Source organism: Propithecus coquereli, unplaced genomic scaffold, assembly GCF_000956105.1.
Source record: "Propithecus coquereli isolate 6110/MARCELLA unplaced genomic scaffold, Pcoq_1.0 Scaffold944, whole genome shotgun sequence".
Taxonomy (NCBI): domain Eukaryota; kingdom Metazoa; phylum Chordata; class Mammalia; order Primates; family Indriidae; genus Propithecus; species Propithecus coquereli.
Window position 1 is genome coordinate 176,552 of NW_012155774.1, and position 58,758 is coordinate 235,309.

Consider the following 58,758-nt stretch of genomic DNA (forward strand, 5'->3'; position numbering starts at 1 on the left):
TTTTGTTAAGAGTTTTTATCACAAAAGTGTGCTGGATTTTGTCAAATGCTTTTTCTGCACCTATTGAGAGAATCATGTGGTCTTTCTTCTTGCTTTTATTTATGTGGTGAATTGCATTTATAGATTTGCGTATATTGAACCATCCTTGCGTCTCAGGGATAAAGCCCGCCTGGTCATGATGAATTATTTTTTTGATGTGCTGTTGAATTCAGTTTGCTAAGATTTTGTTGAGAGTTTTTGCATCTATATTCATGAGGGATATTAGCCTGTAGTTTTCTTTTTTTGTTGTGTCCTTTTCTGGCTTTGGTATCAAGGTGATATTGGCTTTGTAGAAAGAGTTGGGGAGCACACCATCCTTCTCAATGTTGTGGAATAATTTCTGCAGTATAGGTATAAGTTCTTCTTTGTAAGTTTGGTAAAATTCAGGTGTGAACCCATCTGGCCCAGGAATTTTTTTGTTGGAAGATTTTTAATTATTGCTTCAATTTCTGTGCTTGATATTTTTCTATTCAGGAATTCTATTTCTTCCTGACTGAGCCTAACACACAGGTAGACTACTGTTGATTTCCTTAGGCTGCTCCCTGCGGTGGTGGCCCTCTCTGCTCTGGTCTTTCCTGTAGAGCTCCACACTCTCCTTGAGCCTCTGTTCCTGCTTTTACCTAGTTAGTTCCTGCTGCTCCTTTGAGACTCTGTTCTGGAGTCATGGTGGCAGGTAGACTCTCAGAAGCCCCTGTCCCCATGAGCTCTGCCCCCTGGAATTCATACCTTTGTATTAATATAATCCCCTCCCCTTGAGAGTGCACTGCCCTTGTGACTTGCTTCTAACCAATAGGATGGAATGGGACATCACTCCTGTGACTAGGCTAAGATTGTGATTTCTATCTTGCTCATTCTGACTCTCTCCCTTCTTCATTTTGGTGAAGCAAACCGCCATGTTGGAAAGGCCCACTTGGCAAGGAACTGAGGGTGACCTCTGGCCAAAGCCCATGAGAAACTGAATCCTACCAACAACTATCTGAGCTTGGAAGCAGATCCTTCCTCAGTTGCACCTTCAGATGAGACCCCATCCTGGCTGACACCTTGACTGCAACGTTGCGAGGAACCCTGAAGCAGAGGACCCAGCTAAGCCATGCCTGGATTCCTGACCCATACAAACTGTCAGACCAAAATGTGTGTTGTTTTATGCCACTAAGTTTGTGATAATCTGTTACACAGCCATAGATGATAATTAATATAGACAGCTTCTCAAGGAAGGTTTCCTAAGGTTCTCTTCTTACCCCTAGTCAAAGCCAAGTGCCCCTCCTCTGCTCACATCCTTCATAGCCCTTCACACACTCCGAATGGTATAACCTTGGTTTACTTGTTTGTCTCCCTTTCAAGGTAGGGACCACGTTTTGTTCACCTTTTATCTCTAGTGCCTGGCCCTGTGCCTGGCACACAGTAAGAGTTCAGTAAGTGTTTGCTGAGTGACTGAGATTCTAGAATCTCCATCCCTATTTACCTCCCCACCTCTCCCCAGATCTGGCAGTTTGCCTTCTCAGAAAGTGGGGGCAGGTTGCCCTGAGATTACTGACTACTAGAAGACACAAGAGTGCCCTGGGCTGGGGCAATGATCCAGACTGGCACAGAGAAGATGCCCAGGGCTCAGTCTAGTGGTCTTGGAGGCCGCATGAGTCACCCGGAGGCTCAGAGCTGGGAGGAGGAAGAGCTGGACCCTACTGTCTCCCACGTGGGCAATGCACATTCTCTGGCTGGCCTGCTTAGCACAGGGCATCCTACTTTCCTACCTCGGGACATCCTGGAAGTTTCCAGGCTGGAATGATGTCCTTGGCCGATTAAAAGGGCTATCCATGGCAGGGCAGATGAGCTCCTTGAGAAGGAAATTCTCCCACCCAACATAATGGAAGAGCTCCTTCCCGAGGGAGCCAGGCCAGCCACATGTTCTCCTCTGTGCTGTCAGGCAGGGAGGGTGTGTTGGTTTCCTCTGGCTGCTGTAAGAAAGCCACACACTTGGTGGCTTCAAATAACAGAAATTTCTTCTCTCACAGTTCTGGAGGCCAGAGGTGTGGAACCAGCACGGCTGGGCTGGAAGCGAGGTGTTGCCAGGGTGTAGTCTTTCAGGAGGCTCTGGGGGAAAGTAGGTTTCTCACCTCTTCCAGCTTCTGAGGGCTGCAGGTGCCCCAGGCTTGTGGGACAGCTCTTTTCATCTCTGCCTCTGTGGTCACATTGCCTTCTCTTCTGTCTGTAATCTCCACGTGCCTTCTTCTTACAAAGACGCCTGTGATAACATGGACAGCCCACCTGGACCATCCAAATATTAATAATCTCACCGTTTCAAGATCCTTAATGCAATCCCATTTGCAAAGTCTTCGCCATATAAGTAACATCCACAGATTCCAGGGACTAGAAAGTGGACATCCCGGGATCATTACTAAGCTACCCCTACGGGTGTGGCCAGAAGGGGAGAAACAGTGGCACCAAGCAGCACAAGCTCGTTATTTTCATCTGGAAATTGAAGCCTGGTGTCTGAACTCCCAGACTCACTTCTCTGCCACATACTGCTGTCCCCAACTGAGAAGAGGCCCAGGATAGACAGGGCCAGCACCACCTTTGCCCATTTTGGTATCTAGAGCCCAGGCTGCCTTGTCATGGATCCCCTGGCTGCTCTGTCCTGCCCCCTCCTTTCTGCTGGCGCCTGCGTGGGAGGCCCTGGCTGCGTGACAGGGGAGTCTGGCCTCAGAGCAAGGACTCTTCTTTCTCTCTCCCTGAGAGATGCATCTTTTCCCAGCACAGGCTTGGTAGCCCCGCCGTGGGGGAGGCAGTAAATCCCCCGGCCCACGGGAAACAGCTGGGCCTGGGCATGTACTGTGGACTTAACCCTTTCCAGGCTGGCATACCCACCCCTGCGCCTGAGCTGGGAAGGGGGTGGGGGATCGTGGGTCCAAGCAGAGCTTCTGCTAGTGTGTGTGATGCTGGCAAGTGGCCCCAGTATTGTTTATTGAGGGGACTTAAGACTGCCCATCCTGCCAGCAGCCAGGAAGGGCTGGGTCTGGTTAACCCCTGGTGTGGCTGGCCTGGACCACGGCAGGAAGGGTGTGGCCTGGGCCACATGAGCCTTCTCTTCAGCCATCACTAGCATCCAAAAGGCCTTTGTTCAGAACTAGACTATGTCAGGCCCTGGGATGAACCCTGGACCTGCTGGAAATCCGCACACCGGCCCCAGGGCGGGGCTGCCAAGATCTGGCTGTTTACTTAGTGCTCTCCTGGCCGGGCTATAAGTGTCTGGGGAGCAGGGAGCTGTTTATCTTTGGCGGATGATAAATTCTCTGTAAATGACCTGAGTGATGCTGAAAGTTTCCAGCTCTCCGAAATCATTCTCCCTTCTACCTCGTCTGACATCACATCTATTTGGGAAAGTTATATTGGTTCCAAGGGTGTGAAAATGCTTAGTAAAGTTAGGACATTACACACCTCAGGGATAATTATTACTATGGTCTCCAAGAAGCTGGAAGAGGCCGCTCTTCTCTCCAGGCGGGTGGGAAGGCCATCCATTACCATGTTGATAATTGTAATAATCTCTCTGCTCTGTGGCCTGGTAATAAATTTTTACGGAGTTTTCATAACCACTATCTTATTTGATCTTCCCCACCACCTGGAGTGGAGATGATCCCTTCTCACTTTGTGGATAAAGAAATTGAGAATCTAGAGAGGTTTGGTATGTAACTCACTCAAAATCGCACGGTCTGTGCGGTGCGAGAGCTGGGATCGGGACCCAGGGGTGCGGGGTGGGAGAATGCTCCCCAGTGGAGCTGCAAGAAGATATTGAAGGTGCCATAGAAAAAGTACGGCCAACAGGAGGGAAGGGGGACAAAACTTGGAATATGGGGCCCAGAGTAAAGGCTTGGGAGTTGTAAATCCCCATCCTGAATGATGGGGTGGTGGCTAGTCAATATTAGCATTTTGTTGAATGCTAATCGTGGGCCAGTACTCTGCTAAGTGCATCATATGAATCACTGAATACTAGTTTCACGAAGACAGCAAAGGGACCAGGAGGATGGGGATTGTGAAGATAGAGGATGGGAACTGAGCTTTTTTTGGAAGCGGCAAGGGGCAGGAGGCAGGGGAAGAGCCACCTGGATTAACAACGGTGTTTGGTAGCCCAGAAAGCTGCAGAACAAATCCTGGTCATTGTGGGGTTGGGGGCAGGTTTCAAAACCTACAGTCATAGTGCTCCGGGAGGTGGGCTGGGGCATGAGCCTGGTCACTCTGGCCTGGCCCTGATGGGTCATGATCTGCCCCTCCTCCAAGCCACAAGAGAAAGACAGTAGTCCCAGAGAGCCTCCTTGGGACAGGACAGCTCGTGCCAGGCTGCCCAGCAGGACAAGGAGCCCTTGTGCAGGCCTGGGCTTCAGATCCTGCTCCACCCTCCCTGGCCTTGGGGGGTGGTCGGAAGTTCAGATCCTGGGGTGGGAGGGAGGCTGGGAGCTCATACTACCCGGCCAGTGCTGGGGCTGGGGTCACCCGGAGGTCTCCAGGGAGCCGGGGCTGGGACTGGGTAGCAAGTTCCGGCTTTCTGGAGTCTGGGGGAGGCAGGGGATTGGCTGCCCAGGGCAGCTTCTGGTAAGCGTGAGGAGTGGCCTCCTTTGAACAGAAAGGAACAGAGAGATGCTGAGGTCTCCAGATCTTCCTCGTTTGATCCTTGCAACAACCCTGTGGGGTATAAAAGCAAAGGCTGATCACTCCCATTCTACGGATGAGAAAACAGGTTCTAGGAGATGGAAGGCTTTCCTTGAGGCCACCCAGGGAGTAAGAGGATGCTCCAGGACACACAGCAGCCCTGGGAGTGGGCGAGGAGTTGTGCAGCGGGAAGTTGATTCAAGGCTGTGCGGATGCAGAGGCGGAGGCCACCTGAGAGTGGGAGCCGGGGTCCCACATGCAGAGGGTCAGGCGCGACAGCCAGTTCTCCCGCAGAGCCCCCTCCCATCTCTCCACCTTTTCCCTCCTCTGCCGCTGCCTCCCAACCCCCACGCCGCCGCGGTAGGCCTGGGCAGCCCTGGCCCGGCCGCAACATCCCAGGGAAGGCAGGTGTGGCCCCGGCTGGAAGCTGGATCAGGGAGGCCCAGCGGCCCAGCCGGACGCCTGAATCTACTCAGCTTTTCCTTGAAATTCCGCACACCCGGGGCGTTTGGCAGGAGCCCGGAATGCGCTTCATCTGAACAATTTGTCTTTCATGGTGCATTTGCATCAATTACCCCTTTGTTCCGTCCGCCTTTCCTGGACCACTCGGGCTGGCCGCGCCACTCCCCGTGCGTGCCGGGAGCGGGAGGGAGGGCGCGCCCCCTGGTGGCCGATCTGCACATACCCACCCGGGTGTCCCCGCCGAGCATCTAACGCAGCCCTCTTGGTTGCATCTCCCAGGGTCACGCATCCCAGCTCCCCAGCCCCCATCCTGTTCCCAGGGGCCCTGCGAGGAGCAGAAGAGAAAGACTATGGGAGGCGAGAAGGCACAACACAGGCAGGTAAGGCTCTTCATAAAAGAAGGGGCGCTGTTGTGAAAAATCCGACAGCCCTGAACTGCCGCCAACAGCTTTGTGGCCTCTGCCTGCTCTCCCAGGCTTATCTCCTCCTGCCTGTCCACAGCCTCGTCCTTCGCACCCTGGCAAGAGCAACCTGCTTGTAGTCCCCACGCCCCACGCTTTTTTCATCCATCGTGCCCTTGCCAGTCTGTTCCTTGGGTCTGCAATGCCCTGTCTCCTTGGTTGCCTGATGAACTCCTATACTGCCTACAAAACCCAGCTCAGGGGTGTGCCCTCCGTGAAGCCCCTCTGGAGTCCCGTGTGAGCTAGTTCATCACTACCTTCTCAGTAGGACAATAAAACACATACGTTACTGTGTGTATTATAAGCGTTTGGGGAGATTTTTATATATTCTTGTGGGCAACAAAGCAGGAGAAGCAGGCTTCCCTTGTGTCTGGATTTTAGTCAGAATCATGAGAAAGTCACATTTATCAAGGCAGAGGGAGAGAATAACAGGGAGGGTACAGCAAGTGTGTGTTTCAGTCCGGGCTGAACCCCCTCAATTGTTTTGAGGTGATTGTACCTGGAGGTGACGGTGCATATTGTTTCATTACAGGCTGTGAAATTCTTGGCTCCCCGGGAACCTCCATATCCTTAAGTAGTGGGAACCGCGGTGGGAGTTTTCTTCTTACCTCGGCCCCCAAGGATCCAGGAACCGCCGCTCACTCCCTGCTCCGCAGCGCCCTCTAGTGTCACAGCCTCTTCCTGGCGCCCCACCCTCAGCGTCGCCCCTGGCCGTGCCCAGAGAGGAGCAGGGACCCCCACAGGTGTCCCTTCCCTGGTAAAGGATCTCTAAGTCCTTGGAGAGAGTCGTGCACACACCACTGGTTCAGGCGCTCCCCCGACGTGTGTCCCTGAGTGGGTTCCAGAGGCTCTCTGAACCCCCAAAATCAGTGTCTGTGAATCCTTATGGATTTCAAAAGTTTTCAAAGGAAGTTCAACCCCCCTCCAAGAAAAAACAGTTAAGAACTACATAACCCCTTAGATCTTCAGGAGAATTCCTGGACCGTGGGGAGAACTCACTTGAGGGAAGACACATTTTCCAAGCTCCTGGTTGGGGTTACTGTAACTGCATCGCAAAATGCTTCTGTTAGATACTTAGTATTTGTTGCTCTCCAAGCTTTAGCCCTGGAACGGGCCCAGACTCCTGGTGAACAAGGAGCGCAGGGAAGGTTAGCGGGTGATGAACAAGGGCCGGGACTGGGGACACTTTTGATTGTCTGTCGCCTGGGCTGGGGGAGGGGGAGAGGTCGGGGTGGGGACAGGACATTCACACATGATCAGGCGACATTCACACATGATCAGGCGCTCAGGTTTTCACACACAGGCAGTCTCACACACATAGTGGTTCACAAACAGGTCACCCACATACTCTCTTGCTGTGTCTCTGTCTCTCTCTCTGTCTCTCTCTGTCTCTCTCTCCCTGTCTCTGTCTCTCTCACTCTTATACACACCCCCGCCCCCCACAGGTGCCCACCGATGCTCCCACTGGTGGCAAGAAGAAAAACTTCATCTCTTCCTCGCAGGAGTAGAAATTCAGCTCCTAGGGTAGGTCTGTCAATGCCGGGGTTTCCTTGCACAGACACACACAGAGAAGGACTGAAACAAAAATCACAGTTTTGCAATCAAACTGTTTCATGCAGTACCTTAGGGACATTTTATGAAACCACAAAATCCTCAGCGCTCACTAGCCATGGCCAATCGCACACTCAGTAACTTGAATATTAAAAATGTCTTGATTGATTACTGTTACTAGGACAGAATTAAAAATCATACTTTATTTTTCTTCATTATTTCATCTTTTTACTTTATTTTATAGATGGTAATGTGAATCAGGATAATAATCTACTAAAAGCATAGAATGGTGGTTCTCAAACTTTTTGGGCTCAGGACCCCATTATAACCTTTATTGACCCCATAGACCTGGAAGGTCAGTTATATCAATATTTTCCACATCAGAAACTAAAACTGAGAAAGTTTAAAATATTTATTAATTAATTTAATAATTATAAGTCCATCTTACATGTTAACTTAATATATTATGTTATAAATAAATAAAATATTATTTATTATAAATAAAATATATTTATTTTGTATTTTATATTATAAAATGTTTTGTAATAAAATTGCAAAGCAAAAAGACCTAGTGAAAAGAGTGGCTTTGTTTTGCATTTTTACAAATCCTTTTAATGTCTGGCTTAATAGAAGACAGCTGTATTCTTGTATCTGCTTCTGCATTCAATTTGTTGCAATGTTTTGGTTGAAATGTACGAAAGTATCCAGTCTTACACAGGTATGTAGTCAGAAATGAGAGAAGTATTTTAATAGAGTTTTTAGAGAATTATGGATATTCTTCTTGGGTACTACATCAAAACTCAACAAGTGGGAGTTTCTTAAAGATTAGCTACAATGTATAATCTGAAACCTATCAGTGATGTTTTCATACCCTGTTACATTAAATTGCATTGGTTTATCTTGCACTGTCACGCTCACAATGGCAGATAGAACTTTTTCCAAGATACCAAATTTTCGCTTGAAAGCTTAAATTTTATAATTGGCAACAAATACTCTCAGCTGTTTTTCTTGAAAAACAAAGTTACAGGCTTACTTTGTTCATTTTGAAAAAAAAACCGCCAAAAATCAAAGCCGAACAAAAAAAAGTTTTCTTTTTTTAAATTTCAGAATATTACAGGGATACACACATTTTGGTGACATAATTTGCTTTTGTGCAGTTTGAGTCAGAGTTATATGAGAGCCCTCCTCCCAGACAGCCTGCATTGTACCGTGCATTGTACCGGTTAGGTGTGAATTTACCATCCCCTCCTCCGCCTCCCATAACAATAGTTTTTCCATCAGTTGTCGTTTCAAGTAAAAATGACATACCATGATGGAAGAACGCTAGAAATGCTGTGTTCCGTGAAACCTTGGTATACAGCGGAACTGCTCCGTGTATGCTAAACCATATTTGATTTAATACAATTAACTTTTTCCTTCTTCATCAAGGACACTTGTAAGTAAACCGGATTTTTTTTTTCCCCACAAAGTGTATGGCAGGAAAGAATAAGGCACCAGCAGTTTCACCCGCCATTGCTTTCACCATCAGCACAAATGCCAACCCGATGCAACAGACGAATAATGCACTCCCAGGAGCAGGTGGCCACACTTTGAGAAGCCTTAGCACAGACAAGCACAGGGTGGTTCCTGATGGAGAGGAGATGGGTCCGCCTTACGAGGCCCGACACCAGCTCCATCTCCCGCTTCGGCTGGGGGAATTAATCTCATCCCAGTCCCCGACCCCCCTGTTTGGTTTCCTACCCCTGCTCCAGCAGTTACCACTCCCAGTGCAGTTATGCGTCTACGCACCTGTTTCCCGTGACCGACACGAGCACCTGGAGGGCAGGGCTGGGTGTCTTCCGTTCTCCTGGAGCGGAGCCCTCTGACAAGGGGGGAAGGATGAGCCGTGTGGCTGGAAGGTGCCTGTGGAGGGCAGCGAAGGGGGCCTTCTCTTTCTTGCACAGACCGGAGTGTAGCAGCTTCCCCTCCCCTCCACCCCGCAGAAGCCCTTCCCGCAGAAGGAGGTTCAGAGCAGCCTCGGAGTTTGGAGCGGTTCTCCCAAACGGCTGGGGTCTGGAAGGAGCTTCACCAGACCCGCTGACCGAGAAGGCCCCTCCCCTGTCAGTTCCTCCCCAAGCCGCCCGCAAAATTGCCGTGACGAGGGGCAGGAGTGTGGGTGGGTGAGGGAAGACGGCTGGCGTCTGTGGAGGTGAGGGTTTTGGAGAAGAATGGCAGCGGGGAGTGGGCAGGGAGGAGGGGGAGGGGGTGGTCTTAGTTCATGGTGACCTTCCAGGGGCTAAGTTTAACATCAACAAAGGCCCAGCTGCCCGGCTGTTGTTTCTTTGTATGTCTGAGCACATTGTTGGAGGGGAGAGCTGTTTATCACCTACATCCAAGGTCAATGAGTGTCTGTGCCTTCGTGCGACATGGAGAACAGAAGGGAAGCCAGGCGGGGAGGCGGGGCGGGGAGGCGTGGGGTCAGGTCGGGCCCGGGCCCACGAGTGAGGAGGGGCTCACAGACACCTGAGCCAGGGTGCTGACCAGGCAGCTGTGCACTCCAGCAGGCCCAGGCAGGCTGGGATACTGTCCCCACTGACTCACTCTCCCCTCTTAGTCCTGGAACCAAGTTCCTCCCTCTGACAAAGAAGCAGATGATTTCTGTTCCTCGCCGCCTGCTGCGTGGGAAGAAGGAGTAGTGAGAGCCGTGACAGGGATGAGGAAAGGCAAGGGGCTGTGTCCGGGTGCCCAAGACCACCACGAGGCCCGCAGAGGGCAGGGGACAGGGTGTGAGGTTCACAACTGTATCCCCAGGGCCTGGGTGGTGCCTGGGACACAGGGGCCTCCGCAGGTGCAGGTCAATGAGTACACGAATGACTGGCTAGTGGGGTGCTTGGGGGCGCTCCTGAGTCTCTGGGTCTGGAGCCCGGTGGGGTGGGCAGAACGGCACATGGGCCAGGGCCAGGGCAGCAAGCGGCTGGCTGCGTGGGCCCAACTCGAGGGTGAGCACAGGCTGAGGCCCAGCCTTTTGCCTGAAGTGCTGCGTCTGCCCAGAAGGGGCCTGTAACTGGTTCTTAAAGTGTGGTCCCCAGACCAGCAGCACCTGAGAACTTGTTAGAAATGCAAATTTCTGGTCTGCAGCCCAGACCTGCCGAATCAGAAACTCTGGGGAGTGGGCTCAGAGTCTGTGTTTCAACGTGCCCTCCCGGGGCTCTGAGGCACCATAGTTTGAAACCACTGGGCCAGCCGGGCGCGTTCTGCTGCACACCACGCTGAGTCCTGTGGGGACACAGAGCAGCAGCCCCATCACCTGCCCCTGGAGACAGCTTCTCAGAGGGAAGGCAGAGCTGTGCACCCGAAAGACAGGTGTTGCAATGCCTCGAAGCAAGTGAGCTGCACAGACAGTCTTGTGCGGGAGAGCAGGTGGGATCTGGGCTTGGGGCAGTGAGGGAAGGCTTCCAGGAGAGGGCTGGAAGGAAGGGCCGCACCAACCCGGGAGAAGGGAAGGGAGTGACATTTCTGCCCTGGAAACCTGCAAGCTCAAAGGTGCAGAAGCCAGACAACCCACCGAGTCTGGGCTGGGGGGCAGTAAATAGGCTCCCGCGGCCAGGGCGGGGGTGCAGGGCAGGCTGGGGTTGGACAAGAGAGGCCTGGGGGCTGGAGCCACAGTGCGGAGGGTGCCCGGGGTGGGGGCCGCGGGTAGGGTGAGGTGGGACTGGGAGAGCGCGGTGCCCTGTCTCCTGGTTCCCAGGCTTGCTAATTGCTCACATGCCAGTTTGGGAAGAATTTATTTCTAGGGTGGGGGTCCACACCCAATCTACTAGCTCACTCTCCACCTCCGTCCTCCATATCACCCCCTTCTGGGCCACACGGGGTCAGTCCCAAACCCTACCTGCTTATTCTGGGGATTTCTGGAGAGGCAGCCTGTTTGGCGGGGACCTGCCAAGGCACTGCTGGCCCCAGGCTGAGGGCGTGGGGGCTCAGTGGCAGCACAGAGAGCCTGGGGTGGGAATGGGGCTGGCCTTGGGCTCCCCTCCCCCATTGAACTGATGGTGTGCAGGGGGTGGGGGTGTGGGAGGAGTCAGGGGGAGGGGAGGGGAGTGGGGGGTGCAGAGGGAGTGTGAGAAATGCAAATACAGAGCCCCACCCACCCAGCACTGGAACCTGCTGAGACTCACGGGCCTCACGCTCCCCCCTCCTTGGCTTCCCCAGTCCCCCTGCAGGGGGAGAAGCGCCTCCTCACCGTGCCTCGGTGCTGAAAACGGTGGCTGATCCCATGTGCTGCTGCACAGCCAAACCTCTTACAGTGAGGCACATTCAGAATCAGTAATTCAAAGCATGTTAGCATTTTTGATGTCGGAATGAATTAGATGGAGCTTTGGGCTCCAAGGCTGGTCCGTTCCAAATTCCCGGTGGAAACCACAGTGCCAGCTGAGGAAGAGAACATTCCAGTAGTGACGACGGCCCCTGTTCATAGAACACCTGCTATGTGCCAGACGCAGGGCTGGTTACGGGCACAGCTCTCACTGAGCCCTTCCTTGCTACGGGCCTTCAGGGAGTGGCCTAACCATGCGAGTCCCTGTGTCCTCACGGGTAAGACGGGGTTAATAACTGCCCACCTCAGCTGGTGCTGCGAGCATTTGCCTGGTGCCGGACGTTTGCGAGGCCCTTATACACAGCACCTCACTGGGGGCCACGGCAGCCCTCTGCCACTCTTTCATCCCCACTTTACAGATGAGGAAGTGGAGGCTCGAAGGGCAATTGCTTTGTGGAACTAGCGAGTGTTCCTCGTGAGTGGCAGAGCTGTCTGCTTCTAAACTGTGTGTCGACTCACCGTGCCATGCTGTGTCTCTAATGCCACAGGCCTTTGGTGAGGCTGGTTTGTGGCAGAAAATTTGAGGGTGACCACCTTTCGGATCCTTTGTTCCTTCTGCTCTAGGCTGCTCAGGCCCCGGCCCCGCCCTGCTCAGAACTCAGCAAAGGACACCTGGCCCGGAACAACTGGGGCTTGAGGTGGGAGTGGGTGGAGACGTGGGGAGGGACTGGGGCTGGTGTCACTGAGGGTGGCACCTGAGGGGTGGGGGGGCCTGTGCTGGGAGGGGCTGCTGGGCTGTGCCTGTCACTTGCTAATTTGGGCTCCTCTGCTTCCCAACCATGCCAGGGCAGCCAGGGCTGACAGGTGTCGGCCACTGAGGTGACAGGCCTTACAAGGCTTAGCTCCTCTGGCCAGACCCTTCCTTCCCTCACCCTGTGGCCTCCCAAGCCCCGGGAGGGACGAGGGTGACACGGGACGCCAGTGAGAACAGAGGCTGGAAATCCCTCCAGGCCCTCTCCTTCCCCCTCCGTCCTGGCTGCGCGGCTGCCTCGCCAGGTGTGGCCACTGTCGCCTGTGTTCCTTCTCCCCAGGCGGTCCTCCCGTCAGTTCTCCATCGAGAGCGGGACAGTCACAGAAGATCTGAGAGGGCGCCGACCTCGCACTTCGCATGCTGTGTGCAAAATGGATTAAAAGAGAGCAAGTGGCTGCTTCAGTAAACCTAAGAAGAGAAGAGAACAGAGAGCAAGGTGAAGATTCTAGTAGATGAGGGCCAGGGCCGCCCAGTGCAGCTGTGTGGATTGTGCATCTCATGGGAACACCTGACCATGCCAGGCGCGGGGGCTGAGGTGCATCCCGCACTTGGCTGGAGAAGCCATTGACCTGTGGGGCTGCACCCGCCTGGAGGGGGCGCTGTTGTCCACATCACACAAAGGGCACCCAAGGGCCACTGGAGTCTCCGAAGGGGTTAAAGGCAGGGACGAGGATGATTGAGGGTTAAAAGGAGGGATGGTGCTAGGAGTAGAATCGGGCTAAAGCTAAGGTTAGGAGTTTGTCTCTGCTTTAGGGGCGGTGTCCCGGAAGCCCTGGGCTGGGAGCTGGGAGACCTGACCCACTCACCATGTGGCTTCTTCTCTTGGGGCCTTGGTTTCCTCAGGGACACACTGATTGGACTGGATGATCTTCCTGCTCTGACGTCTGCGATGCTCTGAGCAAGACTGGGCTGGCTTTCGGGAAGGCCAGGCCTCAGGACGGGATTCCAGCCGGAGAGGTGCGAGGCTCTGCTCAGGGCCGCCTTGCCCCGAGGATGCTCGGCCTGGGCTGGTTCTTCCCGCTGAGCCTCCTGAGCTCGCCGTTTTCCTGACTGGTCCCAGGCACAGCCCAAACCATGAAGTCGCAGGGCCCAGCAGGGTGCGGAAAGCATATTGGTTTCTTATTGCTGCTATAACAAATCACCACAGTGATTCAAAACGATACAAATTTATTATCTTACAGTTCTGGAGGGCAGGAGTCCGAAATCAGTGCCACTGAGTTGCAAGGCAGGGTGTTGGCAGGTCTGCTTCCCGCTGGGGGCTCTAGGGGAGAAGCCGGGTCCTTGCCTTTCCAGCTCCTAGAGGCTGCCTGCACCCCCGGCTCGTGGTCCCCTCCATCTTCAAGGCCAGAAGCGTGGCATCTTCTCCCCGCTGACTCCGCGTCCTTCACTATGTCTTCTGCCACCCCTGGGCCTCACGCCTCACCCAGTCTTATGAGGACCCTGTGATTAGACCGGGCGCCCCCCCATCTCAAGCTCCTTAATTTAATCACACCTGCACAGTCCCTTTGCCATATAAGGTGACATATTCACATTTTCTTTAGGCAGCGCCTTTGGGGGCCGCTGCTCAGCCCGCCACAGAGAGTGCTGCCTGGGGCTCCCTGGGCCGAGGGCACTGTTTCTGGCTCTGTGTCTGGGGAGGGTCCTCCCTGGCCAGTGAGCACCCGTGCCAGACAGAGCCTCATGGCTCTGGGACAGCCGCCCCTGCTCTGTGGGCACAATGGGAAGCGGGTGACCTGGCCCCTGGGCAGATGTGCATGGGGAAGAGGGTGACCTTTCCAGGGGGCAAGGAGGGTAGGAGACTGGCTGCAGAGGCACACTCAGCTGGGCAGCACGTGGGGCTGCAGGGCTGAGACCTCCAGCCCGTGTGGGCGGCCTCCCGCCGGAGAGCAGCCTCTGCGCCTGCTGCACACATGAGGGAAGTCTGGGCAGGTGCAAGGACAACGGGCAGGACAGTCTCGTTTTTGAAGGCCACCTTGGAGCGGACAGCAGGAGAGAGACCCCAGAGAAGTCGGTGCGTGAGCTGGGCCTGCAGGTCAGGGTGGATCTGGGGGAGGCAGCTGGAGGCTGGGCACCTCCAGCCGGTGTGGAGGGATGGGGGGGATGGAGTCGGGACCCTGGCACCTGGCACGAGGGGTCCTGGCCCCATTCTGCCCAACAGAGGCAGAGGATGAATAATGTCCCAAGACCCTCAGAGTCCACGATTCTTCCTGGTTCCAGCAGAGGGGAGGGTGCACTGGGTGGGGGGCTGTGGACATGTGGTCACCCCCTTCCTAGGCTTGTCTTGACTCTCCTTTGCTCTTCTGTCTGTCAGTCTGTTCCCTTTATTTTTCCTCTTCAATAATTAGAGCAGACAATTCATTTATTGAGTATATCAAGGTCTCGTAAGAAGGTTATTGCATAAATTATAAGTGCATAATAAGCCAACGCGACAAACTCCAGTAGACACATCCTTCAAGCCCCCGGATTCTTCTTGTGATTCCTAGCTGCTCCTTTTGGCTGGTGCCTGCCTTTAATTTCCATTCCAGCCCCTCCACTTGGAATCTTATGCCCCCGGCTCTCATAACTCCCCCACCTGTCCTTTCCCCATGGTCACTTCTTACAGTTGACCGGAGGAGGACAGAAGTAGAGAAACCTGTCAGGCATCTGAGTGCACCCCTGCCCACTAACTCTCTCCCTCTGCAAACGGGGGACATGGCTGGGGCTCCCTAGCCTCCTGCTGCTTGCAAGGCCTCTCTGTGAACTCCTAGAGGGGTCAGTGTCCTGCTCGTCCTGCCCCAGCCTGGGATGCTGGCCCATGAGAGGACCGACTATAATAGCCGCGGGATTAACATAGCAGGCATTGTCTTTCTCTGACTATAGATTGGGTATTATGTGTTCATCAACCATCCTAAAAATACCCAGTGAACAGGTGCAGCCCCTGCGGCACCAGTCTCCCAGGATCTGTCGGCTTCTGGCCAAGACCAAGGTTAGGGCAGGGGAGAGGTGAGTTAGTCTCTCTGAGTTCCAGGCATGGGACTCGGGAGCCGTATGGAACCCGGGAAACCTAGATTCCAGGAAGCCCGCATGGAGGGGACACAGAGCATCTGCAGACCCTCGGACCTCCACGAGAACACAGGTGGGCCCTGCCGCTGCTGCCTTCAGCCCGGTCCCAGGAACACTCACTGGAGTCTTCTTGCAACACTGTTTGCGCCCCTCCCCACGCCCAGGCGTCCTCCTATCCCATGTGCGCCAGAGCCACGAAGAATCCCTGACACTGAGAGCTTCGCCCTCTTAGGCTTTTGCAGCGTGGGCTCAGGGGCCTGGTTCCCACATTTCCTTGTAAGCAACACAGTGTCAGCACGACAGTCCCCTTCCCCCAGCCACTGCTGGCCCCTCTAGGCCTCCTGGTGCCCCTCACGTGGCCCCTGCTCTCCCTCTCCACAGTCCCACCTCTGTCCCCTCCAGAGGGGCAGGTCTGGTCTGGCTGCTCCATCTCTCCCATTCTGTGGCTCGCGTCTCCCTAGGTGGGTGCTGGTTTCACTAAGTTGGTGGCCTCTGGGTGCACAGTCTCGGTGTGTGCTCCTGTGTGTACATGGCTGTGCACATCTGCCCTGCGGGGGGTGTGCGGTGGGAGCGGGTGGTGGGAGGAGGGGCAGGGGGAGGGGGCAGCGGGTCTGTTCTATTTTTAGCGGCCAGTTGCTGCTGGCCACAGTTTTCATAGCCTCCCCCCGGCTCTGCCCCTCACAGTCCGCAGCCTGCAGCGAGGCACAGGCAGCCCAGCTCCACAAGGACCGAGCAAGGTAAGTGTCTGCAGCCCAGGACATGGGACCTAGGTTGAACCCAGGCAGAGAGCCTGGGGCTTTTGCTTTTAAAGAGAAAGCGAGGTCTTGGAGGTTGAAGGAGACACTTCTTGCCTGTGCAATCGATGTCTGTAGAACAGTCCTAAACTGTCCCCACGGCGTTTTGTCCCACAGAATGGTATCTTTCCTTCTGCAAAACCATTATGAGAGGTGAAAACTTTTCCTGGCCATTTGGAGGCTGTGAGCCAGGAGCAGAATTCTCCACCAGGAGCCCCAGGGCAGAGCCTACTGATCATGTTTTCACACTGGATGCCCAGCAGGTGGTGGGGGGAGAGCCCAAGGGAAAGGGCAGCACTGGGGATCGGAGAGCGGGGCAGGGGCTGCCTTTGGAAGTTTAAGAAGAGCCGGGTGAGGAATCAGAACGAGCGATGCCCGCAGCAGAGGAGAAGGAAGGCGCTCTGGCAGGCAGGACCCTCGGGGAGCCTAGACGACAGGACCAGAGCACCCCGCTGACCAGGGAAACCATCTTGCTTCCTTGTTCTTTGTCTTTGGGGGACATTCCTGGCTCCCTGTGCTCACCCATCTGCACGGTAGGACAAGAGCAGGGGAGGGCAGACTGCCAGCTCGGCTTGGTCCGGGGCCAACCCCTTTGACCACTCCCGGCTCTGAGGAGTAGAAGCAGTTGTTGGGGGTCCCCTCAGGGGAGGCAGCATTTTGGATTGCAGCACGAGAGCCTGTAACGCCCAAGCTGGGGCGACATCTACAGTGTGATCCGTGGCTGCGGGTGGGGAGGGTGCTGGTGGCTCTGACTGGGGACGGGGGGGCGAAAGGTAGCAGCTGCCACCAGGTTTGGGAGTCTCAGTCCCACGGTGGTTCTGAGATCGGGCTATGCCGTTCTCCAGATGGGGTGTGGTGTGTGGTAGACAGCCCACAGCCGCAGGCTTGGGAGCATAGCTTTGCTGACAGTCAAGGAGGACAGGGATGCCCTTGAGCTGGGGTCCAAGGTCACGGGGTGGGGAGCAGGGAGAAGAACACGAGCCTAACTAGATAACTGTACCCTTGATTATTAGGCGTGCGGAGAGATCCGTTCCTTCCCTGCACACACACGTTCTCTCACACGCCACTCACATACATATTTATACGCAATCTCAGTCTCATAGTCTAGTGGACCGTCCTTTCCACCCTGCAGAGCCTCAGGGGAGGGAAAGCCCAGCTCTGAGCCAACAGAGATTCTTCGCTCCCTCCCTGCAGTTGTGGATTTTCTAATTATCTCCTTGCTTGCTCCCTGTCGGGGACACAGAATCTGGGCCCTCCGGGCCTCGTTGGCTGCTATCTATATCCTGACTTCTTATCAGGTCCCTGCTTGGCTTCCACAGGACCTGTCAAGGGTCCCGTCTGGTGGGTGTCAGAGCACAGGCTGGGGCCTCTCGCCTGGCGTGGGACCCCTTGGTCTGGCATTTGTCAGTGGGGCAGGCTGGGCAGGCCCTGGAGCTTGGCAGGAGCGTAGACTGGCCTCTGCGGATGCGGCCCCACACTGGTGACAGTGGGCTCTCTGAGGGACAGGAGGAGGCATAACCATGGCCCGATGCCCACCAAGGACGAGGCACATCCCAGGGAGACAGACACGAGACCTGCTTGGCTGAGACCCCGTGCCCTCTGGAGACGGGCATTCCTGGAGGCTGATGTGGACACACAGGCCTGGGGGTGGCTCTCCATCAGCTAGTGTTTCTTTAGGGCTTCCTCAGTGTCTCTGGGGAAGCGGAGCCCTCAGAATAAGCAGCTGCCTCATACAGTCTAATTGCAGCCGAGCATCTCAGGAATTTGTGGACGGTGCCCTGGCTAACAGCTGAGACTCTGGGGTCACACCCTCCTCCTGCTCCTCCGCCTCCGACACCTGCCGCCCCCGCCCCCACTCTCCTGGGCGGCAGAGGCAGAGGTGGGAACCCAGAAGGCTTTGTGACAGGCGGGAGACGCAGGAGAGGTGGCCAAAGCCCTGCTCACTGGGGCCGGGAGGATGCTTCATAGGCACGAAGGGAAAGGAGAGATGAGGGCAGCGGAAGGGGTGGCTCCGGGTAAAATTATTGGTAGGAGCTTTAGATTCTGCCCTCCCTGCTCTGAACCGGGTTCCTGAACCAAGTACAAACTCCTGACCTTGAGCTCCGTGCCTACCCCCCGCCCCCCCCCGCTGGCCCTCCCACCCCTCACTGCACCGCCTAGCTCAGGGTCCTGTCCTGCCTGGCACCCCCACCCCATTGCTCCTTCCTTCCCCTGAGCTTTTGCATAAACCCCCGCCTGGACCCCCCCAGTGGAATGCTCTGTGCCCAGCCAAGATTGTGGGTCAGGCCTGGCTTGGGAACACCTCTCTCTGTAGCTTTGCAGACCCCCTCCTTGGCCTGGGCCCCAGGGACCACCAGGTCAGGGGGCTTCCAACCGCGCTTCATGGCCAAGTGTCCTCACAGAGGACCACAGGACTCTACGGTAACCCCCTTCCGCCACGGCCATTTGCTCTTATTGATTGAATTTGTTTTGTTTTCACCTATGATTTGGTTTAAACAAAGGATTCAAGAGCTAAACATGAAGTGGAAAACCACGGATCTAACCCTTCATTTTGCAGAGAGGAAAACCCCCCAAGAGGGTCCGCATAGACCTGGGTAGAACACAGGATTTGCCCTGCATCCTGGCGTAACCTCCTCCACTCAGGGCCTGCCCGCTGCCCTGCCCAGGGGTGCTGGTCACACTGCCCTCCGCGTGCCCTGCGGCGGCCGCCTGTATCCAGCATGCGCTCCGCTCCACTCCCCTTCCAGGCCTCCCCCGAGCCCTTCCGTGCCCACCCCTCATCCGCAGGATAAAGCCCAAACAGCCTGTCGGTCAAGGCCCTCGGGAGTGAGCTCTGCCCTCGCTTTCCAAACATGCTTCCTACGAACTCCACTCTGCTCCCCAGGGGGTCGGGAAGCTCCACCAGAAAGGGCCAAATGGTAAATGTTTTAGGTTTTGCAGGTCACGTAAGGTTTCTGTCCCATCTTCTTCTTTATTTTATAACCCTTTAGGCAAAAGCGGGCTGGGGGCCAGATCGGTTTGTGGGCTGCCGTCTGCTGATCCCTGCCCTACGTCCCTGTGCCATCCTGACTTGCTGGAATCCGCTCCGATTTCCTCTTCCTGCCCTCTCACCCTCTCTCCCAGGCAGGGCTCCTGGCTCCCAAGGCGGGGCTGGGCCGGGCGAGAATTTCAGCTCTTCCTCACCAGTGCTTCCTCTGTGCCCTCTAGGTGCCACCCCACCGCCGCCATGCCGGAAGTGTAAGTAGTCTCGCCTCTTCTGGGGCTGCAGGGAGGCAAGTCCCTTTGCTGCAGGCTTCAGCCCCGTAGCTGAGGCACCATTTGTTCAGCCCCCGCAGCTGCTCCCCAGGAGACCGATCCTAAAACAGGGACAGTCCCGAGTGCCTGGACCAGCACTTGATGGCTTCCCCAGTGTCTCCATGTGTCCCCCCAGCCTTTGAGCAGAACTTCCACCCCCTGGTTGCCCTGGAAAGACCTTTTTGGCCAGTGCTTCCAAGTTCGCCTGTCTGCACTGATGAGACGAACGGCCTGTGCCGGGCCGTGATTGACACTGGCCCAGCAGATGTACAAAGCTCTGGGAATTTACCCACAAGCCCAGGGATGGACACTTTCATGTTACTGGAACCCTGCCTTGAGGCTTCCCTGACCTTCCACCACTCCTGCCCAACTCACCATGACCAGTACCTCCCAGCAAGAACGTCCAGTAGCCCAAAGGGCTGTTGGGTTTTTATTGTATTTTGCTGGAACACTCAAACTGGTCCCCCTGCCTGATGATTGATTTCTTTCGGACACACTGTTGTCACCTGCCCCCTCGTCCCCCAAGCTGGTCTGCACGATTCTGCTGTGCATGTAGAATACACGTTGCTCACACTCACTCTGTGTTCTGCTCTTTCCCCCTTCTTGCCCGTGCTGGATGCCTGCAGCGAGGTGAGTGACATGTGGGTGTCTCTGTCCTAGTTCACCCTTCAGACTAGAGGAGCGGGGAGCTCTGAAGAGAGGAGAGAGCTTGGGTTGGGGCCTGGGGATGGGGGGTGCTCAGTGGCTGAGCAGTTTCCCAGGAGATAGAAACCTTGGCGGAAGATTCTGGTTGTGGGGCTTCCTGGAGTCCAGGGAGTTGCAGCTGCTGTGCGCAGTGTCACTGGAGGGTGGTCCTGGGGCTGGGACTGCAGCAGAGCTGGGAGTGACTCTGCACCCTTGCTGAGCACAAGTCCTCCCTCTCCTGCTTTGACAGCTCGTCCAGTCCTGGGGGGACCATCGTGGTCCTCACCGAGCTGACAAAGCCACATTTGAAGGGTAAGGGGAGCGTCACTGGGTGAGTCCACCCTAGTCCTCCCTGATGGCTGAACACTGAGGGAGGAGCAAAGAGACGTCCTCAGATCCTCCCAGGTCTTCGATAACCTTGAACCTGGCCATTCTATGCAGTCCAGATTTATTCAGGCTGCTGAGAACACAGCCGGTGCACAGACCAGGATGGGGACTGCAGGGACAGGGCTGAGGGTTCAGGGGTGGCAAGGTAGGAATTAGCAGCACCAACGGAGGGGACATTTGGTAGAGAGATTCTCAGTGAGAATGGAACATGCTATTTTTCAACAGTCATATGAGTTTCTGAGTTTTGCGGAGGCTCGTCTTAAAGCGAGTGCCCACGGACTGGTGGTCAAACGTGGCCATAAGCTCGCCAAGTGGTGGGGAATCAGGACTGCAATAAAACGTTTGCCATGGGTCATCATCGCGCGTAAACCATGGTGGGAATGGCTATGGCAACAGGCCATTTCTCTTGAAATAACACGTATCTGACATGTAGTAAAAATCTAGGCTTTAGGAGAGGAAAAGACAGACAACCCACCGTGAACCGTCACATTAGAAATCACACACATTTCATGTACCAAAACTCATTTGTTTTCTCTCATGAAAACTGCTCTCTCAGAGCCTGACCACTTCTACTTTACACACTAGAATAGCAACCTAGAGCTGTGCTCCCCCAGCTCCCAGCACATTAGAAACAGGAAGGGAGTTCACTAGCAGCACCAAGAAGCGACACCCTATGGCCCAGAGGAGATACGAGTGCTTGGAAGGCATTGCAGTGTCGTTAGTTAGGGATCGAGCAGCCCTGCTCACCTTCCCCACCCCCGAGGGACCACTGCCACGGGGCTAGGACTTACTAAGACTTATTAGAACATATCTAGTCAGCAAGAACATGTCTAGTATTTTTTTTTTTTTGAGACAGGGTCTCACTCTGTCACCCTGCATAGAGTGCAGTGGCATCATAGCTCACTGCAGCCTCAAACTTCTGGGCTCAAGGGATCCTCTTGCCTCAGCCTCCTGAGTAACTGGGACTGCAGGCTCAAGCCACCACATCTGGCTAATTTTTCTATTTTTTTGTAGAAATGGGGTCTCGCTCTTGCTCAGGCTGGTCTGTAACTCCTGAGCTCAAGCGATCCTCCCGCCTCGGCCTCCCAGAGTGCTAGGATTACAGGTGTGAGCCACCGTGCCTGGCCAACTAGTATTTTTGATAAGAAGAGAAAACAGCATTTTGATATCTTACAAAGATTTATCTGGGCGGTGTCAACATTTAAAAAAGTGTTGAGGTCTACATAGATATGCTTCATTTATTTCGGAAATGCATAGCTTATTTCTCCAGCATGACAGATCATCAAGGTCTCGCTATATTACTTCCCAGAGTACTAAAACATGCATTTCTTTCATGCTTTTCAAATGATTTGCACATCCATGATCTCATTTTGTCTGTAATAACTCTGTGAACGAAGTAAGGTGGGCAGTAGCATCCTTATTTACAGAGGAGGAAGGAGGTGCCCATAGAGCCATGTGGCCCACACAGTATCACACAGAATCACACAGGATTCCGGTAGCAGCAGAGCCAGAATGGGAAGTGAGGGCTTCAGCCCCCAGGTCAAGGAGCTGACTGCAGTGTTCTCTGAACTGGAGGGGTTAAACCCAAGATGAGCTTTTAAGGGACCCTAAGGCGAGCAGAGGATTCTGGGTAATGATGGCGAACCCCAGCTGGCATTTGTCTTGGCCTGGACCAGAAATCCAGTTCTGCAGGTTCCACCTCACCACCTGTCTCCCCTTTCTCACCCTCAGAGAAAACCCAAGATCACCGCCTCCCGCAAACTCCTGCTGAAGGTGAGGGGGGACTGGATGCAGGGGACGTCCAGTGGAGACAGAGGGGCAGCAGTGCAGACCCTGCGGGGGTGTGGGGGTCGTGGGAGGGCAAAAGGAAGGAGGCCAGAGCGAGGAGGAGGAGGAGGCAGAGGGAGCCCGGCCAGCACTGGAGCCAGCGCCAGGCTCAGGCGGTCAGTGGGTGGGACCCTCGAGCTATGGACCCTGGCACCCGCCTGGGGTCCTGAGCGGAGGCGGGGACCAGCTTTTGAGTAGGAAGCTACTAGTGAGGGCAGAGGGACTTGCTTTATTTTGGTACATGTTTCTCTCTCTGGAGCTCTGTGGGCCCAAACAGACAAAATGTGGGTAAGAGGAAGACTGTGAGGGACAAATGGCTCCAGGGCCCGAGGACGCCGTGTGCAGTCACTCGGTGTCTCCTGCCCACGGCCACCGCACACCCCTGCACGCCGCGCCTCGGTCTCAGAGCTGGCCCGGCCTGGGGCTGCCCCCTCCTTCCCTGATGCGGGTGGGACACGCGAGGGCCTGAGCCCTGGCTCAGTGGGTTTGTCCTGTCCAGAGCCTGATGCTGGCCAAGGCCAAGGAGTGCTGGGAGCAGGAGAACGAGGAGCGCGAGGCTGAGAAGTCACGTTACCTGGCCGAGCGCATCCCCACGCTGCAGACGCGCGGCCTGTCCCTCAGCGCCCTGCAGGTGAGCCTTGCAGGCTGGGCTGGGCCGGGGGCTCCATGCGGGCGGCCCCGGGGACCAGCAGGTGGGAGCCGGCTTGAGGCTCTGCAACTCACAAGGTGCTCTTCCCTTACAGGGTCTCACTTCCTCTTCCCAGCTGCCTGTGAGGTGGCGATGCTAGATCCCACCCCACGGGGTGGGAAGTGAGCCTCAGAGGGACGAGGTGACTTGCTGGGGCGGGCCGAGAGCCAGGGACCCGGCTGCACATCAGCCAGTGTGGGGCATGGAGCACGGAGGTGGCCAGGCCTTGGGAAGCTCCGTTCCTCCAAAGACTTGCCCATCCTTCCTCTCCAGTTCGGTCTTCGATGTTTTTAGAACACTGGTAGCTGTTTAAATGCCAGTGATTGCAAAGAAAAGAGACTGGAAGGAAACATAGAAAAATGTCGCCAATTATCTGCAGGTGGCAGCAACACTAGTTATTTTTATTTTATTACTTTTAATTCATAGTTTTCAAAAGGGCTACGATTAACTTATATGCCTTTTATCATAAGAAAACTATTTTTAAAGCAAACTCGCGCATACACAAAGGAGAGGAGAGTTTGTCCCCTGTGCATGGCCACCGTCCTGATCCCCAGCGTGGAGGCGATTGTCAGCTCCTTGCCAGAGCCCAGGCTGGCAAAGGGGCCGGGACAGGGCCAAGGGCGCTAGGCCGGGAGGCAGAAAGGGAGGCAGGAGACCCACGGCTCTGCCCTTCCTCTCCACGCCTGCGCGGTCCCCCTGCCTACTCAGGACCTGTGCCGGGAGCTGCACGCCAAGGTGGAGGTGGTGGATGAGGAGCGCTACGACATCGAGGCCAAATGCCTCCACAACACCAGGGAGGTGAGTCCCAGGGCGGGGCACGGCCGCAGGGCTGAGGGGCGGGCTGGGCACGGATGGCGGCAATGGGAGGCCCCCTCCTTCCGCAGGGCCTGGGAGGTGGCCACTTAGAGGAAGCTTTGGTGTCCCCACCCTGGCCCTGTGGGGCTGGCGATGGCCAGGGAGGATAAGCACACACGAAAAGCACAGACCTCCTCCCCACCTGCCGCGCGGGCTCTCCGGCCTGACGGCAGCCACCCTCTTTACTCACCCCCACAACGAGTCCCGTGCCTGTTCACGACGCCCTGCCTCTGGGAAGAGCTTTCGTGCGCCCTGCATCCTTTGATCCTCCCTGCACGCCCGAGAGTGAAGAGCAGAACACACAGGCGCAGGGCGGCCGAGAGCTTGGCCCAGGTCACGCAGTGGTGGTCCTGGGACTGGTGCTCCGCGCTCCCTCAGCGTGGGGGGTGGGCACTGGCTCCACGCGGACCCTGCTGCCGAGGGGCAGGGCAGAGCGCGGGAGCGCAGGGCTCCCTCTGGGCATCTGTCCAGGCAGCTGCAGGGGGCGGGTAGGGCGGGAGCACAAGCCACTTCCCGCCTCCCACTTCTGCCCACCAGGAATGATGATGGGGCGGCCACCAAGCTCCCGAGAATTCTCCCCAGAGACCACACCCTGGAAATCCCTCCGAGGTCTAGAACCTGCAGGTTTACCCACCTGCTGGGCCGAGGCTGGAGCGGCTTTGAGGCTCACTGCGGGGACGAGCTAGGAGCAGGCGCCCCGCTCCTAACGGAAACCGCGGTGGCCGCCCTTCACTCCAGGCCCCGGCGCGGGGGTGGCTGTGGGCTCTACTTGTCCCTCGTTCATTTGTCCCACTGGCCAACAAGCTATTTGCAAACGAATGGGTGGGTCCGAGCCCCAGAGGGTCCAGCCTTGAGGCCGGGGACTTGGGCGGGAGCCCTGCGGCCGCTCCCCCCGCAGTGAGCCCCGGGGCCCCTTCGCACCGCAGATTAAGGACCTGAAGCTGAAGGTCATGGACCTCCGGGGGAAGTTCAAGCGCCCGCCGCTGCGTCGGGTCCGCGTCTCGGCTGACGCCATGCTGCGGGCCCTGCTGGGCTCCAAGCACAAGGTGTCCATGGATCTGAGGGCCAACCTCAAGTCTGTGAAGAAGGAGGACACGGAGAAGGTGAGGCCCCTCTCCTCAGAACCTTCCACCCCCGTGCTACCAGCCTTCCCCCGTCAACCCCTCACACAGCCTCAGGCAGTCTGGAATGCTCCTGCTGGAGGCCAGGCAGCCTGTCAGGCGGAACCTTCTAGAACTCTCTGGGAGACCAGCGTGGGAAGAAAGTAGACTTGCTCCCTTCCCTTAGGCTGCTCCAATCTGAGGAGGAGAAACTGGGACACAAAGAAAGGCAGACCCGGGAATAAATTACAAATCTTGCACCCAGTGTGAAAAGAAGGTGGATATTTAGGGTAATGGGGAAGATGGCTGCCCCTGTCACTGCAGGGAAAGCAGACAGCGCTTCATGACGAGCACGGAAATTAGAGGACTGAGTTCAACCACTCAGCAGCAAATCACCCAAAGTTGTCTGAACTCACAGTCTATGTGCTCAGAATTAACAGGCCCTTAAGGAACAGTGACGACAGGAATGTAGTCTCTGGCCCAAGAAGCTTCGTAAAGAGAGGAGATGAGCCAGGTAGTGTGCTGAGCAAATGGAAAACGAGGCTGGGCGTGGTGGCTCACGCCTGTGATCCCAGCACTTTAGGAGGCTGAGGCAGGAGGATCACATGAGGCTGGGAGTTTGAGACCAGCCTGGGCAACATAGCAAGACCCCATCTCTACAAAAAAAAAAAAAGGAAAATGAGCCAAATTAGTAGGTGAAGTCTTCTTGGAAGAGGTGGCCTCGAGCTGCATAGTATCAGACCAGGAGTGGGGCATGGGGCCGTGGAGGCCAGGGTGGGCTGCGGTACACTGGGGTGGAAACTGGCCCCGTAACCCTGCCACTGTCACCCAGAACTCCCAACCCACATGCTTCCTCCTTCCTGTGGCGCCTCAGCTTGGCCCGTGTCCACCTGTGTGGCTGAGTCCTAGGCCCTCACCACCTAGGGGAAGGGTGGTGTTGGGATTTCCTGTCTTTTCGAGGAAGCTGATCTTCTACCACCCAGTTTCTCCTGAGCGGAGGGGCCTGGCCGCCCCGGCAGCCGGGTAAGTCCTGACGTGTGTGCGGCCTGCCCCCAGGAGCGGCCCGTGGAGGTGGGCGACTGGAGGAAGAACGTGGAGGCCATGTCCGGGATGGAAGGCCGCAAGAAGATGTTTGATGCCGCCAAGTCTCCGACCTCACAGTAGAGGTACCCAGCGATCAGCTCCTTCTGCTCTGGGGCCAGCAGAGTCGAAGGGATGACCAGGGACGCCGGGGTGAGGGCTGGAGTTGTGCCCAGTGTGGGACAGGGCACAAGGCACTGAGTCCACGCTCCTGGGCTCAGCCCCGGCTCCGGCCCCGTGGCACCTCGGGCCCGTCGTTTCTGCTTTGGGGCCCTTTTGTTCCCTTCATCTGTGAAATTGGGGTTTGTGTCAGGTCAGCGGTTCTCCAGGTATGGTCCCGGGACCAGCAGCATCTGCAGCACCTGGGGTGCAAACGACCGGCCCTCACCCCAGACTCCCTGAATTGGAGACTCTGGGGTGCGGCCGGCACTCCCGGGGATCCTGATGCTCGCAGAGTGTGAGAACTGCTGGATCGGATGATCCCTGGGGTCCCTCTGGCTCTGACTTTCTGGAAATCTAAGTGATTTGAAATACTTCCTGACAATATCCTTAATTTGTGCACCTGCAAGTACCCGGCACTCTCGGTCCCTGCTCCCAGGGAGCTGCCGTTCAGAGAAGGTGAGACTTCCCGCCCTCTGCGGAAGTAGCTGGAGAAAGTGGACCATGCGGGACAGTCAGGCCACACGAAACCCTCTGTGGAAGTGCTGGGAGAATGTGCAATAGTGCGGGGTCTGCCGGACAGCCAGTCCCAGAGGGCTTCTCGGAGAGGAGGCGCTCTCTGAGGAGGTGACAGGCCAGCGTCAGTCGGTAGAGGAAAGGGCGGGTTGGGACGGCTGATGGGGTGACAAAAGCATAGAGGTGGGAACGAGCTTTGTGGGAGCCCCTTGGCTGATGATCCAGCCCAGGGGCGCGGGGGTGACAAGCCCTGGGGCCGCGTGTGCTGTAGGTAAGTCAAGGGCCCGCAAACTGCACACAGGTCGCCGGGAGCTGACGGCTTCCACCTCTGTGTCCCTACAGGCAAGCTTGCTGCACTGCGCTCTGGGCTCCCACTCGTGCTGCTTCCTCCAGCCCGGCTCACCCACCTCCCTGTGCCACGTCCACGTCCAGAGCAGCCCTCCCCACCCCCACCTCTGCCCTCCGGCCTGGTGCCCCTCCTCTGGAACTAGGATCCAACGGGCACGCAAGAGAGAGAAGAAACGCAGTGTCCGAAGCCCTCGCCCCGGCAGGGTGGGACTCCAGCCCCTTGTGGTATAACAAGCAGAGGAGGAGGAGGCAGGCCGCCCTTCCTCCAGCCCCAGGCCAAGGCCCTTCACTGCTCCTATGGCATGTAGAGTGTCCACAGGCATCGCAGCCGCTCCATTAAAAACCCAGTGTCCTGGTTGTTTCTGCAGCTCTGACTGTGAGTGCTCGGAAGCGAGGGAAGGCGGGGTTTGCGGAGGGGGCTGTGCTGGGCACCAGGCACCCGTCCACAGGAGCCCAGGATCTGGGCGGAGGGCTAAGGGATTGGCAGCTGCTTCTCAGGTCCCCCGGGGGCCCCTTCCGCCCAGCCCAGTGGCGTCACACGGCACACTCCCAGATGCTCCCATCACCAAAGCCCTCTCCTGAGAGCAGACCCAGTCTCACCCCCGACTCCGTCTCTCAAGAGGGGCCTCTCTATCCAGAGCAGCTTCCCCTGCCTGGTTTCATACTCTCCTTCCTCTGCAAACCTGCGTCACCTCTTCCTGGTGCCCGCTGCGTGGACCTGACCCTTCTGGGCTAAGAGGTCAGGGTGCTTTCAACCGCTCACCTGGGCCTGCTGGCCTCGGGCAGGAGGAGGAGGGCTGGGAGGGACACCTTGCAGTTCCAAGCCTGAACACCAGGTGGCCCCTTCCCGGGCTCCCACCCCGTGCGCTCCCGTCCTTCCCGCCTCCGCTCGCTCCACCTCCGTCCCTCTGCCCCACGATTTCCCTGTCACACTCCCGCGCTGGTCATGTCACCCAGGACTGAGCCTTTCCCCTAGCGGGGGGGCAGCCAGTGGTCTTTCCTGGGTCAGGTCTTTTCTGCATCCCACTGACATCCCGATGCAAAGCCTGGTGTGGGGCGCAAGCCTGCTGGGGCGCCATGGGGGGCTGGGGCACCCCCTCTGCCCCCACACTGGGGAGAGTGGCTCCTGCGCAGCAGAGACTAAAGTTCTGGGCCAGAGCGGAGCCGGACTTCTCAGGGTAGCGTCACGGCGACTCCTGAGCTGAGGCTGTAAGGGAAGTGGCCGGTCCCAGACTGGGGCCTTTTGGCTTTTTGACCACCCCAGCACTGGTCCCGGGAGAGGCTGAGCTGTCTGAGCCGCCTGCCTTCCACTCACCCTACTGAGGCCCCATTCTGCCCTCTTATCGCGTGCATTACCCGCCACACACTCCAGAAGCTGGTGCCAAGTGCAGGGCCAGCGACTCCCTAGGGCACGGTCTGGCACCCGGGGCTGTCAGTGGGACCAGCAGTGGGAACCTGCAGCCTGGGGGGCCTTAGGGGAAGCAGCACTCTGCCCAGGGCTCCTGTCACGAGCAGGTCAGACGGGCAGAGAGGCAGACGTGCGCAAAAAGCACAGCTCCCACCAGGCACACAGCCCCGTAGGCACAGACACGCCCGTCTCACCTACACAAAGCTGGAGAACCTGATGGGGCTGGTCCGGGCCACAGAGCATAGGGTTAGGCTTCATGCCCGGGCAGCCACAGAAACCCACCCTTCCCTGCCTCACAGGGCTTCTCTGGCTGGCCGGGGTCCAAAGCGTCGTCTCCTCGTTTTGCCTCTTTCCAGCCCTTTCATAGAACCTGGCCCCAAGTTCCAGAGTCAGATCTCAGTTCTGCCAGTCGACTATTAACCTGGGGCTCTGGCAGGCCGGGGTATCCACCCTGCTCTATAAAGGCAGGAGGCCAGCCCTGGGCCTGACTCAAAGAAACACCTGGGTGCAGAAGGCCGGTGGGAGGAGGAGATGGGGCCCGCTCAGCACGCCCAAGCCTATGGCCCTTTGGGAAGGGCCCATCCAGAGGCCTCCTGGAGGTCACTGGGTTCCTCCTGCTTCCAGGCAGGATCAGACCTGATCCATCTCTGTGGGGATGGAGCAAGAGCAAACGTAGGACAAACACATCCTGAGAACGCAGACCGAGGGAGCCGAAGGAGATCAGGGGAAGGAGAGCTCTGCCGCAGAGCTCTTTGGGGTGGGACAAGGATCTATGGAAGAGGCTGTTGTAGCCATGAACGAGGCCTGGGGGTGGGAGGCGTGGTCTCTGGAGAGCCCTGGTTCCACCCCAGTCCCTTCTCACCATGAGGGCCAACACGACCCAGCCTGGACACCAGGCCAGCACAGCTGGGGGCTGGGTAACAGCACACCCATATGGCACACGTAGGTGTCAGGCACGGCTGTGCGCACTCTAATTCATCTAACCTGCACAATGACCCTATTGGAAAGGTATGATTGCTATCCCCGTCTTATAGGGGGGGAAACTGAGGCACAGAGAGGTTAATGATTTCCCACGGTCACACAGCTAGTAACTGGTAGGGCTAGGATTCAATCCAGGGAGTCTGTCCGAGTCCATACTCTTACTACTGCAATAATAACCACATTTCAATTATAACAATAATAAATATACTACACTAAACTTTTGTCAGAATTGTATCATTACATTCTCTCAGAAACCTAAGAAGTAGATACTATTATCACAAATTTCCCGACAAGGAAGCGGAGGCGTGGAGAGTTTAAGTAGCTTACTCTAAGTTACAGGGTTTGATGGCTGCAGACCAGAGATTGGAACCCAGTCAACCTGCCTTTGGGGCTGTCCCTTTCTGGAATGAGACTTGCCACAACAGGGCCCAACCAGCCACTTTCGGGAGGGACACAGCTGGGGGTCAGCAGCCCTGCACATGCACCTGGGGAGTTCCCACATCCCCACCGAAGGGGAAAACATTCCAATGAGATGCAAGTGACACCCAAATGGGCAAAGGTGAGGTCTTCCTGGGGCGGAGGAGTGGGGGACTATTTGGGGAACGTCTGTCACTAACCCACACACAACAGCTGGGTGGGCACCCTCTCTGCAGCTGCAGGAGGGCCTGGCGCTCCTCCCTCCTTGGTCAGAATGACTAGGGCAGCACCCCCTGCTACACCCCTGCTGTTCAGAGCCCTTAGGGGGCCGGCTGCTGCCACCCCTTCCCCACAAACTGCCCCTGCCCCGCAGGCAAGGAGGCCAAGCCCGGCGGTGCGTCCAGAGCCCACTTAACAGCAGGAGCAATCAGGGCAGGGCCCTGCACTCAGAGCTGCTGGGGCTAAAGTGCCCTGCTGAAGGAGGGGCCCAGTTAAACATTAGCCACGATGGCCCCCCACGAAGTGAGTCATACGCCCCACAGGGCTCTGGGCTGGGCAGCCAGGGGGGCAGCTTCGTTCCAGGTCAGTGACCAAGCTGCCAAAGCCTGGGACAGTTCACTGGGACCAGTGCAGATGGCAGCCTCCTGTCCTGACCCCATCAGGGCTCTCTCCCCAAAAATCCCCAAAGCTCGCCAGCCTTCACGGAAGGTGGGGGCCAAGGGTATTCTCTTACTCCTAAGACACCGTGCCGGCCGGCGGGTCCCCTGAGGCCACGGCCGAGCAGAGTGAGCCTCGATAAGCCTGTAGCACTGGCACAGAGCACTGTGGTCAATGTCGAGTCCCAGAGAGGGAAAGTCACTTGCTCAAGGTCACAGACCTAACCAGAGCTAGGAATTAGGTCCCCGGACTCCCAGTCTACACAGAAAACTAGCTGTGGGCAGAGCTGTGGTCTCCCCGCCAGAGGCAAAGACCCAGGGACCTGCACAGGCTGCCCACCTCTGCCCCAACCCAGCACCCTGCCTGGCTCCAGTGCTGACACCTGGTCTCTGTCACTGGTGACACAGGCTGGGTGAGCCCGACCCTTTGCCCTGGGTTCAGGAGAGAGGGATGGGGGTCAGGGCAGGTGTTCCAACCTAGGAGCCCCTGGGGGAGCAATGCGCGTGACTGCTCATGGCAGTTCACGGGCAGGCGCAGGGGGTGTGTGGGCACAGTGTGCAGGGCGATGGCCTGCCTGAGTGTGACGGACACCCGTGTGTCCCCCCTACCGGCGCCTCCAGATGCTTTCCTCCCAACGGGCTCTTCATGACCCAAGTTTCAACTGCTCCACCCCACAGTGAGGAAACCAGAGCCACAGACGTAGTAAGATTTTCATAAAGCTCTGTGTTCAGGGGAAAGGACTCTTGTTCTGAAAGCATGCATGCCTCGATTTTATTATCGCGGTGTTGCTTATACTTCGCCTATGCGGTGGGAGGATAGTGGGTGGTTAATTGTTGTTTTCTCATGTTCTTGCTACACACAATAAAATGGTGGCGACACCGTTTCAGTATTTCTATTAAAAAAATATTGGTTTGTAAAAACCAAAAGCTGGGGAATTTCCTGCGCTGGATTCTTTAGGGTGTGGGTCCCATCACCACACTCTCCGCTTTCCCCTGAGTGCCAGAGGCGTGGCAGCGGCTCCGCCACCTCGCACGGGTGAGAACAGAAGTGAAATGTCAGGATGTGACTCACAAGCCAGCGGGTCGGGGCTGGGGAGCCCCCTGGCTCTCCTCTCTGGCCTCCCTGAAAAAGGAGAAGCTACCCATGAGTCTTGTGTCTGGGGGATTCCAGAGCTTGAATGTTTCCGGGGCTTCCTAGAACCTCGAGGGAGAAAAAGAGGTGACCCCTTCCCCAAACGCTGGCTGGAAAATCTTGAAACCCCCAGCCTCTGACCGGAAATTCCCGCTTGTGCTCAGCCTGCCTTGGGGGAATCTCCCTGGAGGACGTGACCAGCACGTGCTTACATTTAAATGTGCGTATAAGAAATATAAAATGCACACCCATATGCCAACCACTCGTTTTAGAAACTAGGACACTGCAAACACTTTGAAGCCCACACGCCCCTCCCCAATCACAACCCTTCCACTCCACAAAGGTAAACATGACCTTCGATTTGGCGTTCTCTTTATAATGTTACCACACGTTTATAAATTCCTAAACAATACAGTGTCGAGCTTTGCATCTTTCTGTCAACCTTAATGCATGCACTTTGCTTTTTCCTCTTCAGTATTGAGGTTGTAAATTCATCCCTGTCGATACTGGTGGTTCGTTCATTTTCGCTGCTGTGAAATGATGAAATGATGAGAACTCCATCATCTACTCATTCCCTTTCGGGTGGATGGACATTTGGGTGTTCTCAGATTTCTGCTGCTACCAACAGTGCTGCTTTGAATATTCACGCGTCTCTCTTCTGACGCTCATGTTCAAGAGTTTCTCCACCCAGCGGTGCCATTGCTGGGTCGCCAAGAATGACATCTTCACCTTTGCTGAGCTGTACACCCCTGTACTCCTGCCAGCAACTATAGGAGAGCTTCTGATGCTCCACATCCTGGCTTTGCCTGATCCTGGAGGCCAAGGGTCCTGGGTGCTCAGAACCCCCTTGAACTCAGCTTCTCTCTGAGCCAGGCTCCCAATGTTACTCTTGCCAGGGGTTCTTAGGCTAAGTGGGTTTTCCTGTTCTTCCCAAGTCATGTGAGTGCGATTCTCCAAATCTTTATTAAGCACCAACTCTGTCGGGCAGAGTGTTGAGGGGACACTGCAGCAAGTAAGACATTCTCTTCCTTCTCCAGACATCCATAAGACGCTCGGGGAGCCAGGACATGGACACGCAGAACGTGAACACCAAGCTCCTGCCCTCACGGAATCATTTCCTCCTCCTTCCTACTCAGCATTCGCCCTTGGGTGTATGGAAGACACGATGCAAGCTGTCTCCTGGGCTTCCCCACCCCAGCATCCAGCCACCTACTGGACAGCTCCACCTGGCTGTCTTCGGCGACCTTACATTCTACTGGGTAGAGGCCAGGGATGCCACCGACTATCTTACAATGCACAGACAGCCCGCCACAACAAAGAATTATCAGGTCCACGCGGCAATAATGCTGAGGTTAAGAAACCCTCGGTGGTTTAAAGTCACCCTCCTCCCCAAACCTCTCCCTCTCACACCCCTGTCTCATCAGTGGCACCTGCGTCCCCCAGTCCCTCGTGCTAGGGAGGTGGGCGTCACCTAGATTTCTCCTCCTTCACCAGCCAGTCAATCAACTCAGTCCTGACAATTGAGCCTTTCAAAGCTCTTGCCAACAGCTTCTCCTCTCCCTCTTCCTCGCTGCCCTTGGTCAAGCTGCCTTCATTTTTTTGTGGACTGTAAAAAACAAAAATAGCCCCCTAAGTGGTCCCCCTTCCCATCTGACCTCTCGCCATGCTGCTTCCAAAGTCTCATGGGCCTTCCCACTCAAAGGCCATTAGCCCTTCTCGTTTTCTTCAACTTTGCCATGTTCACCTTCAACTTTATTCTACAGGATAAAGGCTGACCGACTCCTCAGCACAACGCACAAGGTCCTGCTATTTGTCCCCCACCTTTCCCATCAGCCTTGAAAGGCAGTCGATGCTTCTGGCAGACTGGTCTTCTGCTCCACACAGACCTTGCACTCTTATGCCCTGTCTATGCGGTGTCCTAGAGCTGCCTCTGACAACCGAATTCCACTTACCCTTCAAGGCCCAACCTAGGTGTTCTTCCCTCTGTGAAGACTTCTCCAAACCCTCCATTAGGGTTAATCCCTCCTGATGACACAACTTCAACTTTTAATCCCAGTCTGACTTGAACGAGGCGTGGGGGTGTATGTACGTACGTGCGTGTGTGTGTTTCCCAGCATGTGTGTGTCTTTCTTGCTAGACTGGGAATGTCTTGAGGTCAGGAACTGTGTCCCCATCTTTGTGTCACTGAATGTCAAAGCCACTAGTTGATTATAGCGGGCAGAATTATGTCCCCCAAAAGACGTGTTCAATTCATAATCCCTGGTGCCCGTGAATGGGACCTTATTTGCAAATAGGGTCTTTGCAGGTGTGATCAAGTTAAAACCAGGTCTTGCTGGATTAAGGCCCTGATTTAATGTCGCATAAAAAGAGGGATATTTGGGAACAGACAGAGACACAGGGAGAGTGTCATGTGACAAGGGAGTCAGAGATCGGAATAACACGGCCGCAAGCCAAGGAAATCCAGGAATCACCAGCACCCACCAGAAGCTAGAAGGAAGGAAGGACTCTATCCTGGAGCCTCGGGAGGGAACATGGCTCTGCTGACACCTCCATTCCAGAATTCTAACCTTCACAACTGCGAGAGAATAAATTTCCATTGTTTACAGCCACACAGTGTGTGGCGCTTTGTTGCGGCAGCTCCAAGAGACCAACACGCTGAGCCAGCAGCAAGCTCAGTGTCTGGGAAACACATAATGCCTTCCCTAGAGGAACTTTTTGGGCACTAACATGTACGTAACTGACTTTTCCTTACTTCTGGAATTGTCTGCATACCAACTTTCCATGTCTTTGGGTTTTTATTTTATTTTAGAGAAGGTGTTAGATTTTGGGCTTTTAGACTCCTGACCATCCTGTCTTCATAAAGCAACTCTGGCATGGCCAGGCTTCAGACGACCAGGGGCATTTGCCTTCCTAGGTGGAGGTGTCACCACTGACCAGCCACTCACTCACTAGGTTCCCAGGAAGACGGCAGGTTCCCCGAGATGTGTCGGGTCCTGGCTCAGAGCATCCAGGGACACCGACACTGCCATTCCCTCTTTCTCGTTCTTTGGAAAGCGCAAACAGCTCAGGGGCCCGCCTTGGCCTCTGCTCAGAACTCTCTGGGGCCTTGCCGGTGTTCACATCCCTCACTCCCATGTCACGAACAGGGAACTCATTTGAGTCCCACAACCTGGAAGGAAGCAGAGCGAGGTATCAACATTTCCACTTCTCAGGTGGGGAAACTGAGGTGCGTCGCCCCAACTCACACAGCTTATAAGTGGCAGAATCAGAGCTCAAAGCCCAGTGTCCAGGCTCCCAGTCCAGCACTGGTTCCCTGAACCTCACTTCTCACCTGCTGTGCCAAGGAGGGCCGCCCGCAGGAGGGGGCCCTTTGGGAAGGGGTGCCCTTAGCAGACTGCCCCTGTGAGTGTGTTTCCAGGCTCAGGAGCCGGCTGGCGCTTCACTGTGAGATCTCGGAGCTGGAGGGCGCTGTGGGGACCACCAGCCCTGCACTGGCACCAGCGAGACCCAGGAGAGGGGTGGTTGCAGCTGCCCTCCATCTTCCCATCCTGGGCCTGCCTCATCCCTCTCGGGGCAGGACGGCTGCTGTGCCGACCTTGCAGTTCTGATCCCTGGGGAAGATCAGATCCCCGGTAGGCCCTGGCCCTCTCTCGGCCCACCTGAGGCTGGTTCCTGGATAGGAAGCACCTGGCGCTGCCCCCGCCCAGAGAAGCACTTGGTGGGTACAGGTGGTGCCTCAGCTGCCTGGAGCTGCTCCACAGCTCTAGTCCTGGGTGTCTATGTTTAATCTTTCCTTCCGGGGAGAAAAGCTGAGCTTCCTCTGCCCTGTTAGGCACCCTGCCCCGCCAGCCCAAAGTCCAGGATCAGAGAGGAAGGGCTGTCTGGGACACACTCGTGTGTTCGCTGAATCGTCTAAGGTTCCCCTTTGGGAGGGGCTGGCTTCGTGCGAGGCAGCGCGGAGAAAGCCCTGCCCCGTCCATCTCGGCAGGGCCCATTAGGGGTGGTGGCCCGGGAGGGTCCGAAGCCCTGGAGGGGGAGCACGCTCCCCAGGAAGGGGCCGAGCGCCCCGCCCCACGTTACCTGCTCTAACTTTCCCGCGGGCGCCTGCTCGGGTTTCTGGGCTAAGCGGGGTTCCCAGCAGAGCTCAGCCTGGCCCCCTCTTCGCGCCCGCCCCGCCCCACTCCCCGGCACCCCGGGCGGGACACCGCGCGAGGAGGCGCCCGGCGCCGAGCTGGTCCGACTGGTTCTGAGCAGGAAGTCTCCCGCCCTCGCCCCGGGCGGCAGAGCAGCCCCGCGCTGGCCCCGGCGTCCGTCGGTCGGTCCCGCGCGGGCCGGACAGTGCACCCGGCGCTGGTGGCCGCGATCAATGCGGCTTTGTCTGGGACGCCCACACCCCGGAGGCCGCTCCCGGGCCGGCGAATCGCAGCGCGGCGGCGCGGGGCGGGCGGGCGTGAGACAAGCGGCCATGTGACCCCACCTGGGCGGGCAGGGAGGGCGCAGGTGAGGCGGCGGCCGGCGGGGCGCCCAGCGACGCACGCGGCGGCGCGGCTCCGGCAGCAGCATGTCTGTCAGCAGGAAGGACTGGTCCGCGCTGTCCAGGTGAGCGGGGCCGGGCGCAGGGGCGCACCCTCGGATCTCCTCTGCCTGGGCATCGGCCTCCTCCCTGCCCGGACCCTGGCACCCTGGTCTTGCTGCTCCTCAGCGGGGACAGAATTGGGGCCAAACTCGGGACCCCTCCCGGTACAGGGTGCGCGCTCTTGCTTCTCTGTCGCTTCCTGTCCTCCCCTTGGGACCTGAGGCCTCAAACAGGGTGCTTGGGGAAGGCTGGTCCCCAGTCTGGACAGCCCCTGGAATGGGACCACCCCATGGGGTGGGGGCAGGCAGGAACGTTTTGGGGCACTGGGGAGGTGTTCAGGGGCAACCTCCAAGCCTCATTTCTGAAAGAAGCCTCTGGCCCTGCTCCCACGGCTCTGGTGGAGAGCTGTGGGGTGGGCCTGGAGGGGGCCCTCAGCCCCTCTTTGGAGGGGGCAGTAGGAGGAGTGCCACCTTGTAGGGCCAGCGGAACAGGCATCAGTGAATAGGACCAGAGGGAAACAGACCCTCTTCCCTCTAAGGGAGGCTCCAATTCTGAGTATGGCTTTTTAAACTGGCATCTGTGCTGGGGACCTCAAAATAGTTGTTGCCCCCCTCTGTGCCGCAGTCTTTATTTGTGAACTGGTCCCCCAAAGAGTCAAGGGACTGGGTGTCTTATCGCGGTCTGCTGGGCATCCTGTCCGGGCCAGAGAAGCCTGGGGAAGGGTGTCCAGGAGGCAGCACCCCTCATCGTGGTTGGTGACTCCTCCGGGCGCTATCCCCACCTCTCTCCACAAGGACCGTACAGGCATCTTTACTCCTCACTCCCCCACTGGGCACACCCTCCATCCTGTCCCTAGGGAAACTGAGGCTCATACAATCGCCCAGAGTGGGGGTCCTACTCCTTTGACCCCTTAGGCTCTAGCCAGGTAGAAATTGGCCCCTTGGCTCTTCCCAGGAGGCATCTGGGTCTTGGCTTTTTTCGCGAGGTCAGGTGCAAACCAGCACCCTGCAGTCGGGGTCCCACAGGTCTTCCCCATCAAGGCATTTTTCACAGATTCTCCAGCGCTCTAGAACCTCCTCCTGCCGCCTCCCGCCCTCCCTGAAGGGCGCCAGGGCTGCTTCCTTGTCTCAGACTCAGCCTCCCCCTAACAGCTCATCCCCTCAGGGCCAGGGGGCCACCTCTCCAGACCCTCAAGACCTAAGACCTCACACCACTCTGAAACACAGTTGCCCAGAAACCCCACTGCGGGGGGTGGGGGCCCATGGGGTCTAGAGTGGGGAGAAGGTAAGCTCCAAGAATGAAGGGAGCTCAGCGCTCTGGAGAAGGAGCCAGGCTGCCGCAGGGGTTGGACACACCTCAGAGAAATCTGTGCCGAGGGTGGGGCTGGCGAGTCAAGGTCCTGGACTCTGCATGTGGGTCAGTGTGCGTGGGGGGTGGTGTGGGAGTGTCTTTGCTCTGGGTGTGGGCATATCTGGGCCTACGGATGTGTGCTTATGTACGTGTGTGCGGCACAGGTGTGGGCAGGCGTGTGCAGGGTCTAGGTAGTGATGAGACATCTGTGTGGGCAGTAGGTTCTTGTGTTGCTGAATTTGGAGCTTGGGCGTTTGAGTATGTTCAACTTAAATGTTTATTGAAGACCTCAGTTCTGTGCATTGTTGGGTTAAAAGTACAAACCAGACACTACTTCCTCAGAAGCTCACAATCTGGTGGGGTCTGTGTGATTTTGTGTCTGGGAGCATGCCCGGATATGTACAGGGGGGTGTGGGGTGGGGGAGGCAGCTGGGACCCTGGCACTTTGAAAATAAGAGCAAGGTCTGTTCTTGGCCTGTCCACTGCTCAGGTAGACGTGGACTTGTGAGGCCGCAGGGGTGGGGCTGAGTTCCCATGGGATGTCCAGCATGAATTCCAGGGAAGCTCTGGGGAGCCAGTCCTGCCGTAGGAACTCCTGGTCTGCCCTCCTTGCTGGGCCCAGCCCTCGCAGAGCCCCGTGGGCAGACGCAGCTGCTGCCAACAGTCGCCCTGACGAGGCACCTGGAACAGAGGACCGCTCCCGCTCCGCTCCCTGAGCGAACAAGCCCTGGCGGGCAGGCAGGAAAGGGCTGTGAGTCACTGTCAACCGAGCCTCCAGCCTGGGGAGGACTGTGTTGAGGGTATGACAGGTAGGGGCCTGGGGGGGAGGTGGGTGGGCCAGCCTGCAGCCCGTCCTTGGCGTTAAGTGGAAACTCAGATGCTCCAGTCCTGGCTGGGGGTGGTGGTGAGCTGGCTGGGTGCCCTGCTCAGAGGCCTTGTCCTTTCCTCCCTGGACTGGCCTGGGGACGGGTGAGGCTGGGCCAGGCCTGTCTGCAGGGGGTGAGGGGTGGGTCTGAGAGTGCCTGGGACTGAGCAGCCAGTGGTTAATCATTTCCCTGCCTGGGCCTTGAGCAGCCCTGCCACCTCTGAGCACTGCCCTGGCTTCTCCTGAGTCCTCTCCCTAGACCATCAGGGCTGGAGGGACCTCAGCCATCACCCACAGTGACCCCTCCTGTGGAAGGGGAGCCTGAGGCCTGCCCTGCTCAGGGCCTGAAGACTGGCCCAAGGTCATGGGCAGGCCCCAGGCTCCCTGTTCTAGTCTCCCTTTCCCTACCCCATCCTCCACGATTTGCAAATGATGTTCCTTGAATCCCAGGATTCTACAAAATGCTTCAGGGGCGGCCTTCACACCCTCTCCCCACTTCAACCAGAGGAGCTGAGCCTTGATCTCTTCTGTGACGGGCTTCTATCTGTGATTCAATTCGGGAATACAGATTCTACTGCTAAACATAACATCTAACAACTGCACCTAAAACCCCGCTGTCAGTTGCTGCAAAGTAGATGGAACTTAGACTTCAGGAAGAAAACCCCAGGGAAGAGGTCAGACCAGCTCTCCAGTGAGTTACAGGGCAGAATGTCTAAGAGAACAAGAGGACCCCCCTCCCCAAAGGACGGAGTTGGTGAGGTCGGGAGCCGGGAGGACAGCAGCCCTGCGTGGAGGCGGAGAGAGGGATGTGAGCTCCAACTGCAGCCCAGGAGGTGGAGGAAAGCGTAGTTGAGAGGAAGGGGGTGGGGCAGCTGCCAGGGCCCTGGCATCAGCTGGGGGGTGGGGAGGAGGCTGCAGGTTCCATCCAGGGCTTGGCTCTGAGGCTCGAAGGTCAATGATGCATTGGCCACTGGGTTTCCCCAAACCTCTGCTCTCCCAGGCTGCACGCTGAGCTCCTGCCTGTCCTAGGGCGGGGAATCCCACACCTCCAGAGGCCCTCTGGGCCTGCTGGTTCCTTCCGCTGGATGTTGAGCTACTGGGCTTCCACTCTGGTTTGGGGCCAGCCCTCGCAGGGCGGTTTCCTGGCAGCTGGTATCCTGGTTAAGGGCATGGGCTTGGAAGGCCAACCTAGTTTGAAATCTTGAGTCCTTCTTTGTATTAGCTGAGCTATCTTGGAAAAGCTATTAACCCCCCTGAGCCTCAGTTTCCACATACGCAAAATGGGGATAACACCCCCTTCCCTCACACAGTCGTAGAGATTAACATCACGGTGTTAGAATAGTGCCTGGCATTAGAGTTAGCACTTGGGTGTTAGGGCACTCCTTCTTCCTGTGTTCCTTTATTTATCGATATTATTATTCACGGTATTTACCAAATGTTAAGCACTGTCCTAAGCTCTTAATTATTTATTATTGGGGTTTCAGTAACTGCACCTGCTGAGGTCCTCCTGGGGACCGACCTTTGCCTTCCCTTCTGTTTCTGTCCAATTCCTCATCCTTGGAGGCCGGTCACTCTGCTTATGGGAGGTAACATTTCTCCCCCGGGGTGGGGTGGTGGGGAAGGGACTTGAATTTTTCCAGGGCGTTGAGTGGAAGGCAGCCCTGTGACTCCTGAGCAGCAGGGGCAAGGACCACAGCACCTTGGCTGGACTGTGGGGTTTTGGTGCAAAGCTTGGGGACACCTGAGGACACATGGGCCCTGCCTTCCACGGTCCAGCCCTGGAGACCCCTCAGGACTGGGACTGGCCTGGGGAGTGAGTCATTTCCAGGGAGACCAGGCTCTGACCGATCCCACGCCGTGTAGGCCCCACGGAGGATGGACAAATAGGCTGCTTCCCGCGGGGCTGAGAGCGGGCGTGGGAACCGGGTTGCTCAGGAATCCTGGAGGCTCCAGCCCCGCCGGGCTGTGGGTGTGGTCAGGGGAGAGGCGCTTCCAGTTCTGTGGGTCACTTTCTCCCGTGGATCCCTCGGCTTTGGAGGGTACAGGCTGTTCTCAAACTGTGGCCAAGGAGCAGGGCTGCGTCCAGGACAGAGCTGAGGACGCGGCCTCCCGTGAAAGCCAGCAGGCATTGGCATTTCTAAGTCTGAGTGGGAGAAGCTGGGGAGGGACGTGGTACCAGAGCCTGCCTCTCAGAGACCAGCGGTCGTGTGCAGCGAGCGAGTGACGAACGCTCACGGAAGTCACGGGAAGGCCCGGGAAGCTTGCTTAGGTCCCACGGTGAAGGCCATGGGGGAACTTTGATCCGGGCCCTTCCCCATCGCCACTGACGTGGGATAGAGGTGAGACTGGCACCGGAGGGATTGAGGTTCTCACCGAGAACAGCCGCCCTGACGGCAGAATTGGGAGGATCTGGAAGGTTCCCTCCCAAAGGCAGCTCTTTCCTGTGGGTGATGGGCGGGTGCTCCCCTGCCCTGGCAGAGGTGGGCAGATCGCCTTTGGGGGCGCTCAGGGCTCGGTCCCCCGTGTGTGCTCTTCCGGGTCGAGGCAGAGGTTTGGCGATTCCTAGGGAGGAGAGAGCGCTGCTCGCCTGGTGGGTGCCGGCGCCATGCCGGGTCCTGGAGACGACGGATGCCCCGTCCTGTGGCGGTTTCGCTCACGGCCGCAACTTCACATTTTCTTTTCAGACCTCTCATGCCTTCTCTGTTTTCCTTCATTCACTCAGCTTAAAAAAACAAAGCAAAACGTAACATGTGTGTATTTATGTACAGTATACCTCGATTTAAAAAAGCATTCTTTCAGTCCACATTCCCCTCTAGCTATGTCTCCTTTGGTGTGCTCTGCTTCTCAGTAAAACTTCTCAACAGAGTTGCTGCTGGTCACCAATTCTTTCTTCTTGGTTCCCGTTCACCCCTCACCAGCCCCGTCAGGCTCTGGCCCACCCACTGAAGCTGCTCTTCCCAGGGGACCAGGCACCTCTGTGCTCACGACTGCGCCCTGGCGTCATTGTCCCTTGTAGTAGTAGCATTTAACTGAGGCCCTCGCTCTGTCCATGCCAGCACCCTTGCCTGGTTTACCTCCGGTCTCCCTGGCTGTGTGTTTTTGTTTTTTTGTTTGTTGTTTCTGTTTTTTGAGAGACAGGGTCTTGCTCTGTTGCCCTGGCTGGAGTGGTGTGATCATAGCTCATCGCAGCCTCAGAATCCTGGCCTCAAGCCATCGTCCTGCCTCAGCCTCCCGAGGAGCTGGGACCACAGGCGTGTGGCCCCATGCCCAGCTGGCTGCAGCATCTCGATCTCCTTTGCTTTTTGCTGGTTTCTTCTCCTTCTGAACAAGCCAGAACCACAACTCTTCATGTTCCTGCTCCTTCCATTGTAGCCCACCATCCCGCCGGACTCCTTCCTCCTCTGGTCTTTCCCAGCTTACTCATGGCAGCACCAGGAATTGCTCTTGCCAAAAATCTAGTTTTCCTTGATTCTTCTCTTTTCCTCACCCCCACCCCACCCCCCAACATCCAGTCTGTCAGCAAACACCGTCGGCTCTATCTTCAGAACGTGTCCTGAATCCGTCACTTCTCCCCATCTCTCTGTCGCCCCCTGGTTCAAGCCAGCACAGCTCTTGCTGGGCAGTGCAGGCGCGTTCTGACAGGACCCCCTTTCCCCTCTGCCCCTGCCCCCTCCAAGTCATTTTCCGTACAGCAGCCAAAGAGATTAAAACGTAGAAATCCCATCGTGGCACCTCTCCGGACAGCTCTCCAGCACACCTAGAAGAGAACCCGAGTTCTCTCCCTGGTCTCCGGGGCCCTCTGCTCTGGCCATGCCTCCCTGTCCGGCTTCCCTGCAGGCCACACCCCGGCTCTGACTCTCCCTCCTCCCCTGAACCCCCAGCTCCTCCCTCCCGGGACCCACACTCGCTGTGCCCTCCTCCCGGGGCACTCTGTGGCTGGGTCTGGCTCTGCTGGCTCCTTCTCACGAAGCAGCCCTCTCAGAGGACTTCCCCACTGTCACCTTCTCACGTCCCTCACCTTGTTACATTGTCCTGGGACTCTGAGCTGATGTCATTATGTTCGTGGGCTTGTGTCCTTGCTCACTGTCTGACTCTCCCCCGTCCCCGGATATGTGCTCCACGAAGGGGAGGACCCTACTGGTTTCTCCGTCCCGTATCCCAGCCCCTGGAGTCCTGGCTGGCACGTAGTAGGTGCTCAGCAAGTATTTGGTTAGTGAATGCTGGCTCAGTGAATATGATGCTGGACCAGGAAGAAAGTTGGAGCCATCGTGTGGCATCCTCCTCATTTTAGGGGGGGAACTGAGGAAGAGAAAAGCAAGTGACTTGCCCAAGGGCAGGAGGGTGAGAAACTAGAGCATCTAACCTTGCCTTAGACTCCCCTGGGAATCTGTCCTCTAGGAGGCCCACAGATGCATTTTATGTACAATTTTCAGGTTTTTTTGATTTCCCTTTCCCCCCAGAAATGTGTCTCCTTTTTAAATCAAGGCTTGGTTGCGTGGCGATGCCCCCTGGTGGGGGACAGCTCAGCAGGAGCCAGGGCTGGGAGTGGCAGTGGTAGCAGCTGAGAGAGCAAAGAGGGTGGAAAGGTGGCATCCAGCAGTGGCAAGGGGTGGCCTTACAGCCACTGCTGGAGCCCTGGGAGGGAAGACGGGGGCCTTTCCAGAACCTTCCAACATGGGCTCCAGACAGCCCGGGGAGTCACAGGGAGGTGCCAGGGAAGGCTCACCCGCCGGCTGCCCATCAGCCTGCTCCCCCCTGCTCCGGCCCTCTCCTACCTCTGGGCGAATACCGCCTCCCGTCCCCAACAAACCCTGTGCCTGCTGACCTCCCCTGGCCCGGTCTCTCCCCTCTGCCTGGACTGCCAGTTTCACCCCAGTCCCCGTCACCCAGGATGCTCTGTGGGATCCAGCCCAGGTCCGGTCTCTTCCATCAGCCTTTCCCGAGGGTTTGGCCCATGGCAACCGCTCTCTCAGTCTGCAGAGCAGCATCCAGACTCTGGTTGGGGGAATTACGGATGGACACGCTTCTCTTTCTCACTAGCTTGCCGGTGTCTCTGGGGCAGAGACGCTGCCATGTCATTCTGTCATGCCCCCTGACGATTCCTGATACGGTGCTGGCCTGTCACCGCTGCTCGGCCAGCATTTATCTGCTCTTTGGTTGGGTTGGAAGGGTGAGTGGGCGGAAGGGGAGATGGGCTGGGGGTCGGTGCGTGGTATGGCAGGGGGACAAGGATGACGGGGACAGGCAGGGCCCTGGCGAGGTGGGTGTTTGGACTGACGGTGGCCGGGCGTGTAGGTGGTGCGTGAGGACGTAGTGGCTGGATTGGCGGGGTCAGCTGGTTGGCTGTAGAGTGCCCGGGTGGCTCCGTGAAGGATGAGTGCCTGGGGGCGGGAACCGGGAGTGGGGCGGGCGGGGTCCTGTTGCTCCCCAGACGGGGAGAGTCGTCTGGATCTCCATCCAGATCCTCGGCCTCTGTGGCTTCGCTCTTTCCGTCACGAGGGAGGGAGGGAGGCACAGGAGCTGCTCGGAAGTGAAGGGGAGATGATGTCGGAGTCTAATTTCCGGTATAATTGGTCTTATTTGTGAGTTTCCCCTTCCTAAAAACTAAGAAATTCTGTGGGGAGTTGAGTACCTCCGAGGAACTTTCTCCGTGACTGTCCGTGGAGGGATATTGCCTAAGAATCCCGAGACCAAAAAGAGGCACGTGGCGAGTTCACCTACTTCCTGCAGCAGGACCACGCCCACCCTGCGTGCGCCGGCCCGAGAGGGGGCCCCAGGTCCCACCCTGGAGTCCAGAGCAAAGTCCAGGCTAGTGGTTCTCATCTGGGGCGACTTTGGCCCTCAGGGGACGTGTGGCAGAGTCGGGAAGCATTTTTGGTCGTCACACCAGGGAGATGGTGCTACCGGCATCTGGCAGGGAGAGGCCGGGGATGCTGCCAACATCCTGCTCTCAGGGCAGCCTCACACACGGAATTTTCTGGGCAAAATGTCAACGGTGCTGAGGTGGAGAATCCCTGGTCTAACCTAAATCCCTGTAGCCATAGTAGAAATTTAATAGCCCTAGAATATGAACTATTAACATTTAAAATTTTGGGGTAGTCACATTAAAAAAGCAAAAAGCAAAATTAATTTTAATAATATGTCATTTACCTCAACATACCCAAAATATTACCATTTCAGCATGTGATCACAATACGCAATTCTTAATGAGAGCTTTCGCTAGTCTTCGAAATCCAGGGCGTGTTTCACGCGCCACGTCTCAGTTCAGACCAGCCACGGTTCCTGCGCGGGCCCGGAGGGCCTTTGGTCTGTCCTCCCAGCCCCACGGGAGACTGGCCCGGGCTGTGCTGACCCCCTCTCCCCCTGCAGCCTGGCCCTGCAGCGGACTCTGGAGGATGAGGAGGAGCAGCAGCGCGAGCGCAGGCGGCGGCACCGCAGCCTGAGTTCTACCACGGACGACGAGGCTCCCAGGCTCAGCCAGAACGGAGACCGGCTGGCCGCTGCGAGGTGCTCGGGCCAGGGTGGGGCTGGGGCATCATTTCCCCATCCTGGGTGGCGGGGGTGGACTCGGCTGTCCCCGACAGACCGAGTGTGGCCTGTGTGGCCTGCCCAGGGAATGAGACCGAAGGGCGTGAAGATGAACTTGGGGTTCCTCACCTTCCCCAGCCCTTCCCCAGCCCTGCCAGCTTCCGCCCTCGTCGTAGCTACGGTGGCTGCCGTGAGCCGGTACTTTGCTGGACACGGGTGGACAGGGCTCACTTAGTCCTCACGCTATCCCTGAGGGAGTAGACTTGCTAACCCATTTACAGGTGGAGAAACTGGGTAGAGCCATACTTAGGCGACTTGCTGAGATCATTTACCTAAGGGAGCGGCAGAGTCAGAATTTGCACCCAGACCTGGCAAGCTCTGTGGGCCAACACTTACCATGAGCCAGGCTGCCCCCTCTAGCCCTGGCCCTCCAGGACTCACTCCTGGGGCTATTTTGCCACCTGGGTTTGGGGATTATGAGGGAAAAGCAGAGAAAGGGTCTGGAATGTGCTCAATGCTCCTACATGCCAGGGCCGTGCTGGGCACCCTCACAAGATGACTCTCACTTTGCTTCCCGACAAGCCCAGTTTGCAGATCTGAAAACTGAGGCTCAGACAGTGAGTGACTTTGCCCGAAATCACACGGAGATCAGGGTGGTGAGGAAGGAAAAGCAGCTCTTGCTGCAGACCGCGTGCTAAGGGTTTTGGAAAATCCTCTTGTGTTGCTCCTGCTACCTTAGGTCCCCCAGAGAAGGGAGCACAGGGTGCGTGCCCTGGGCTGCACCGACAGCTGTCACCTAGTCCGGCTGTCCCCACATGACTGACAGGAATGTGGGATAGAGCATCGGAAGCCCTGGGTTCTGCTCCCTGTTCCCCTGCCAATTAGCGGTGTGACCTTTGACCTGAACACTTCTAGTCCCGACCTGAGGTGCAAGGGGCAGGGGCTGTGTTTATTCCTTTGACCCGTAATGCCCAGCGCAGGGCCTGGCACATACCAGGGTTTGTTGATTGTTTCAACATGGAATGGTTGGGCCTTACAGGGGCTTACAAACTTTTTTAAAAAGCATGAAGTGCTTCGTTTGAGTGACACCTTGAAGGCCCACATAGAGTGGACAAAGGTGGTCCTTATTTAAGTGGTGGCGGTGGGGAGGCCCAGGCCCAGAGGCCTCAACTCTTCCTCGGTGGCCCTGGAGGCACCTTTGTTGGGTTAGGTACACTCAGGGTCCCTCCCACCCTGGTGTCTGATCCCACCCCCTCTCCCATCTTCTGACTCAGACTGCCGAGCGTGGAGGAAGCGGAGGTGCCTAAGCCCCCACCCCCAGCCTCTAACTATGAGGACGAGGACGAGGACGTCCAGGCCATCCTCAGGACGCGGCAGGAGCGGAGGCAGAGGCGGCAGGTGCTGGAGGCCGCGCAGGCCCCCATCCAAGAGAGGCTGGAGGCAGAGGAGGGAAGGGACAGCACCGGCCCTGGGCAGGCCGCGCAGCAACCCCTGACACCCAAGAAGGAACTGGAGCCCCCACCTCGCCGCAGACTGAGCCGGGAGCAGCGGGGGCCCTGGACCCTGGAGGAGGAGAGCATGCTGAGCAGGGAGCCAGGAGGCAAGAAGGAAGGGGCTCCAGAGAAGACCCCAGTCCTGGAGAAATCCTCCGTGCCAGAGAAGACAGCCCCCGAAAAGAGACTAGTCTCAGAGAAAACCTCCATCTCCGAGACGGTGCTGGCCCCAGGGAAAACATCCCCCTCCGAGAAGACAGCGGTGTCAGAGAGAAGACACGGGTCGGAGAAGAAGTTGGTTCCAGAAAAAGCAAGTGTCTCAGAGAACACTCCGGCCCCTGAGAAACGATCTGTGTCCGAGAAGACAGCAGTGACGGAGAAAAGGTCCATCTCAGAGAAGATGTCAGCTGTAGAAAAGACAAGTGTCTCAGAGAAGCTGTCGCCCCCAGGGAAGATGTCAGGCTCAGAAAGGAGACTGGTGTCTGAGAAGGCATCACTCTTCGAGAAGTCCCTGGCCTCAGAGAGAAGCCCAGCCTCAGACCCCAAGCTGGCCCCAAAGAGGGCAGCGGCCTCGGAGCAGCCCCAGGCCCAGGAGCGGCCGGCCTCGGGGGGAAGCCGGACCGCCACCACGGAGCAGAGGGAAAGGACCCTCCGCGGGAAGAACCCGCCTGCCTTGGCAGAGCAGGGGGCGTCGGACCCTCCCACTGTGGCTTCCCGCCTCCCGCCAATCACACTCCAGGTTGGCAGTGCTCCCGTCCCGCCCCCCCCCCCGCCCTCCCCACCAGTCCCACCCAGGTGGTCCCTGGCTCCCTTGCTGCCTCCCTCCCTCCCACTGCAGGCTGGCCTTGGCAGGCCCTCTTCTCTCCCTGCCTGCTTCCAGCCGTGGTCGGAACAGGCACACCGAGACGGGGACGGGCTGCTGGGCTCACAGGGCACCAGCTGTGGGGCAGGGAGCACCCGCTACCCCGTACCACATCCTCTGCCAGAGCCTGGACTCCAGGACGCCAGCACTCTTGGCAAGCCTCAGGTCCTTCCAGAAGCTCCCTAGAAAGCTCTGCCTGGTGGCCTGGCCCCAAGGGACAATGTCTGCCAGCCACTCCCCAGCAGATAAAGGAGGCAGGAGAGAAAGGCACAGGGCCGTCCCCGCTGCTCTCCCCTCTTCCTGCAGCTCCTGGGAAGAGCCACGCCACAGGGGGTCTCTGGCTGCCTGGGCCTGGTGGGCCCTGGTCCTCTGTGTGACACGCCCCCTGCTCCATCCAGGTGAAAATCCCCAGCAAGGAAGAAGATGCAGACACGTCCTCACCCACCCAGCGCACCTACAGCAGCTCCCTCAGACGCTCCAGCTCCAGGACCATCTCCTTCCGGGTGAGAGCCCAGGGCATCCTCGTCCACCTTGTCCATGGGCGGCAGGCCAAGGAGCGAGCGTTCGCTACAGCACGGGAGCCGTGGGTTAGAGAGCAGGCCCTCTGCATAGAGAGGGGCTGTGGATTCCTGAGGGTGGCCCAAACCAGACAGGTGGCATTACATAAAGGAGAGCAGGTTGGAGGCCTAGGAGGGGGGTGTCAGTAAGTGTGAGCAGCCCCCTCTAGTGGGGAAGGCCAGTGCTGCAGGGAGGTGGCCCGGCAGGGACCGCTCTGGGCTGCAGGAAACCCGCACCTGCCTCCATCAGTTCCTGGCCTGGAGAGGATGCTTGCCCTGGAGGGAGGGTGGGAGCAGAGAGCAGCAGGGCTCTCCTAGTGCTCGCTCTCTGCCACTGCCCCAGTAGGACAAATGATGTGCCTTGTCCCAGCACAGATTCTTAGTTCCTCTGTTCACGGGTCATTCACGCATTCATGGGCTGACTGGGCATTGTGCCTCTGACGTGTGCCAGGCCCAGGGGGTGTGCTGGAGGCCTGGTGTTGGTCGGTGCCCCACAGGGCTCGTGGGCAGTGGGGGGGCAAGGAAAACATGGTCTCAGGCCCCCGAGAAGGAGCCTAAGGAAGGCCTTGTGCCCTGACTGGCGGGTGGGGCAGGCGTTTCCCAGACAAGGGCCTGTAATGAGGCTTGGCCAGTATTTCCCTGGCTGGGAGTGGAGCAGTGGAGAGGGTGGGAGGTCCGAGGAGGAGGAGGTGTTCTGAGAGCTCTCTCACAGGGGCCACCGACTCACCGACGCCTTTCCTTCTCATTCCAGATGAGCCCCAAGAAAGACAGCTCCGAAACGCCCTTGACCCGCAGGTGGGTGGCCTGGGGGCTTTGGCTGTCTCCTGTTTGGTTACGTTCAGACTGTATTTTCTGACCACCTGCCACCCACGCTCCTTGTGCCAGGCTGTGCCGTAGGGCACACGAGGGGACAGCTCAGTCCTTGTCTAGGGCTCCAGATCTGGTGGGGGTGGGGGGGAGATTTAACCGGAGAAACTAATGCTGGGTGATATGGGACAGGGAGGGGAGGAGGAGGAGGAGGAGAAACTAATGCTGGGTGATATGGGACAGGGAGGGGGAGGAATCTGGGAGAGCTGCTTGGAGGAGGCAGGCCTTGGGTGGGGCTCTGAAGGGTGAAGAGGGTTTAGTCTTGAGGTTAGGAGTGGGAAGGGGGGCTGGGCTCCTGAAATCCCAGCATTTTGGGAGGCTGAGGCAGGAGGAGCACTTGAGCCAGGAGTTCGAGGTTACACTGAGCTGTGATTGCACCACGGCACCCCAGCCTGGGTGACAGAGTGAGACCCTGTCCCCTCAAAAAAGTGGGAAAGTGGAGGAGGGCTTTCCAGGAGAGGGACCAAGAACAGAGTAGGGAGGGGCAGCCTCTGCCTTAACAGGCCTTGTGTAGGGCCCGGGAGTCTGCAGGTTTGACGAGTTCCCCATGCTCCGTAATGCTGATGCGAGTAGTCTGAAGACTGTGCTTTGGAAAAAACCCTGAAATAGCAGCTGTACTTACGTGTTAGGAATTCCATCCACTCATGCTGTATTCATCCACACTCTGCATGTTTGCTGAAGCCTACCGCGCTAGGCCAGGCCTGGGGTGGGGCTGGGGATGGAGGACGAGGAGTACAAAGATGAGTAAGACAGTTGCTGCCCTCCAGCAACTCATACAAGACCACGAAACACAAGCCACCCAGGCGGGCAGGTACACGGGCGGGAATATGAACTAAGGCTGGCAGCTCAGCCCGCCAGAGCTGGGGAAGGTACCACAGAGCAACTGACGTTCAACATAGGACGTCAAGGACTAGTGGGAGATTTCCAGATGGAAAACTAGAGGAATGGCATTTTAAATAGAGGGAACAGCATGTGAAAAGGTGAGAAGTGTGGGGTGTCCCATTGGCTGGCACAGAAGCACGTGGCAGGGAGGGGCGCAGCACTGGCATCTGGGGGAGGAGAGGCAGGGGCCAGATCCTGGGAGCTCATGAGCTGTGCCAGGGACTTTGGTCCCTATCCTGCGGCCCGAGGGGTCTGAGCCAGAAAGACAGGATCAGGTTTGTTTGAGTAGGAGCAGCCTGGTGGCAGAGGAGAGGAGAGCGGAGGGAGGCAGCGGGAGAGTGGGGGGGTGGTGATTGCGTTTCTAAGGCGTGAGTGACAGGGTGTGGGGGCAGGAGGGAAGAGGGAAGGGGTGGAAGACGTTTCTGATCCTGGGCATGTCCTACCGAAGGGGGCGTTTCTGGGGGGGGCGGGGCCAGCGCAGTCCCCGGGGTCTGGTTCTTCGCCAAGCCCATACAGCCCGCTCCGTAACGGAGGACCGCGCTTCCTTCACCAGATAGGTGGCGCAAAGGGGCGGGCCTGGGCTCCCCGGGGTGGCGCATCTCACCCGGTTTGTGCTGTCTCCCCCTGCAGTGCCAGCGTGAGGCTGCCGGCCAGCGCGGCGAGGCTGGGGGAGAAGCTGGAGAGATACCACACGGCCGTCCAGGTGGGCGGGGCTCCTCCCCGGCGGGGGACCCAGGGGTGCGGCAGGCGCGGTGTGGCCCGTGCCCCTCGCCGGCCAGCGCGGGTCAGCAGTTTGTGTTCCCTGTCCCCAGAGGTCGGAATCCGTCAAGTGTCCGGGCTCCTCTCGCACGGAGTTCTTCGTGGCACCTGTGGGCGTGGCCAGCAAGCGCCACCTCTTTGAGAAGGAACTGGCAGGCCAGGGCCGAGCGGAAGCAGCCTCCAGCCGCAAGGTGAGGGGCTCGGCCCCGCCAGGGGGCTTTAGTCTCCAAAACCTCGAACCTTGCCCTGGCGGTGCTAGAAAACTATATTTTCACGTGTCAGTTAATGTCGGCAGAACCTTGACCTGAGTCCCCACTCGCGTTCCTGGGCCCGTCTCCTTGGCTGTGTCGTAGCTCCCTGGGGGAAGGCGAGGGGCTGACCCAGGCGTTCGCGGCATGGGCCGTGTGTGTGGGAGTGAGGTAGGGTCCTCCCCCCCGTTCCAGGGCTCTGGAAATGCCTTGCTGCTGCCAGGGGCCCCAAACCCTGAGAATGGACGCCTCTGTTTTTAGGAGAACTTGAAGCTCTCAGGGGTTGTGACATCCAGGCTCAACCTGTGGATCAGCAGGACCCAGGAGTCTGGAGATCAGGACCCCCAGGTACCCTGTCCCTCCCAGATGTCTCTTGCTGTGGGCCCTTTCACGGTGGGGCGGTCAGGGAGAGGGGGGGACAGCCCCGAAAGCAGTGAGTCGTTCAGGTGGTAGGGAGGGCGTGGATGGGCCTGGCGGGGTGGAATGCAGCAGAGAGGAGGGCGGGTCTGGGTCCTCTGTCCTTTCAGGAAGGAGGAGGATATCTGGCGTGGGGGGATGGGCCTGGGATCCCGAGCCCCTGGCAGCCCTGCCTTAGTCCCTGCTCTCCGCCTGACGCCCCAACCAGGAGGCCCGGAGAGAGTCCGCAGCCACCAGCAGGACTCGGTGGGGGAGGAAACCAGACTCCTCCCTGGATGCCGAGGTGAGTACAGTGGGCAGCGGGCCATGGGTGCCGGGTGGGAGACCCCCACGTGCCCTGCCCCCATGTGGACACACACTAATCGGCCTGCAATTGCACAGTCCGAGCACCTGGAATGCCCCCATTCCTGCTTGCACAGGCTGGTCTGAGCCACCCTTGAAAACATCACAGAGCCCTCGGCTGGCTTTGCTCCCTGCAGCTCTGCAGAGCCCCCACCCCTTCAGCCACCACATCGCAGGGCTCTGACCAAGCGTGGGCGAGGGGCTTAGGCAAAGGCATACCTTCCTGTCTAGAGGGTCCCTTCTCCTCCTAGCCCCAGGAAGCCCCTTTCCTTGTCATAACAGACCTTTGCCCCACAGGTGTGACAAGCCCTGCCGAGACAGACCTGCAAACCTGCATCTCGGGGCCTTCCCGGGCCCTGCCTCCTGCAGCACCGCCCTTCCTCTTATTGCCCCTGCTCCCTTCCTGCCCCTGGACCTGCCTGGCTGGGGCCTCTGGGGGCAGGAACACCTGTGAGACTCAGCCAGCTCCTTCCAGGCCCTGCCTCTAGGGACAGCGGTACCCTGGCACCCTGTCCTGCTGCAGATGCTGGAACCCAAGCACCAGCTGGGGGCCCGGCACTGGTGCGTGTCAGCATGGTGGGGCCTCAGTGTCCTGTCCAGAGATGTCTCTCTTCCCTGCTCACTTCCAGGTCAGGGCAGGGCAGCTCAAGAACTCCAGGGTCACCTGTCTCATCCGCTGCCAGCAGGTGCATCCATGTGCCCGCGATGTCTCCCTCTCTGAGCCCTGGCCCACCCCCCTTGGTCCCTGGGGCCTGCTCCCGACCCCTGAAGGTCTCTCAGGCCAGACTGTGAAGGTGCTGCCCTGCGCCTTCCATGCGCCTCTCCCTGCCTCGTCCCCCGTCCCCGCCCTGGCCTGCTGCCCTGGCCAGGAGCTAAGTGCCTATTTTGTGCAACCACTTACCCTTTCTTTGAAAAACCTGTTCTCAGGAAGGATCTGATAAACTCATTCACTCTCAGGTGTAAGTGACTAATGATACCTGAAAAATGAAACGCTTTCTAGAGGCTTTTCTTCCTAACAAGGATCATCTGCAGTGTGAGGAGCACCGTTATTTTCTTAGTCGTCCCCCTCCTTGTGTTACAGTGATGGGCTTGTCACCCAGCGGTCCAAGCTTGGTGACTGGGGCGTCTAACACTGCCACATACAGCACACAGCACCAGGCCTGCCCCTGTCGCCCGTGCTCCTGACATCGCAGCCCGTGTGAGCTTGGAGAATCTAGGACAAACCAAACTAAGAAAGTCGGCCGGTGCCCTGTCAACCCCTTAAGGTTGTAGTTTATGACTTTTTTTTTCTTTTCATCATTAGAACTCTCACTCCCGATTGACTGCTCTGGTTCCCCAGAGCCGGCTGCAGGTGAGGATAGGTGCCTGCCTGGGGAAGCTCTAGGCTTCTTGGAACACGTCACCAGGTCCCCAAGCTCGTGGGCAGATGCAGCCTGCCCCGCCCTGGCTTCCAGTCTGATGGGGGCTCCTGTCTTGGACCCCATAGTCCTGGGGACAGAGGCCCCAGAGCCCCATCTGTGAAGACTTCCCGGTGTCCCTAGGCTGGCTCACCTCCAGCCGGCGAGTCTCCTGTGGCTGGTCCCCCATGCCCACCCTGGGCTGGGGTAGTGGCACCTGGAGGCCCTGCCCTGAGCACCCACCCCCTGCCAGGCTGCAGCTTGCAAGTGTCCAGCTCCACAGTTGGGTTCGAGGCCGAGCCTGGGCCGGGCAGAGGAGTGGCTCGAGTACTGCCCAGAGACTGGGGAGACTCGAACTTCTCTGGCTCTGCCAGGACCTCAAGTGTGATCCTTCCCTTCTCTGAGCCTCAGGGTTCAAGCAGATGACCTCAAAGGACTTTCAGATGCTCATGTTCTAAATTTTGGAAAGTCCCCTTGACAGGTGAACTTTTCCAGGAAGCAAAACTGTCCCCACACGGACTTTTCTTAGTAGAGTCCTACAAGCCGTCAGGCAGTGGGGGGCCGTCCCAGCAGCTGCAGCCTCAGGGTGGCGGGGCCCTTTGTGGCTGCACACTGTCCCCCGGGTGCCTCCCGAGGGCAGGCTGCTGGGGAGGATGTCGGGGTGGGGCTGGGGTGACATCTCTCCACGGCTCCCTCTCCTTTACATTCGTGCATCCAACACATGAAGGCCTCCGGGACGCAGCTGATAAACAAGGAGACAAATGCACACCAAGGTGACTTCAGCCAGTGACGGATCAGTGCTAGTGACCGGCTGGTGAGGTTGAGGGGGGGCCTCTCGGAGGAGGTGAGACAGCGCCCCCTGGAGGCAGGAGGTCTCCTGCCCACTCACCACTCCTTGACCTGCCCTTCTGCTTTCCTGCCACCGTGGTCCTGGGACCCCGTGGGTGGCCTGCGTTTGCAAGCACTGTCCCAGCACATGCTGCTGCGCCTACCGCTCCAGCTTTTCTCTCTTTCTCCCATTAGTACTGGGAGGTGACTTTGTATCTACTTGCAAAGACAGTGACATCCAAAGTGGACCCCTAGCACCCCTGCTGTGTTGAAGAGTGGCTGCCAGTTGCTGGCTAGGTCCTCTCTTCCGCTAGGTGACTGCCTCACAGCTCTGCGTGGAGCCACTGCCTTGGAACAATTAGCAGAAGCTTCACACGTGGTCCGTGAATACCCGGCACCTACTGGGCTTTCCATGGGATTCTGTGGGGACCTAAATGCCCAGATCCTCCTTCCCGCCATCCTTGCAAGCGAGTTATGGCTTGTTTGAAGGGTTGCTGGGCTTGCAAGGAACAGCATCCTACCCTCCAGTCAAGGGAGGGTTCAGGAAAAGCAATTCCTAAATTCCTGGGCCCTGGTGGGCCAGGATGGGAAAGAGGGCTGATGACTCCCCCACCCCGGGACAGCCCGGTTCCCTCCTCCCCATCCTCTGTGAGCCTTCCCTCCGTCTGCCTCCTGTGGTCCCGCTCTTCCCCAGGATGCTGGCTGGCGGGCACGTGGCTTCAGCTTGCCCTGCCACTGATCCACTGGCAGGGTGGAGGCCCACGTGGCAGGAGATAAGCCTGGAGCTGGAGGATCAAGGCCATTGGGTCCAGAGGCCACCAGGGACCAGGGGGGGAACAGTCAGCTGGGTGATGGGGTGAGAGTCTGATAGCTGCATGGGGGTGGAGCAAAGGGAAGTCCCTGTGAGGAGTATGCTTTCAAGGACGTCCATGGTGGACGCAGCATAGCCCAAGCAGGATCGAGGAGAAGCCCAGGACCGGGAAGGCGGGACCCGTGGTCAGGCGAGGGGAGGAGGGGCAAGACTGCTTGCTTTGCTGAGAAACAGAGAGTGAGGATCACGGATGGGCACGATCTGGAAGAGCCAGGGGGCTTGTGGGGAGGGGCGGGCCTGGCGCGGAGGAGGGCTGTTCCTTCTGTCGGGCAGGGCCTGAGCTGCGAGGATTCGGGGACCAAGGGGGAGTCAGCTCAGCTGCCGCCACACTTGCTTTCCTCCTCTCTTTCATTTTCATCACGTCCGGAGCCCTACGACGGGCCAGCGCTGCACACACGTGCGAGCAGACACGTGTGCAAGCACACATGTGAGAGTAGACACGTGTGAGCACTCACGTGCAAGCAGACACGTGAGTAGACATGTGCGAGCACACAGGTGCAAACGGACACGTGAGAGCATACAGGTGTGAGCAGACACGTGAGAGCAGACAGGTGCTAGCAGACACGTGAGAGCAGACACGTGCGAGCAGACAGGTGCGAGCAGACACGTGAGAGCACACACGTGCGAGCAGACACGTGCGAGCAGACACGTGAGAGCACACAGGTGCGAGCAGACACGTGAGAGCAGACAGGTGCGAGCAGACACGTGAGAGCAGACACGTGCGAGCAGACACGTGCGAGCAGACACGTGAGAGCACACAGGTGCGAGCAGACACGTGAGAGCAGACACGTGAGAGCAGACACGTGCGAGCAGACACGTGAGAGCACACAGGTGCGAGCAGACACGTGAGAGCAGACACGTGCGAGCAGACACGTGAGAGCACACAGGTGCGAGCAGACACGTGAGAGCACACACATGTGCGAGTACACAGTCCGTGGGCCCTGGCCTTCTGGACCTTACACCGTAGCAGGTTTCGTGGGTCGTGGTCCCGCATTGCTTGACTGTAAAGCCCGGGGCAGTGACCTTCAACAGTCCTCACTGCCCCCCACACGACCCACTGCCTGTTCAAGGAGAACTGCTGTTGTCGACTGAAAATTCTACCTGTGTCCAACCTGCAGCAGTTCGAGTCCATTCCCTGTGAGGAGGGCTTGTCACCTGGCTTTGGGAATCACAGAAAAGACCCACTTTGCAGACGCCCTTCCCGAGGCCTGCAGAGCAGCATCCCGCCCGCGGCAGCTCAGCCCCTAGAAGCAGCCGGGAGCCTGGCAGGCGCCTTCACCCGCAGCGTGGGTCTGCGTGGAGCCGCAGTCGAGCTGCCCCCGCTGCCGCCCAGGACCCTGCTCCCAGCCTGCCCCCCCCAGACCTGGCGCAGGCATCTGCTCTATCAGGGCTCTCAAGAGGGACAGCTGGTTTGTGTTGCATGCCTGTTCCCCGCATATCTCTTCTGGTTTTAAATAGCTTATCTGAGCAGCTGGAGCACCACATGGGCTTATATGGCGTGGGGTGCATGTTCCTGTAGCCTCGTCCCTGGCACCTGCCAAAATAGCAGCCAACACCCCCTCCCCTCCGCCTGTCTCCCGCCGCACGTTCCTCCCACCGCAGGGCCGGTGTCCCCCGGCCCCAGCCCACACGCCTGCTTAAAGCCCTCTCGGTCCCCTGCCCTCAGCCAGTCCCTGCCGGGCCGAGCAGACGCCTGCGGGATCTGTCGCAGCTGCTGTCCGGAGGTAAGGCGGGGCAGGGCTCTGGGGAAGGAGAGAACGGGAGCGGAGAGGGAGAGGCGAAGGTCTCAGGGCCTGGCGCCTTTACCCAGAGCGCCTGCCCGCGTCCGCGCTGCGTGGATGCGGCGTTGGTAAGACGTCCCCAGCCCCTCCCGGGGGAGGCTGCGCTTCAGAGGAGGTGTCGCCAGGGTTGAGCTGCAAGGTTAGCGAGGTGGAGCGGAGAGAACACGCGGCAGCCATTGGAGACCAGGGTTTGAGTCCTGAATCTGCCACTAGCGATGTATGATGTTACCCTAAAGTCTGGGATAAGTCACTTTCCCTCCCTGGGCCTCAGTTTCCTCATCTGTAGAGTGGACCAGATATTTGCTAGGCCTCTGCCTGCTGCAAATACAATGACGTTCTGGAGCAAGTATCTCTTAAAAAGAAAAAAAATAAATACAGTGACACTCTAACCATCGGGGGCTCCCGCACATTGCTTGATCCGTGCCCCTGGCTCCAGGAGAGGCACCTAAACCTTTCCAGGTCCTTCTGGAGCCCCAGAGAGCAGAGCGAGACCATAGCCATGTCAGTCAGAGGAGTCTCTGTGGCCACATTCTCAACGCCAGGGACTCAGACACTGTCCCCAAGCAGTGGGGAAGACCAGGTGTCCAGAGGCCGGCAGGGACGCTGGAGCCCTCCCTGACCCAGCACCGTGCCCTCCCCAAAGAGCCTGAGCTGACAACACTTGAAGGGCTGATGGGGACAGAGCCCTCTGGGAGCCTTTCATGGGGTGTGAGCCCTGCAAGTGTGACCCTCGTCCCACCCCACCCCAACACACTCCGCAGGCACAGACCTTGCTCTGTGCCTGGGAGTGGTGGAGAAAGATCCCCTTGATTTTCAGCTTGTCCTGGGCAGGCAGACGGAATAGTCGGGAAGGGGATTGCCTGGTGCGTGAGGAATGTCCCAGCCCATTCCCGGCCTAGTGCAGCTGGGAAGCCACCTGACCTCCCGCATTCCTCCTCTGACCCACGTCTTACAGGGCAAGAGAGGAATCTGAGAGGATCGAGTTGCCTGCTGCCCCCACTTCCAGTCCCCCTCGCCTGTCCCCCAGCTCTCCCGGTGGGCTGACAGCTGTAGGCTGAGGAAGGTCTCTGCAGAATGTTGGGGACGAGGACTGAGAGGTGGGGCCTGTGTTCCTCAGAACTTCAGAGACCGTTTCTGCAAGAGTAGAACTTGAAGCTGTGTGACAGCAAAAGCTGGGTTTTAAACCCAGATTTTGGACCCCAGTGTCAGTATTCTTTCTGCCTTCTATCGTTTGTCTTTAGTCCCCAAGAAAGATCCCCTGGCCGTGAGGGGGTTGGGCTGGAGAGCAGCCTATGAAGCAGGTGGGGCTTGGACGCGAGGACGCGGGTTTCTGCGGACAGTCTCATTCCCCGCCCTGCCAGGCTCTTGACCTTCTGGGTTCTGGAGCCCCAGTCTCAGTCCGCCCTTCCCCTTCCTCTGGCCCTGCCCTTGGGCCGCTGGCTGGGCTGTGGACTCTAGCCGCAAGCCCTCCTCCACCCTCCATTGTCCCCAGCTATTTTTAGGAGCTGGAGGGTGCTCCCAGGAGCAGGGAGGGGAGTCCAGGCCCCTCCTTCCGCCTCTGAGCCCCAGCACCAAGCCCAGCCCAGCGGCTCTGAACTGGAGGGAGGGCGGGCCAGGAGGGGAGAGAAAAAGCTAGAAGTGACCCGCCCCAGGCTGGCCACACAATTCCTCTGAGAAACTTCCCCCTCCTCCCTGAGGTGACAGGCTCCTCCCGGGACTCAGGTCACCACTCCTGGCTGCCCCCCTGGGGGTTTGGGGAGACGCTTGTCTGCCATGCAAGACTCCCCTCCCATCCTGGGGGTAGGGAGGCTGTTCTCTGTGGCTGCTGCCGTCCTGAGACCTGTTTGGAGACCCTCTGGGGTTGGAGTCTTTCTTCAGCAGAATGAGGGTTGACCCCACGTATTACACCGTACACGTTTGACATCTCTTCTTCGCACCCCCACCCCGCTCTGGGGGAGGGGGGAAAAGTGGCTCAGAGCCGCTGTCCAGAGCACCTGGTGAACAGGGCTCCTCCTTGCTGTCCGCCACCTGCTCCAGCAGAGGGAGCAGGGGAGGTGCCCGCTTAGCCACAGCTGCCCGCCCCACCCCATAGGGACTGGCGTGATCAGAGCAGGTTCAGAGGAGCAGCCCAGCCATGGCTGCAGTGGGAGCTGCGTCTCGGGAAGTCTCTACCCGGAGCAGCAGCTGGGGAGTGGCTGCTCCCGCGGAACCCCTTTGCCTCAAAGGGGCTGCCTTGCAGCGGACATCACCCCACGCTCTCAGAGCACTGGCTCTCACTGGATGTCCACGGATGCCTGGGGTTTGTCCCAGCCACAGCAGTGGGATGCGCAGGGAGAAGCAGAGAAGGAGTGAGTGGGACTATCTGTGTGCCGCTGGCCTCACGCTGCATCTGGGGTCTGAAACTGGTGGCTGCAGCACTGGCAGGCCTGAGCCGGGCAGGAGGCAGGGGCACGGGGGAAACGTCAGAGGGTGGTCCCGTGCATCCCCTCACTTTTGTCCCGTCTCTCCCTGGGA

At 57.9% G+C, this 58,758-nt stretch overlaps 3 protein-coding genes across 3 annotated transcripts in view; all 3 read left to right on the forward strand.

Annotated features, from left to right (window-relative positions):
• Positions 1-15,981: 15,981 nt before the first annotated feature.
• Positions 15,982-26,091, forward strand: TNNI1 (troponin I type 1 (skeletal, slow)). Its single transcript, XM_012664959.1, has 8 exons — positions 15,982-16,032; positions 19,297-19,326; positions 20,010-20,013; positions 22,186-22,227; positions 22,781-22,912; positions 23,678-23,767; positions 24,751-24,927; positions 25,981-26,091. The coding sequence occupies exons 2-8, from the start codon at positions 19,316-19,318 to the stop codon at positions 26,086-26,088; spliced, it is 564 nt and encodes a 187-aa protein (XP_012520413.1). The 5' UTR covers positions 15,982-16,032; positions 19,297-19,315; the 3' UTR covers positions 26,089-26,091.
• Positions 26,092-36,152: 10,061 nt separating this feature from the next.
• On the forward strand, positions 36,153-52,323 carry LAD1 (ladinin 1). The gene is made up of 10 exons (XM_012664962.1): positions 36,153-36,220; positions 44,782-44,919; positions 46,215-47,172; positions 47,694-47,798; positions 48,604-48,647; positions 50,232-50,304; positions 50,414-50,551; positions 50,870-50,956; positions 51,234-51,308; positions 51,665-52,323. Exons 1-10 carry the CDS (start codon positions 36,183-36,185, stop codon positions 51,668-51,670), a joined length of 1,662 nt encoding a protein of 553 aa, XP_012520416.1. The 5' UTR covers positions 36,153-36,182; the 3' UTR covers positions 51,671-52,323.
• Positions 52,324-56,028: 3,705 nt separating this feature from the next.
• Positions 56,029-58,758, forward strand: part of TNNT2 (troponin T type 2 (cardiac)) — a 17,420-nt gene continuing 14,690 nt past the window's right edge. Inside the window, exon 1 of the mRNA XM_012664960.1 lies at positions 56,029-56,187. The gene's annotated coding sequence lies outside the window, so the exon portion shown is untranslated. The remainder of the gene's footprint in view (positions 56,188-58,758) is intronic.

What these genes read in the sequence shown, in the direction of transcription:
- TNNI1 (XM_012664959.1), top strand. An exon ending in CCCGCAAACTCCTGCTGAAG is followed by an intron (nt 22,228 to 22,780) that starts GTGAGGGGGGAC and finishes TGTCCTGTCCAG; the next exon opens with AGCCTGATGCTGGCCAAGGC. An exon ending in TGTCCCTCAGCGCCCTGCAG is followed by an intron (nt 22,913 to 23,677) that starts GTGAGCCTTGCA and finishes CTGCCTACTCAG; the next exon opens with GACCTGTGCCGGGAGCTGCA.
- LAD1 (XM_012664962.1), top strand. Translation starts at nt 36,183, where the DNA reads ATGTCTGTCAGCAGGAAGGACTGGTCCGCGCTGTCCAG. An exon ending in AAGCAGCCTCCAGCCGCAAG is followed by an intron (nt 50,552 to 50,869) that starts GTGAGGGGCTCG and finishes CTCTGTTTTTAG; the next exon opens with GAGAACTTGAAGCTCTCAGG. An exon ending in CTGGAGATCAGGACCCCCAG is followed by an intron (nt 50,957 to 51,233) that starts GTACCCTGTCCC and finishes CGCCCCAACCAG; the next exon opens with GAGGCCCGGAGAGAGTCCGC.